The sequence below is a fragment of the Corylus avellana genome, chromosome 3 (assembly GCF_965113065.1).
Source record: "Corylus avellana chromosome 3, dhCorAvel1.hap1.2, whole genome shotgun sequence".
NCBI classification, from domain to species: Eukaryota; Viridiplantae; Streptophyta; class Magnoliopsida; order Fagales; family Betulaceae; genus Corylus; species Corylus avellana.
Window position 1 is genome coordinate 11,513,974 of NC_142492.1, and position 71,573 is coordinate 11,585,546.

General features: G+C 34.9%; 6 protein-coding genes and 1 non-coding gene across 7 annotated transcripts; 4 read left to right on the forward strand and 3 right to left on the reverse strand.

Moving 5' to 3' along the window:
- Positions 1-20,851: 20,851 nt before the first annotated feature.
- On the reverse strand, positions 20,852-22,231 carry LOC148586784 (uncharacterized). Its single transcript, XM_088514327.1, has 4 exons — positions 22,142-22,231; positions 21,434-21,543; positions 21,180-21,288; positions 20,852-21,136 (listed from the first exon to the last, which is right to left on the reverse strand). Exons 1-4 carry the CDS (start codon positions 22,229-22,231, stop codon positions 20,852-20,854), a joined length of 594 nt encoding a protein of 197 aa, XP_088370453.1.
- Positions 22,232-30,857: 8,626 nt separating this feature from the next.
- UBC5 (ubiquitin-conjugating enzyme 5) lies at positions 30,858-34,228 on the forward strand. Its single transcript, XM_059588633.2, has 6 exons — positions 30,858-30,990; positions 31,090-31,169; positions 31,754-31,868; positions 31,978-32,030; positions 32,181-32,309; positions 33,888-34,228. Exons 1-6 carry the CDS (start codon positions 30,947-30,949, stop codon positions 34,016-34,018), a joined length of 552 nt encoding a protein of 183 aa, XP_059444616.1. The 5' UTR covers positions 30,858-30,946; the 3' UTR covers positions 34,019-34,228.
- A 3,025-nt stretch (positions 34,229-37,253) lies between these two features.
- Positions 37,254-37,325, forward strand: TRNAT-UGU (transfer RNA threonine (anticodon UGU)). Its single transcript has one exon. It is a non-coding gene; the product is annotated as a tRNA-Thr (tRNA).
- Positions 37,326-41,717: 4,392 nt separating this feature from the next.
- LOC132175915 (Disease resistance protein (TIR-NBS class)) lies at positions 41,718-46,486 on the reverse strand. The gene is made up of 3 exons (XM_059588006.2): positions 46,031-46,486; positions 45,766-45,929; positions 41,718-44,946 (listed from the first exon to the last, which is right to left on the reverse strand). Exon 3 carries the CDS (start codon positions 44,877-44,879, stop codon positions 41,880-41,882), a length of 3,000 nt encoding a protein of 999 aa, XP_059443989.2. The 5' UTR covers positions 44,880-44,946; positions 45,766-45,929; positions 46,031-46,486; the 3' UTR covers positions 41,718-41,879.
- Positions 46,487-52,978: 6,492 nt separating this feature from the next.
- LOC132174335 (uncharacterized) lies at positions 52,979-53,941 on the reverse strand. Its single transcript, XM_059586008.2, has 2 exons — positions 53,095-53,941; positions 52,979-52,986 (listed from the first exon to the last, which is right to left on the reverse strand). Exons 1-2 carry the CDS (start codon positions 53,939-53,941, stop codon positions 52,979-52,981), a joined length of 855 nt encoding a protein of 284 aa, XP_059441991.2.
- Positions 53,942-57,344: 3,403 nt separating this feature from the next.
- Positions 57,345-58,837, forward strand: LOC148586785 (uncharacterized). Its single transcript, XM_088514328.1, has 3 exons — positions 57,345-57,519; positions 57,582-57,859; positions 58,139-58,837. The coding sequence occupies exons 1-3, from the start codon at positions 57,345-57,347 to the stop codon at positions 58,835-58,837; spliced, it is 1,152 nt and encodes a 383-aa protein (XP_088370454.1).
- A 2,938-nt stretch (positions 58,838-61,775) lies between these two features.
- Positions 61,776-70,597, forward strand: LOC132173593 (Peptidase M1 family protein). Its single transcript, XM_059585122.2, has 32 exons — positions 61,776-62,046; positions 62,662-62,742; positions 62,852-62,896; positions 63,068-63,208; positions 63,319-63,394; positions 63,652-63,728; positions 64,057-64,170; positions 64,258-64,332; positions 64,428-64,535; positions 64,624-64,836; positions 64,940-65,001; positions 65,144-65,171; positions 65,266-65,352; positions 65,449-65,474; positions 65,771-65,834; positions 65,954-66,034; positions 66,258-66,305; positions 66,456-66,474; positions 66,635-66,639; positions 66,740-66,751; positions 66,859-66,915; positions 67,032-67,141; positions 67,224-67,304; positions 67,413-67,596; positions 67,982-68,130; positions 68,220-68,358; positions 68,466-68,612; positions 68,721-68,802; positions 68,894-69,069; positions 69,624-69,851; positions 69,943-70,014; positions 70,311-70,597. Exons 1-32 carry the CDS (start codon positions 61,969-61,971, stop codon positions 70,389-70,391), a joined length of 2,946 nt encoding a protein of 981 aa, XP_059441105.2. The 5' UTR covers positions 61,776-61,968; the 3' UTR covers positions 70,392-70,597.
- Positions 70,598-71,573: the final 976 nt, after the last annotated feature.

Sequence of the window (71,573 nt, forward strand, 5' to 3'; positions counted from 1 at the left end):
TATAAACTTTTGGACACCCTCCCCTTACAAGCCAGCAGTTAAGGGTGAATTTTACCTAAGATTTGTATCATTTGGTATCAGAACTAGTAACTACGTCGAGTATGTGATCAAAAATTGGTTGCGGCTTTATGTTCGAGTCACTGAAAGGACGGCGTATAGGTTCTATTAAAATGTTTTAGTACTCTATATGAGCATAGTATTAATTCATTGAATACTAATAAATAAGTGAAACTACTAAAAGAGAAATGACTGTCATCAGATCGGTATCAATAAAGTTGGTCATTGTGGACATTGGTTGTAGAGTGTGGTGGTGTGTTACAATCTTAAGTGTCCCACATGGCTTAAGTACATTCTTAAACATATGTATATAAGCAATTGAACATCTTCCCCTTACAAGCCAATTTTTAATGGCGAGAGTTTATACCATCTGGCATCTACTTAAGAGAAAAATTTATGAAGAAAATGATAAAAAAAATTTCTCCAAGCTAGGTTAGATGGTTGGAAGAATTTTCTCTAATTCAATCTATTAAACTGATATGCATATAAAATGTAATTAAAAAAAAAATGTGACTTTTCTTGTCCTCAGGGATCGAAAGTCAAAGACTAGAACATACTTTTTTGGGTTGACACTTCTTGGGAGTAATCTGGAGGGAATCCTTTTGGCCATTGTGCATTGGATATTCTTAGGTTTGAATTATTCTCAAACCTAATCCTACTCTTAACAATAACCAAGAATAGATCAACTGCACTTGTACCTTTTTCCAGCAAATGCTATGGTACAGACCTTATATAATGTGGGCTCCTATGTCCGAGGCACCGCAAGATTCTATAACTATTTATTCAAAAAATTTAACTCTTAACGTTCTTGCTTTTGATATTACATTAATTACTTTATTATTATTATTCAAATAAAAAAATTACAACAAAATAATTTTTTTTTTTTTTTTTTTTTTTTTTTTTTCATATCCAACATCTTACCTTTTTCTCACACTAATCAATTTAAGCTACAATTCTTGTTCACTAAATAGTAACTATCCAATACCAATTGGAGCCCTTTGTTAAAGGATTTTGGTAGCAAAAATTGATAGATTTTTTTTGAAAAAGTGAAAAGGTGAAAAAATAATAATGTTTTGTATGTAAAATTAAAAAAAAAAAAAAAATTGTTTTATAATGATTTTTTATTTATTTAAATAATAATACAAAATAATTAATATGATGTAAAAAATTAAAAAAAATAAATAGTATTAAATAATTTAAATCAAAATCGTTTAGCAAACATTCATAATGCTCTCCACCTTAGAAAGCCGGATCAAGAAAATATTCATAAAAAAAGAAACGAAAAAAGACAGATCAAGAAAACCAATAAAGAAGGCCATTAGGCATGAAAAGACACCCTGTCACCTCCTACCAAACGACCCTGGATTCTCTCTTCAAAACATTTCTTGAATCTCAATTCTGACGTACCTATCAGGAGGAACTTTTCTACGCTTTCTGCTGTTTTTTATTTAAAATTTTTTTAAAAAAATTGTAAATACAACTACCATATGGATAATAATTACAAAATCCCTTTAAGGAAGAATACAAATCCCAAAATATTAGGGACTCCGATGTTTTAATGAGATTCTATTTCTCCAACCATAAGGTCGTACAAGGAATTAGCTATAAAACCCCAAGTAATATTAGGAGTCTTTTTTGTGCTATTTTAGGAATGATGTAACTTCTAAAATTATCATTTGATTTGTGATTGATTATTATTAAATTTTGATCAAATAGTAATTTTAGAAGCCACCCCACTCTTAAAGTAATACAAGAGTGACTTCTATAATTATTGATAAAAATTCCTATAAAAAGAAAGAAATGTATTAGGTAAAGGAGATTGAGAGTTTTCCAAAAACTCTAGCTCATTACCTTATTTTCACTCCATATACTATGTTAATTTAGGCATTATAGTGTCCCTGGTCCCCCGAGGACCAGTGGATTTAATGACTCTTTCTTTATTTTGCACAAAACCCATCACCATTTAGATCGTAAGAAAAACTGCTTCAACAATATCAATAAGGAAAAATTTTACAACTTTTCTACACTTAGGTTGCAACAATATTGATTAAATGATTAAATTTATTCATTTCTATCAGTTTAAATGTTTTAGACAAGTAGTGATTTGACATGATATTAAAGCAAAGGCATCCATCATTCTCCTCCTATTTTAATTAAATATTTCACGTGTTGAATCCCATTTATTAAATAGAAGTTTCAGCCTACATGTGACGTGAGTGGGAGTGTTAAATATTGATTAAATGATTAAATTTATCTTTTCCTATCAACTTTAAGGTTTTTTTTGGGACAAATGATGGTTTAATGAGCATGTCTATAGAAACTTAAAAGGCACCCGTCTCCAAACATAGACAAAGTTATGCAAAACTACTAATCCTAACATTGGTGCATCGATGATCAAGGATGAAAGTTTTGGGGACACATGTGAGAGAGAGCGTTAAATATTAATTAAATAATTAAATTTATCATTCTTATTGGCTTAAGCTTTTGGGAATAGATAATAGTTTAACATGCATATTTATAGAAACTTAAAAGGCACCCCTCTCTGGCATAGACAAAGTTATGCAAACCTACTGATCCTAACACCGGTGTACCGGTGATTAGGGATGAAAGTTTTGAAATTTTTTATTTTATATATATATATATATATATATTTGGACCTAAAAATTAGGTCTAGCGCTATTAAAACTTAAAGTTATGAGCTAGCCCGAGCCACGCCAAGGTTCCGTCTCTGTTGGTAAAGTTAAAGGTGCTTTCCTTGTAGTTTTCAAAACCTACTAGTCGCGGCTTAGAGGTTTGGACCATTTTATTGAGGGTAATTCTTTGGCAATTATTCTGACTTTTCGAATTCAAGATCTCATTATGACTAATAGCTCTCACCATTTTTTGTGCGCATGATCTAACAAAAAATAAGCCACTTCCACTTTTGTTTCGAGAAACATTTCCATAGACTTTTCCTCCTTTTTAGATATGCAGTGAAAATTGTTCGTACTCCATTAAGTTTGACTAAGCTTAACTTTATCCATTAGATTATCAGTGGGACTTAAGACGGCTAATACTAATATGATTGAGAATTCTCATTTCGAGAATCGAACTTTTGCTTTAGTACATGCCCAATCACTTTAGAGTTTTTCTTGAGGCCACTGAATCATCACCACTTATGGTAAAGTGTTTTTGGATACTTAGATTCATGATTCATCATATTTGCTCGAGAAGATGAGCTATTTTATACTCAAGATTTAATATTGTTTTATCTAACAAGGTAGCATGTGATAAATATATTGACATACTATTCAAAAAACTTAAACGATGTCGCATCATTTACACCGTTAAATACAATAACATTAATTTTAGGGTAAATATATTATAAGTTCCTAAGTTAATCGTCAAAAATTAAAAAATCCTTAAGAAGTTTTTTTTTTTTTTTTTTTTTTTTTTTTTTTCAAATATTTACTCCTTGGGTCAATCGAAATGCCAATAAAATCTGTACCGTCAAAATTTTTTAAATGCCATTAGATTGGTTGAAACACACCGTTTTAAGGAAGGCCATATCAGTCGAATTTTTTGAATCTACGTGTCCACAATGGACACATTGATTAGTGCTAAAAATCCATATTTTTAGCCCCTTAATTTATATCTGTCAATCCCTTCATTTTGTTAGTTTGTGCAATTTTACTTCATTTTTGTGTTTTATGTCTTTTTATAGGTTTTTGAAGAAAATGAAGCAATTCTGGAAATTTGAGCATAAAAGGCAAAAAGTGGGACAAGCATGGAGATGCGATAGATCATAGGGGACCTAGGATCGAGCGCAGCCTTGCGCTCAAGCGCACAAGAAGAAGACTCAATCGCAGGAATGCAATCAAGCGCACATGGGCCGCGATCGAGCGCACTCAAATGCTTGAAGAAAACCCAAAGGCGGGTAGGACTCCTTTTTCTTTCCAAACTAGGTTTTCCAAGTGCTAGTGGTAATGAGACCTAGACTTCCGAATTTCCTAGAGTTTTTAGGGTTTCTAGAGTTTTCCTAAGCCTATAAATAGACCTGTAAGCCTCACAATTGATGACACAACTTCAATGAGGAGAATTTGGAGGCTATTTCCAAGACTCATTTTCCAGTTTCTTCTTTCCCTTTTCTTTTAGTTTTATTTAACTTATGTGTAACTAACTCTTAGTTAGGGGCTAGATTGAAGCCCTAATCATGTCTTTTTAGGATTTCAATATTGGTGCATTTGTTACAATCATATTTTGGGATATTTAACTTGATTATTTTCTGTTTAATTGAATTCCTCATACGAATGTGATTGATCAACATATACAAGTGGTATGGATTAGTTATTTAAGTCAATTTGGATGATCGAATCATTGGCTTAATAAAGTGACAAAAAAATCTCCTCACGGGTTCTTGAAGTAATCAACATGGGGAACTAGGAGTAGACACCCATGCCCTAGGCCTCATATGTTTGTCGATTTTCATAGATTTATGTTTTCTTAAAGAAAAACTTAGTAGACACCCTTGCTAAATCATTTGAGAAATAAAAAGAATTAGAGTAGACACCCATGCCTAATTCGTTGCTTAGGGAGATCAATACTTTAAGGAGTAAACACCCATATCATTAGGTTGGCAAACATTAAATATACCGGTATGATTGGCGCATTGGCATATTGTTATCTTAATTAGTCTAATTAATAATGGATATCGAATCCCTAATGCTTTTCATTTATCTTTATTTATTTATTTTTTTCATAATATCAATTCCGTGACAAAGTTGATATTTTAATTTAGAAAATAAATTCTAAGCAAAATCGACAATCCCCGTGGGAATGATCTCGTACTTGCACCCTATACTATTGTTTTCATTTTGTGCACTTGCAAGTTAAAACGTATCAATTATTATCTATTAAATTAGGTAGTATTTGGCACAACACACGTAGGATCAAAACTCACCGTTTTGGCCCTATCCAAAATGGTGAGTTTTGGCTGACTTGGGTTTTTTTTGTTTAAACCCCCAAATCGTTCTTCCCCACATCCTTCCCAATCAAACCCACGTAGCCACCAACGCACCCACGGAGACCCACCGATGCACCACCACAACTGCCCCTCCCACCCACCACCACAACCGGCCACCACCATCCAGCACCACTGTAACCCACCACGAATGCCCGTCGCCAACCATCCATTCGATCTCTCTCAACCTCAAGCGGTTTAGTCACCTCCGCCCACCGAACGATGGCCACACCATCCACCTTCGCCCACCACCGGCAACGTTCACCGAGCGCATAGGATCTTTGAGTCTGAAAGCACCGAATTGGCACCCACCCACAGGTCATTTTTCATTTTGATTCTTTAGGTTTTTGGGGGTTCTCTCATCTAGGTTTTGCATAGTGATTTTTGCATCATTGGATCTTTCTGGGTTGTTCTGTCTCGTGCTCAACTAGGGTTAAGGGTTGTTATTGATGATATTTGTGTTTTAGTGAGTTAACCGAATGGGTATGTTGTTGGATATCTCTAGTTGTGTAACGACCTAGATTTTAAAACTCTTATTTAAATAATATTAAATAGATTAAAAATATAATCGATAAATTAGAACAATGATATGTGGATTAATGATATTAAATAACTATTTACTGTTAAAGGTATATTACATTGATTTTTGACCTCTTATGTATATTACTTCAATTCTAAAAATTTAGCTTCACTAATATGTTTATGGGCATAATCAAACCCAATCTAGTGAATAAATTATTTATATTGGTGTTTAGTGAAGTCATAAATTAATTTGAAGCTTTTCAGTTTTTTAACCTAAAAAGCAGTGTCTTAATTTTCATACTGTCTAAATGAGATTAAAACTGCTAAAGAAAGATACCAAGGCTAGCCACCTTTGTTGAAAGCTTAAAGTCTTCTAGTAATGATGGTTATAGTAAATATCATGATTATAATGATTTAATAAGACAAGTGGCCAAGTGGGAATGCAAATAGTTAAAGCCTAAGTTGAATTGGAAACTTTGTATAGGCCAAAAATAGACTTAAACGAACTCGGATGAAGTCGAACCAAAAATATAAAATATCTGTCTCGGAGTCCTCTATCTACTCTCAAAATTTCATGTCAATCGGAGTAGGTTTAGACATTGAAAAATGGATTGGAATACACTACCCTCATTTTGGACGAAAATACTATTTGGTATAGAGCATGAAATATGGACTAGGTTCATTCTTTTGGTTAAATCCATCTCAACCCTTAGATCAAAGGTTTAAAAATAAATCCTAACCATTCATTCTCTTATAAATAGAGCCTAAGCTATAGTCACTTTCACTTTCACTTAAGTTTTTACAATCTTAGAACAAGTAAAATTGTTTGCTCCTCCTTTCATTTTATTTCTTAGTTCTAGTCAAATACCATATAGCCTAGATCTTTCTTGTAGTGTTCAAGCGTTTTTCTAAAACTAGCTACCTAGAGAAGATTTGGTGGAGTTTTACTTCTAAAGGATTATTGGGTAAGTGTTTCTTGTATAAATATCATGATTTATTGCTTTTATTACTTGTCCTCATTTAATTGTTTAAAGACCCAATAAGCGTATAATGTAAAATAAAGTAATGGATACAAGTGAATTAATAATAAAGAGTTAGTGGACAAAATCAATTAAAGACTTATAATATTATCTATATATTATTTACTTTACAGTATTTACATTCAGTCATTTCTTTTATGTCATTTAAATTTCTGTTCATATTTCTGGCGATAAGGACCATTTGATCTCATCCCCGAAATATGCATTATTTACATTCAGTTATTTCTTTTCTGTCATCTAAATTTCTGTTCATATTTCTGGCGGTAAGGACCATTTGATCTCATCCTCGAAATATGCATTATTTACATTCAGTTATTTCTTTTATGTCATTTAAATTTTAATTCATATTCTTGGCGGTCATCCCTAGAATATGAATTCAGTATTTACATTCAGTCATTTCTTTTATTGTCATTTAAATTTTGATTCATACTTTGGTAGGTACGGACCATTGGTCTCATCTCCAAAATATGAGTTATGTTTTATATATATTATTTATAATACTTGTTTGTATTTAGTGATACTGGCCATTAGCCTCGTCACCAAAAATGAATTCAGGCATAAAGCTAGTTATAAGTAACTATCTTAGATTAATATAATAAAATGAGTAAGTAAAGATGAAATGACGGATAATAAATAAATATAAAAGATGAGGGTCTTTAAACAATAATATTATTGGAGAATGAACTAAATATTGTTTGTATGTATGTATTATATGTAGAAGTGGAGCAGAATACTACACTAAGAAGAGTAAGTGTGGATATACTTACTGAGTACTAGCTTTGTTTTATTGTTATAGGAATTCTTATTTTGTCTTATTGATATAATTTTGCAATACAACTGCTGCATAATGTGTCTAATAAAATGGGCTGATAAGATAGCCACATTAAGAACAAGTTGGGTGGATTGCCGCAATGAACTGTCGGTATCTCAGTGGATGGGGGTATATAACCGTCCAACAGGCCTAATATATAACTAAGCTGGGGCGGTGTAGTTGCCAGCACCAAACAGGTAAACCTCTAAAGTGTGAGGGACAAAACGGACGTAAGCGGGCTGAGAGCTCATGAGAAGAGGTCTGAAGAAAGATTATCATAAAACACAAACTAATCTGTCATGACGCTGCATTCACAACTCATTCATTATTATATATTTTAGTCTTTAATCTTATTTGTTCAAACTAGTCTTTTTAGTCTTTATATCTAGGAAAAGAGATTACTCACTTGTTTGCCTATGTATATATGATAACGTCATCTTTACATAGATCTTGATGCAGAGATAGAAAGTGAGGACGATGGTCCTTTTACTGGTTTTGATGGTTGATAGACCATCTACTGCAGGATTTATGCTTACTCTATGGAGCAAGTCTCATTTATGTTAATCGCTTTTATTATGTATGGTGATGTGTGTAAACTTAATAGATATTACTATGTTAATTTAGGTGCCGTCTGTGGCATATATTTGGTACACCAAGTGTGTACATATGTTGTAATGAAAACCATGTTTCTATTTTATTTAATAATATATCACCTCGAGGTATTTCAGTCAGCTCAACTGTGTTGTGTAAGTTATTCCTAGGTCAGAGAAAAATAAAAAAATATACATACTCCGCTGTAAGATTGTATTTTCTAAAATTGCAGTGTCACGACTTCGATATTTGCTAGTTCAAATATCGGGGCGTTACATTATGGTATCAGAGCGGTTTGCTCTATGGGAAAGTTAGTATCACACTAGAACTAGGGTATAGAACATAAGAGCTTCACTAAATAAAATACTCATAACCTTTTATAAAAAAAAACTTTTGTTTGAGAATAAAGTATTAGCGATAGAAGCACAACTATGTTATTTACATGTTTGAGTGATTTTGTTGTTTGCTTTAATATAGATAAGTCGTAAATTAATTTGTACAGAATTATGGTACGAAGACGTGATCTCCCTGTCGTTGAGGAAGGCGAAGCACCTCATAATGAAAACAATGAAATACCACCTCCACCTTCGCCTCCAGCATTCCATGATGGTGTACTCCCAACATTAGTCCAATTTATAGGAGATATTACTAGGCAATTCACGGAAGCAATTTCACGGATGTCTCAACCTGCTGCACCAGTCGAACGTATCGGTTGCTCGATGCATGACTTTACTGATCAGCAGTTTCGTACTTTCAATGGAACTCAAGGACATACAGTAGCTGAAGCTTGGATTTCAGATATCCAACTGCTGCACGACACACTCAAGTGTACAAATGAGGAAAAGTTGACATACACCGTATTAAGGCTAACTGGTGAAGCCCTTAAGTGGTGGAAGTCCCAGGTAGAGCTAATAGGACCTGGTGTTGTTATCACGTGGGAAAGGTTTGTTGAGGAATTCAACAGGCAATATTTCCCATGGTCACAAAAGCAGTTAAGAGCTATTGAATTTCAGAACTTGGTGCAAGGTACTATGTCAGTGGAACAATACTCAATTAAATTCACTGAGTTAGCCAGGTTTGGTATTAATCTTATTCCTAGCGAAGTATCAAAGACAGAACGTTTTGAAAATGGTCTTAACTCTCGTATCAAGGAAAGAGTTGTCTGCCATGAGATCAAGAACTATGCTCGATTAGTAAACGTAGCATCCCTTGTTGAGAGGGCAATTCGTGAGACATCTGCAACTTACGAACATAGGAAACGGTCAATGCCTCAGGCATCCTATCCGTCTAAACGATTTGTCGTAGGGACTGGCTCCAAACCAGTGGATCACCAGAATTTTTCTCCTCCAGTAGGAAGTCAGAAGGTTGCTTGTCCCAAATGTGGAAGAATGCATTTTGGAGATTGCAGGAGCGAAAGTACCGGCTGTTTTCGATGTGGTCAAAAGGGGCATTTTAAGAAGGATTGTCCGATGAATACTACGGGGGAAGCTGGAGCACAAAGGAATGACTTCCAACAAAGAAGGCCTGCTCAAGCGAGAGTATATACGTTGACCCCCGTAGATGACGATGAGAATGATGAAGCGAACAATGATATAGTGACAGGTACCATTTCTCTATTTGGTACTCTTGCGTGTACTCTCTTTGATTCTAGAGCTACACATTCATTCATTTCTGCATTATACACTAAGATTTGTCATATAAGTACACGACCATTTGGGCAAGATTGGTCGGTACAAACACCAGGACGAGAAAGGATAAATGAATTACTATCATCATTGAGGGATGAGCATAAGCATAGTCATGTAGAATTAAAATAAGTATATGATTGTTTTGTTATCTTTAAAGAATTATAGCAGTTGTACCTAAGCAAATAACTAATTATGGTACCATATAAGGATTGATATCTAGCTATATTTTGAGGAAAATGATAATCATATTAGTGGTACATGATCATGAATATTAAGAGATAGAGATGTTGAAAAATATTATTGTCTTACAGCCACTTTGACAAGGCTGATTAAATAAAATCGAAGAAACGTAGTGAGCTTGAGAAGAAGGCTATGACATTTTGAGGTATGAACTAGCGATCGAATAATTGTTTGAAATTGATGTTGTTAGGACTTGATAAGAAAAAAATAGTGAATGCGATCTAAAAAGGGAAATAATGATGCTTAGCTCATCATAAAGAGATTGAGAAAATGCTATGAAGTATTAGGTGGTGACTAATTAAGGGAAGAAAATGATTATAGAATTACCTACAATTAATGATATGATAAATTGCACATAGCACAAATTGCGAGCTTGATGAATACTCAAGTATAGGATTAGAATTGGTCTGTCCAAAATAAAGTGCAGGGTAAGTGGATTCATCAAGGAAAGTACTAAGTGGATCCAATATTTACCTGTTGTCGAGTTTGCTTATAACAAAAGTTTCCAGGCAACTATTGGTATGGCACCATACGAAGTACTCTATGGACGCAAATGCAGGTCGCCACTTTATTGGGATGAAGTTGGTGAAAGGCAATTGGTGGGACCGAAGATAAATCCAAGACACCAAGGACAAGGTCGTACTAAATCGAAAAAGGATGCTAACAGCTCAAAGCCATCAAAAGAGTTATGCTGACAAGGGACGTCACCTAGTGAATTTTGAAGTTGGCGATCAAGTATTCCTTAAAGTATCACCAATGAAAGGCGTGATGCGCTTCGGTAAAAAGGGAAAGTTAAGTCCAAGGTATGTTGGCCCCTTCTTAATAACCGAAATTGTAGGTCCGGTAGCATACAGAGTTGAGTTACCACCTGAGCTAGCAGAGGTACATGACGTGTTCCATGTATCGACATTAAGAAGATATGTACATGATCCCTTGCACGCTATTGATTTCGAACCACTTCAAATTCAAGCAAATTTAAGGTATGAGGAACTACCAGTACAAATTCTGGATCGAAAGGAATAGAAACTCAGAACGAAAACCATTGCCCTAGTTAAGGTTCTCTGGCGTAATCACGACGTAGAAGAAGTTTCTTGGGAACTAGAACGAGAAATGCAAGACAAATATCCACATTTATTCTAACCGGATATATCACTTGGTAAGTGCATATATATATATATATTATTACGTGGTAAATGGTATTCTATGATTGCTTATATGGGTATTGTTCAAAACTACAAAAGTTGAGGGATACCTTAGGGATAAGAAGTGATATTATTAAAATGCTTTGGTCGATGTTTTGAGATGGTAGATAAATCACGGTACTGTATAAAAGTGTAGTACCTAAGTGAAAACATTGAAACTTAAGACGTAGTACGTCGAAGCTATAGAGTATATGAATAGAAAATTTGAGGAACATTATTTTCTTACACCCTTTTTCTTAGAATATTACTGTACGATAAAAGCTTAGGGATTAAGTGTAAAATAAGACTAAGGATTAGACGTTAAGATAAAAATCTGAGTCACTCATATTGAGGTTATGTGATAATTTGAATGCCTTAATTTCGGGAACGAAATTCCAATAAGGTGGGTAGAATGTAACGACCTAGATTTTAAAACTCTTATTTAAATAATATTAAATAGATTAAAAATATAATCGATAAATTAGAACAATGATATGTGGATTAATGATATTAAATAACTATTTAGTGTTAAAGGTATATTACATTGATTTTTGACCTCTTATGTATATTACTTCAATTCTAAAAATTATCTTCACTAATATGTTTATGGGCATAATCAAACCCAATCTAGTGAATAAATTATTTATATTGGTGTTTAGCGAAGTCATAAATTAATTTGAAGCTTTTCAATTTTTTAGCCTAAAAAGCAGTGTCTTAATTTTCATACTGTCTAAATGAGATTAAAACTGCTAAAGAAAGATACCAAGGCTAGCCACCTTTGTTGAAAGCTTAAAGTCTTCTAGTAATGATGGTTATAGTAAATATCATGATTATAATGATTTAATAAGACAAGTGGCCAAGTGGGAATGCAAATAGTTAAAGCCTAAGTTGAATTGGAAACTTTGTATAGGCCAAAAATAGACCTAACGAACTCGGATGAAGTCGAACCAAAAATATAAAATATCTGTCTCGGAGTCCTCTATCTACTCTCAAAATTTCATGTCAATCGGAGTAGGTTTGGACATTGAAAAATGGATCGGAATACACTGCCCTCATTTTGGACGAAAATACTATTTGGTATAGAGCATGAAATATGGACTAGGTTCATTCTTTTGGTTAAATCCATCTCAACCCTTAGATCAAAGGTTTAAAAATAAATCCTAACCATTCATTCTCTTATAAATAGAGCCTAAGCTATAGTCACTTTCACTTTCACTTAAGTTTTTACAATCTTAGAACAAGTAAAATTGTTTACTCCTCCTTTCATTTTATTTCTTAGTTCTAGTCAAATACCATATAGCCTAGATCTTTCTTATAGTGTTCAAGCGTTTTTCTAAAACTAGCTACCTAGAGAAGATTTGGTGGAGTTTTACTTCTAAAGGATCATTGGGTAAGTGTTTCTTGTATAAATATCATGATTTATTGCTTTTATTACTTGTCCTCATTTAATTGTTTAAAGACCCAATAAGCGTATAATGTAAAATAAAGTAATGGATACAAGTGAATTAATAATAAAGAGGTAGTGGACAAAATCAATTAAGGACTTATAATATTATCTATATATTATTTACTTTACAGTATTTACATTCAGTCATTTCTTTTATATCATTTAAATTTCTGTTCATATTTATGGCGGTAAGGACCATTTGATCTCATCCCCGAAATATGCATTATTTACATTCAGTTATTTCTTTTATGTCATCTAAATTTCTGTTCATATTTCTGGCGGTAAGGACCATTTGATCTCATCCCCGAAATATGCATTATTTACATTCAGTTATTTCTTTTATGTCATCTAACTTTCTGTTCATATTTCTGGCGGTAAGGACCATTTGATCTCATCCCCGAAATATGCATTATTTACATTCAGTTATTTCTTTTATGTCATTTAAATTTTAATTCATATTCTTGGCAGTCATCCCCAAAATATGAATTCGGTATTTACATTCAGTCATTTCTTTTATTGTCATTTAAATTTTGATTCATACTTTGGTAGGTACGGACCATTGGTCTCATCTCCAAAATATGAGTTATGTTTTATATATATTATTTATAATACTTGTTTGTATTTAGTGATACTGGCCATTAGCCTCGTCACCAAAAATGAATTCAGGCATAAAGCTAGTTATAACTAACTATCTTAGATTAATAAAATAAAATGAGTAAGTAAAGATGAAGTGACGGATAATAAATAAATATAAAAGATGAGGGTCTTTAAACAATGATATTATTGGAGAATGAACTAAGTATTGTTTGTATGTATGTATTATATGTAGAAGTGGAGCAGAATACTACACTAAGGAGAGTAAGTATGGATATACTTACTGAGTACTAGCTTTGTTTTATTGTTATAGGAATTCTTATTGTAACGCCCCGATATTTGAACTAACAAATATCGAAGTCGTGACGCTGCAACTTTAGAAAATACAATCTTATAGCGGAGTATGTATATTTTTTTCTTTTTCTATGACCTAAGAATAACTTACACAACACAGTTGAGCTGATGGAAATACCTCGAGGTGATATATTATTAAATAAAATAGAAACATGGTTTTCATTACAACATATGTACACACTAGGTGTACCAAATATATGCCACAGACGGCACCTAAATTAACATAGTAATATCTATTAAGTTTACACACATCACCATACATAATAAAAACGATTAACATAAATGAGACTTGCTCCATAGACTAAGCATAAATCCTGCAGCAGATGGTCTATCAACCATCAAAACCAGTAAAAAGACCATCGTCCTCACTTTCTATTCATGCATCAAGATCTATGTAAAGATGACGTTATCATATTTACATAGGCAAACAAGTGAGTAATCTATTTTTCTAGATATAAAGACTAAAAAGACTAGTTTGAACAAATAAGATTAAAGACTAAAATATATAATAATGAATGAGTTATGAATGCAGCGTAATGACAGATTAGTTTGTGTTTTATGATAATCTTTCTTCAGACCTCTTGTCATGAGCTCTCAACCCGCTTACGTCCGTTATGTCCCTCACACTTTAGAGGTTTACCTGTTTGGTGCTGGCAACTACACCGCCCCAGTTTAGTTATATATTAGGCCTGTTGGACGGTTATATACCCCCATCCACTGAGATACCGACAGTTTCTCGCGGCAATCCACCCAGCTTGTTCTTAAGGTGGCTATCTTATCAGCCCATTTTATTAGACACATTATGCAGCAGTTGTATTGCAAAATTATATCAATAAGACAAAATAAGAATTCCTATAACAATAAAACAAAGCTAGTACTCAGTAAGTATATCCATACTTACTCTCCTTAGTGTAGTATTCTGCTCCACTTCTGCATATAATACATACATACAAACAATAGTTAGTTCATTCTCCAATAATATCATTGTTTAAAGACTCTCATCTTTTTATATTTATTTATTATCCGTCACTTCATCTTTACTTACTCATTTTATTATATTAATCTATGATAGTTACTTATAACTAGCTTTATGCCTGAATTCATTTTTGGTGACGAGGCTAATGGCCAGTATCACTAAATACAAACAAGTATTATAAATAATATATATAAAACATGACTCATATTTTGGAGATGAGACCAATGGTCCGTACCTACCAAAGTATGAATCAAAATTTAAATGACAATAAAAGAAATGATTGAATGTAAATACTGAATTCATATTCTGGGGATGACCGCCAAAAATATGAATTAAAATTTAAATGACATAAAAGAAATAACTGAATGTAAATAATGCATATTTCGGGGATGAGATCAAATGGTCCTTACCGCCAGAAATATGAACAGAAATTTAGATGACAGAAAAGAAATAACTGAATGTAAATAATGCATATTTCGGGGATGAGATAAAATGGTCCTTACCGCCAGAAATATGAACAGAAATTTAAATGACATAAAAGAAATGACTAAATGTAAATACTGTAAAGTAAATAATATATAGATAATATTATAAGTCCTTAATTGATTTTGTCCACTAACTCTTTATTATTAATTCACTTGTATCCATTACTTTATTTTACATTATACGCTTATTGGGTCTTTAAACAATTAAATGAGGACAAGCAATAAAAGCAATAAATCATGATATTTATACAAGAAACACTTACCCAATAATCCTTTAGAAGTAAAACTCCACCAAATCTTCTCTAGGTAGCTAGTTTTAGAAAAACGCTTGAACACTACAAGAAAGATCTAGGCTATATGGTATTTGACTAAAACTAAGAAATAAAATGAAAGGAGGAGCAAACAATTTTACTTGTTCTAAGATTGTAAAAACTTAAGTGAAAGTGAAAGTGACTATAGCTTAGGCTCTATTTATAAGAGAATGAATGGTTAGGATTTATTTTTAAACCTTTGATCTAAGGGTTGAGATGGATTTAACCAAAAGAATGAACCTAGTCCATATTTCATGCTCTATACCAAATAGTATTTTCGTCCAAAATGAGGGTAGTGTATCCCGATCCATTTTTCAATGTCCAAACGTACTCCGATTGACATGAAATTTTGAGAGTACATAGAGGACTCCGAGACAAACATTTTATATTTTTGGTTCGACTTCATCCAAGTTCGTTTGCGTCTATCTTTGGCCTATACAAAGTTTCCAATTCAACTTAGGCTTTAACTATTTGCATTCCCACTTGGCCACTTGTCTTATTAAATCATTATAATCATGATATTTACTATAACCATCATTACTAGAAGACTTTAAGCTTTCAACAAAGGTGGCTAGCCTTGGTATCTTTCTTTAGCAGTTTTAATCTCATTTAGACAGTATGAAAATTAAGACATTGCTTTTTAGGCTAAAAAACTGAAAAGCTTCAAATTAATTTATGACTTTGCTAAACACCAATATAAATAATTTATTCACTAGATTGGGTTTGATTATGCCCATAAACATATTAGTGAAGCTAAACTTTTAGAATTGAAGTAATATACATAAGAGGTCAAAAATCAATGTAATATACCTTTAACACTAAATAGTTATTTAATATCATTAATCCACATACAATTGTTCTAATTTATCGATTATATTTTTAATCTATTTAATATTATTTAAATAAGAGTTTTAAAATCTAGGTCGTTACACTTATTTTGTCTTATTGATATAATTTTGCAATACAACTGCTGCATAATGTGTCTAATAAAATGGGCTGATAAGATAGCCACATTAAGAACAAGCTGGGTGGATTGCCGCAAGGAACTGTCGGTATCTCAGTGGATGGGGGTTTATAACCGTCCAACAGGCCTAATATATAACTAAGTTGGGACGGTGTAGTTGCCAGCACCAAACAGGTAAACCTCTAAAGTGTGAGGGACATAACGGACGTAAGCGGGCTGAGAGCTCATGAGAAGAGGTCTGAAGAAAGATTATCATAAAACACAAACTAATCTGTCATTACGCTGCATTCACAACTCATTCATTATTATATATTTTAGTCTTTAATCTTATTTGTTCAAACTAGTCTTTTTAATCTTTATATCTAGGAAAATAGATTACTCACTTGTTTGCCTATGTAAATATGATAACGTCATCTTTACATAGATCTTGATGCAGGGATAGAAAGTGAGGACGATGGTCCTTTTACTGGTTTTGATGGTTGATAGCACATCTGCTACAGGATTTATGCTTACTCTATGGAGCAAGTCTCATTTATGTTAATTGCTTTTATTATGTATGGTGATGTGTGTAAACTTAATAGATATTACTATGTTAATTTAGGTGCCGTCTGTGGCATATATTTGGTACACCTAGTGTGTACATATGTTGTAATGAAAACCATGTTTCTATTTTATTTAATAATATATCACCTCGAGGTATTTCCATCAGCTCAACTGTGTTGTGTAAGTTATTCTTAGGTCATAGAAAAAGAAAAAAATATACATACTCCGCTGTAAGATTGTATTTTCTAAAGTTGCAGCGTCACGACTTCGATATTTGCTAGTTCAAATATCGGGGCGTTACAGGTTGTTTTGGATTTGTAAAGCTGGGTTGATGTTAGCTAAATTTGTTAATTGTTACGTAACAAGAATAACTTAGTCATCGAAGTTTAGTCTCTTGGTTGCATACCATATTCCTGTTTGTTATTATGTGAGAAGAATGGTATCTCTCTCTGTTACACACATATAGCATAAAAACATATTTTTAAGGATATTGATAATCACTTAACTGAGAAATTGTATCAATAATTGTATCTTCAAAACATGCAAGGATGGCCTAAAAAAACAACATGATTTCATGCCCTAGCCATTTGTGATCGTACAACGTTTTGATAGGCATGAGTTGTTCTAATTGCACTAGAGTTCTGAGCAATTGTATCAACAACTCTCTTACATGGAGTTTGTGCACAACATTCTTATTGTAGTTCTTGGTTGGTTGGGATAATTGCAAAGGCATGGTTTGATGATAATTGCAAAGCAATGAAATAACAAGGCCTCTACCACTTGGGCCAACCCCTTGGGGTTTCCTTTTGGATTCTTGTTGCTTCAAAGTTTAGTTAATGCTGATAATATTGTTTTAAGTTGATGTTATTGGTGATTGATTAGTTTCATCTCCTTTTCTAGTGGCATTAAGATAGCAGGGCAAACGATGTTTTCATGTGCAATTTACTATAATTTTGCATTGTCATTTGCAACCCAAGGATCCTGAAGATGCCGCTACCTAAGGATCAAATCACATCCAAATTAAATCTGCCTTGCAAGGAAAGACCCAATACTAAGAAAGAAACAATTGCAGCAAAGGACCTTGACCCAAACAAGGAAAACATCTCACACCCTGCAAGGAAATTAGACTAGAATTATATCTGTAAAATCTGTAGTTGACAAAACATTACTTGTGGATAGTTAATATCTTTTTCGTGTATAAATATCATATACTCTTTTATGAATAAGATACAGTAATCATGTACCCCAATAGGCTCTTCTTATTTGTTTTGTATTTGATTTCTGTTTGTAATCAATGAGTCATTTACAAGTAGAAGAAAGAAATTTCATACACATTTGAAGAGTTGATATCTGAGAATCTCATTTACATATTCAATATTTGTTACAAGCATAAAAGCCAATGAAATGCTACCAACATTATGTATTTCTTCAACAATGGCATTACAAACAAATGTCAAATTGTTTGCACTACAAAAAAATTGTCTCCCACCAACATCTAACTAAACCAATAATAATAATAAAAAATAAAAAAAACTTTGTTTGTTTAGCTATATCCTTTTGCTTCTTGATGCATGTGGCTGTGAAGAGCCTATGAGCTGGGATGCAGCTACCTTTGGTATAATAGATTTGGACTAAGAGACATAGGTTGAAATCTGCGAAATCAAATCATGACTTGTGATATAACAAAATATGGCTTTTTGAAATCTGCAGCAAATATACAATGACTGAAGCTCATCAATTCTCATATATGTTGATATCACTGGAATTGAAACTAATTCTCCATTACTTTGTTCAACCGTAGCCCCTACATTTGGAAATGCTTACAACAAACAAAAAGCCAGCACCTACTTACAAACCAAATGCTTTTGAAAGAAGAGCTGAACAAATTATATACTGCATCAAAAACTCAGCTAACAGTTAACGTCCCCTGCACAAGGAATTTACATCCAACAAGTGCAGTTTTGAAGTGCAGCAAAATTACTTCTCTTCACAAACCCACTTCATTTCTGCAGGAAATTGAACTCATATCTGCAGGAAATTCTATGAATCAATTTAGGAATTTCATTCATGTAAATTCCTAAATTGATTCATAGATTTTGTGTATAAATGTTGAGGGTGCATCAATAATCAAATCATCATCAAGTACAGTTGATATTTTTAAATTAAGCAATTTAAATTAACACTTTCAAGTATGAACTATATTCAAACTCCCATGCATATATAATGAAATTATCATAAACCCAAAATCTGGGTGGCTCGTGTGAAGAGCGGCAGTGAGAGAAAGAAAAAAACATGTGCGTGTGGTTGGCTTGGTGTCACTGGCTCTCAGTAGTGGGCGGCCGTTAGTGGGGGAGAGGGAAAAAGGAAAGAGGAGATGTGGGTCGCTCACCATAGTTTGCCGACGACACTGTCTGCCGTCAATAGGTGCGTCAGTGGGTCTTGGTTTTTCGTTGGAATAAGTTCTAGGGTGTAAGGGACCTAAATCATGGATCTCTCTTTTAGGTGGCCTGTGAACTGCAAATCGTTTGTCAGTGAACTGCGTCGGTGGGTTCGTCAGTTTCTGGGTGGGTTTGAGTTGGAATGGTTCTGTCGTTTAAGATGACTGAATTGTGCGAATTTTTTACGATTTGGGGGTTTCAAAATAAAACCCCAAAGTTAGCAAAAATTCACTGTTTTGGATGGTGCCAAAATGGTGAGTTTTAATCATCCGTGTCCACTGTAGGATCTAAAAATTTCGGCTGATATGATATATCGTGAAACGAACTATTTCATTTAGACTAATGGCAGTTACAAAATTTTGACGGTAGAGATTTTATTGGCATTTCGATATACCTATGGAGTAAAAATTTGAAGAAAAAAAAAAAAAAAAAACCTTAGGGATTTTTTAATTTTGGCGGGTTAACTCAGAGACTTATAATATATTTACCCTTAATTTTAACCATGAAATGACTCATCCTTATTTCACTTATGCACCGTTTTTTTTCGCCGTAAAATGTTTTACGTATTTTTGGGTGTTTGGTGTAACGTAAAATAATAGTCAGCGAAAAATATTTTCCCTTTGACCGAAAATTCTTCTTTAATTTTCAGAAAATGGTTTACGTTTTTGAAATTCATAAACCATTTTTTGAGTTTCAGCATCTCATTCTCAAATTGATGAACGCTGCCAAGACCCGCCCAAGACCCCACCAGGACTTGACCGAGACTCGCTCGAGACCCGATCGGACATGCCCGAGACCCGGTCGAGACACACCCGGACCTGCCGGGAGTTGACTTGGACCTCGGGACTCGAGCAGACCTGCCCGAGACTTAATCAAAACCCGCCCGAAACCTGAACGGACCTGTTCGAGACCTCGTTGGGACTTACCCAGAACCTACCCGAGACCCCGCCGTGACCCACTTGGAACATGAACGGGACTCGTCCAGTGTAGTGACCCAAATAATTAATTAAGCTAAGATAGCTTGGTTAGGGGTTTAATTGAACTTTTGGGGCACTAGGGATAGATGGAGGGTTATTTTGGACTCTCTAGCCGAACACTCATGTGGGGACCACACAAGCACTCGCCGTCCAACAGTACCAGTGTGCTTGTGTGGGGACTACCCTAGCGTATGTTGACTTTTGGTTGACCACTTGTGTAGGGATCAACCAAGCGTACGTTGACTTTTGGTTGACCATTGGATATTGCATGAGCGTATGACTACAACCCTAAAACCACTAGTAAACTGTCAATTGTACTGAATACCTCTCATTATGAGGGTTTCTCATATTATATAGAAATTGTCCTGCTAATTACAAGGTTGAATCTCAGGAATTAAAACAATCAAGGAGAGACTAAATAAGGAAACTATAATCGTCCTACTAATTACAAGATATCAACAGCTATAATACAAAATCATGCCATAACTAGAGAGACTAATTCTGGCTAAATATATATGTTGTATCTAACTGACATCCTCCTCAAATTGATGTTGGTCGATCAAGAAGCATCAATTTTCCCACAAGGAACTGATAGCGCTGTCGTGCCATGGCCTCCGTAAAAACGTTAGCTATCTAGGGATCAGTGGAAACATAAGGTAGAGATATAACACGAATGTCCAAGGCTTCCCGAATAGAATGACAGTCTACCTCAATATGCTTCATACGCTCATAGTAAACGAGATTAGCAGCTATTTGAATGGCATTAGTGTTATTAGCATGAAGAGGAGTTAAATCAGATTGAGAAAAACCAAGCTCAGTTAGAAGCCCACGAAGCCAGACAATCTCAAAACAAGTAGCAGACATTTCACGCCATTCGGATTCAGTAAAGGATTTAGAAATGCGAGCTTGTTTCTTACTCTTCCAAGAGATCAAAGAATATCATCAAGAAACATGCACCAACTTGTGATAGACTGCCGAGTATTAGGACATCCGGCCCAATCTGCACCACTATAAGCAACAAGGCGAAGAGGAGAGCCAGTTGGGAAGAACAACCCACGGCCAGGTGACCCCTGAAGATATCAAATGATACGGCGAACAATAGCTAAATGGAGATGGCGTGGAGTTTGCATAATCTAGCTAACTTGCTGGACAGCGAAGGAACTATCAGGTCGAGTAATAGTCAAATAGTTCAAGTTGCCTACCAACTATCGGAACATAGTAGGATCAGAAAGAAGATCACCCTTCTCACTACGATATTTCACATTGACCTCCATATGAGTATCCACCGAAGAAGAATCCTGAAGACCAGCCAGGCTAATCAAATCCTGGGTATATTTGTGTTGATTCAAGAATATACTCGAAAAATCGGTGTGCACCTCCGACCCAAAAAAATACGTAAGAAGACCAAGGTCCTTCATATGAAAAGAAGTCTAAAGATGCTGTTGGAGGTGGGCAATCAAGTTGGAGTCAGTGCTAGTAATGACAATATCATCCACATACACAAGTAAAAGAACAAGACAAGTCGGAGTCTTGCAAAGAAACAAAGAGGCGTCATTTTGGCTTTGGACAAAGGAGAAGCGAAGCAGAGTAGACCTGAACTTTTCAAACCATGCCCAGGGAGCCTGTTTTAAGCCATAGAAAGACCACTTTAGCTTACACACAGGGGAAGATGAAGAAGAAAAAAGACCCGGAGGAGGAGCCATGTAAATATCCTCTTTGAGATCACCATGAAGAAAAGCATTTTTGATGTCCATCTGCTGAAGTGGTCAGCATTGGGAGGTGGCAATAGAAATAACCATACGCATTGTAGTCATCTTCGCCACCAGAGCAAAAGTCTCCTCATAGTCCACTCCATATTCTTGCATGTTCCCTAGGGCAACTAATTGTGCCTTATACCGGTCCCAAGTCTCATCAGAAGTAAACCAATTTACAATCTATGGCTTTAACATTAGAGGGGCAATCAACCACTTCCCATGTATGATTGTCCTGGAGAGCCCGAAGATCCTCATCCATCGCTTTGCGCTAACATTCATGTTTAACAGCCTCAGAAAAGCATGTAGGGATGGAAATAGAAGACAAAGTAGCATTAAAAGAAGTATGGGAAAAACCATACCGATCAGGAGGACGTGATACTCGGGCAGATCGTCGAGGACCAGGCTCAGGAGGCATGGGAGAACCGATTGGAACTGTCTCAGATGGCAGGTCAATCTCAGGAGAAGTTGTCGGAATAGTATCGGATGAAGGTTCAGTCTCAGGAAAGGGCAAAGTCGGTAGACGTCGAGTATACACAATTTCAGGTTTGAACCGTTCAGGGAGAGGAGTCAATTCATCAAAACAAGGCAGAATACTAATCTCAAGCAATGACTCAACATGTGTAGAAAAGAAACACTCAAAGAAAACATCATTACGAGATATACGAAATTTGTTAAAACAAGGATCATAGCAAACATAACCTTTGTGGGAAATACTATAACCCATAAAGGCACATTTAACAGACTGAGCAAAAAGTTTGTGACGTTCATGAGGAGGTAAATGAACAAAACAAACACATCCAAAAGTATGCAGATTAAGATAGCTAGGGTGCTGATGATACAAACGATAATAAGGAGAATCAAAATTCAAGACCTAAGAGGGCCGTCTATTAATTAAGTAAACTACAATAGATAATGCCTCAACCCAAAATTTAGAAGGAGCAGAGGACTCAAGCAATAATGCGCACAACGTCCAAGAGATGTTGGTTCCTTTGTTTTGCCACCCCATTTTGCTGAGGGGTATAAGAACAAGAGTGCTGAGAGACACTTCCTTTGTGGTGTAAAAAATCATAAAACTCGTGGGACATGTATTTTTCACCATAATCAAACCTCAAAATATTAATATCTGTAGGAAATTGGGCCTCAATATATGCTACAAAGGTCTGAAAAATAGACAAGACCTCAGATTTGGACCGAAGAAGATAGACCCAAGTATAACGACTAAAATCCTCGATGAATGTCACAAAATATTTATATCGAGCGTGAGAAATTACAGGAGAAATGCCACATACATCACTATGCACAATATCAAAGCATTTTGCAGCACAACTACCATGAGAAGAGAACAAAAGAGTCTTACTCTTACCAAGTTTGCATACAGAACAGTCAAATGACAGATTTTTAGAAACTTGTTCTTTATTGCCTAACAAACCAGAATTTAACATATGAGAAGTTTGGATGACCCAAATGTTTGTGACATACTTCATTTTGAGTATTAACTGTCGTACAAGCCAAAAATAAACAATTAGGAATTGTACACCGGTACGTACGAGATAACGGTCATGGGCTTACTATACATGTTAATTCTATGGTTAAATGTGTGTGTGATGTGATATGTGAGCCTTGGATCCAAGGGTTATTTCATGACCCGCGCAGCCTTAACGGGCGGATCATTATAGGACATACATCATTAGTAGCGTGAGCCACCCGAGGTTAGACTCGGTCGGGCTGCTAGTGTTATGGACGGTAGCGTACAATAGTCGGGGCACCAGCATTGTATTACAAGTCCTTCGGGACAGAACCAACTCTACTAAGAAAGGGTAATATCTCGAATATACCATACAGTTGAACTATCACTAATTCTCATGATTATAGCATGTACTATATCTATACTACATTCATGGATAACTATCATACCTAAAATGTTGCATACTTTACTGAACGAAGTTCATCACTAAATGACATGGGCATTATATGCATTATTACTCACTAAGTCTTTGGACTTACCCCTTTTATTTTTCTCCTCCATTATGTATAAATTGTGCGGTTTAGTTAGAATAGAAGAGGATGGCTTCAAACAGAATAATGGTGGTGGCCTAGGACCTGATCCGGGTCATTTTTTAAGACATGGACCCGACTTGGCTAAAGTCCATGTGGGACGATAGAGGAACCCCACAGGCAAAGATGATGGAGATAATGATCATGCTAGCACTATTTAAACTTAGGCGTTGATTTTGTTATCTTATGTTCAGACAATTATATTATGGCATGTAATCTATTTTGATATTCGGTCTTTGACCGGTACATTTGAGAATCTATTTATGCTATGGTGTTTATCTTTACTTTGGTTGTTATGATTGTGGTGTTTAGTTATTGTTTCTCTATTCCTGTAGTTAAAGTCTTCCGTTGTATTCTCTCGTTTAGGAGATGTTAAGATCTCTGAGTCTTGTCTAGTGAGGGATAAGGCTCAGAGAAATACCATGAGATCAATTACCAGTTAATTAATTTTCACATGGCGTTACACCTAGAACCTGCCAAGGACCCGCCCGGGACCTCATCGGGACTCACCCAGGACCTGCTCAGGACCACGTCAGGACTTGACTAGGACCCACCCGGGATCCAACCGAAACTACCCTAGACTCTGTCGGAACTCACTCGGGACCTGTCCATAACCCTTTCGGGACCCTACTAGGACTTGATCGGGACCTCGCCGGGACCCAATGTCGAAAAATATTTTCGGCAGAAAACATTTTCTTGGAAAATGATTTCTGGTATTTGACATGTATGGAAAATTAGGCGGGGTCTTGATTGAGTTTCGATATTTGGTGCACATAAAATCATATTAAATTCTAAATTACGAAAATGTCCATGTTGGGTCCTGGGCAGGTCCCAATAGGGTCTAGGTGGGGTCCGGGCGAGTCGCAGTGGGGTTCGTGCGGGACTCGATTATGACACCTCTAAGACTTGGTCGAGACATTTTCGTAATTTAACGTTTAATATGATTTAATATATATATATTTGTGATTTTTCGTATGCGCCAAACACCGTAAAATGTTTTTCAAGAAATTATTTTTCGTAAAAAATATTTTTTGACAGAAAGTATTTTATGCCGAAACAAATAGAGTCCTAATTTCAAGTGAAATGAAGAGAATCCGTATTTAGTATAGAAAGGGAATGGTTATTGACTTTTTATTGCATATACTTCCACCCTTTCAAAAGGAACCCAACCGCCCCCTCCTCCGACCGTCGCTGGTCATCCCCTTGCTTTACCATAACCCCGCCCCACCCTCCAATTGCACTAGTCCCCTCCAATGTTGCAGACTCCCAACAACTCTCCCCCCATAATCTCAACAAGATTAGTGGGTAAAGGGAGACGAAATTAGAAACAATAATGATGCTGCAAATGTCAAAAAGTGTTGGCTTTCATATGAGTAGGCTTTTGCCCCCGTAATGTTTTTTGGACATTTGTGCATTAGATTACTAGGAAATGGATGAAAGACGAGCAATCCTAGGAATCTGTGCACACCGACCGAAAGCCCTAGAGATTACAAGGTTCACTTTACTTTTCCCATCAAACAAACAAAAAATAATATTCTATAATATGATGCCGACTCATTTCTATATATATTCATTCAACAAAGTTTGGGAACCTTAAAATTGACACAAATGTCATGCCTGAGTTATGCCACGCCCACCTCGTTTAGAAAACCCAGAAAAAGTAGCGTGCTTGACAGGATCATCGGTAATGATGAACACCCAAAACCCTTTATTTTATTCATTAAAAATAAATAAATAAAAACATTTTTATACATAAATTTTATTTCAAATTTAATAATTCTAATTTTTAATTAAAAATATATGTGAGAATTATATTAATTTATTTTTATTTATTAATGTAATTAGGGGGTTGCTTTTGTTTCGGTTTGAAATAACATTCTAATGTCATGTAATTGTGAAAACTGTTTTTGTGTTTTTATGAATATTTTGTGTTTAGGTTGTTTGTTAATTTTTGTTTTAAAAATATAAAACAAAAATTTTTAACAACTCCAAAAATAGATGTCAAAGACTAATTTTTATTATCATATTATTTAATTATATGATAGCCGTATAAAAATATTCAAAATAACATTATTCTTTTATTATTACTCGTGATTAAACTAATAAAGAGAGCATCGGCAGCACGAAAATGAGATGAGAGAAAGATTGTTGGATGAATAATAGACGTACAAGCAAGAAAATGGAATCTCACTGGTACAAGAAAATTATCTCAATATTTAATTTCCATTTGTGGGGTACAACGAGTGATGCTCCCATAATATATTATATGGTATAGTTTTCATTTATCCACCTCCTTTCTAACCTTTTTTTTAATTTTTTTTTAAGTGTAATGCTTAATATTATACTTTATTATATGACAATGTTCATTAGTTCTTGAATCAGTTCTTTAAAAAAATAAAAAAATAAAAAAATTTGAAGATGAATAGCCGGGACAAGTACTATCATGTCAATCCAGTAAGATGAAAGCGTGGTATAGTATGTAGTATTACTTTTTTTTTTCATCCCCATAAATACCAAGAGATTAATTTTTTTTTTTTTTTTTTTGACGGGAATTTTTTAGAATTCATTGATAAAATATCGAGAGCATAAAATCGCTTACATCACAGAGCATAAAGCTCTAATAAAACATAGCAAAAAGCTATGAAATTACAAAGTCATAGATACAATAAAAAAATTCTTACAATCAAATCATATGTATGACATCAGCTTCCGCTAACTCATGTACAACTTCAATTATGAAATCGATCTGCTCCGGACAGACTAGATCTAAGACATGGGTAACCCCCACTCACTTGAGTCGGACTCAATCACTCCTTGAGAAATATTAGGCCATATTTCCAAGAGACGCCCAATACCAAGAGATTAAATTAACATAAGATGTCGACAGACCATCTCTGTAATTAATGAAATGATTAAGCAGTGGGCTGATTTTAGTGTTAGCTTTCAAATCCTAGAAAGAGAGCAGCGCAAATAGAGCATAGTAGAATGGTGGGAGGGAGTTACGACTCCCTCCTCCCCGCCCCCTTTCTCTTTCCCCCTTGCCTGTAATTTTTTCCGCCTCCATCGTAGATCGATCAGGACGCGTGTGTTAATGGTTCTCGGGTTGTTTTCTAGCGGTGCATGGCTGGATGGCGGTGGCATGTGGAACGCGTGAGGGTTTGTTGGGTTTTGTTATTATATTTTCGTTGTTTTAAAATAAGAATGTATTCACACTAGATACGCTTTTAGTAGTGATCTATGGGGTTGAGTTTTATTTGTTTTCTTGAATCTTTAAGAATAACGAAATTGGTTTCCTGTCGGTCTTTTGTTTTCTTATGGTTAATTTTATGAGAGCAAATCATAGATCGATGATCGAGGAGTTATCAAGTACAAAGAAAAATTGTCACTATGGTAAAAGCAGCAAAGGAGATTGCGATTGATAAAGCACTAGTAGCGGAGATAAAAAAGCCAGATAATCATGAACTTGGCAGCGGATAGAGACGTGATTTGTTAGAATTTGCTATAGATATGAAATTGTTTGATACAGTGATTTTTCATAGATATTGTCTTATAATAGATTGAGAAATTATTGTGTATGTTATAGATAATATTTGACTTGTAAAGATTTTCGATTATATCTTATTGTTATATCAATGAAGAGATAATTCGTTAAAAAATAAAAATTAAATGATTAAGCAACAAAAATTGACTTTTTAATTTAATTATTTAATAGCCAACATTTTAACTATTCACTCTTAATTATTTAACTAATTATAAACTGTACATTAATTATAAATAAAAATTGTTAGTAAAAACTATAGTATTTCTGGTAAATATCTTTTGCCTTAATCTATGGCTATGTCTACGTCACTCATGGCTTTTTAAAATGAAAGAAGTCCTATGATAATGTCAAAACGTAGGACTCACGACTCACCCAACTTGTCAATTGGATATTAATGGCATTACAATCTATGAAAATGGCCAAAATCTAATACCCACACCACATGTGGATCCTTTGCTTTTATCTAAAGCTTTACCATTCAATACCCACACACCTCATCTCTTTTCCCTCTATTGATTCTTTTTTTTTTTTCTTTTTTTTTTTTTTTTCTACTTTTGTAACATGCTCCAATCATTTTGTTCAATAAGGAAATTAACTAAATGTGCCATATCTTACCAAACTTTAAATTACGAATAATGTTAGAAATTATATTTTTATTTTATTGATATTAGTATGGTAATGATAATCAGCTTTCAGATAAGTTTTTGTTAAAAAAAAAAAAAAAAAAAAAAGTTTTTTAAAAAAATCTAAGGCTACCATGGTAGGATGTGATAGTGTTGAGTAGGGATGGTAATTTGTATTCACGTGTTGTGTTTAGATTGTGTTAAAGTATGGATATAAGACCATATAGGTCAATCTTAACAAAGTTCATTTAATTGAATGAATTAGACTTATAAATTATAATTCGTTAATTTTGTGTTGGGTTCGCAGGTCGTGTAAACAAATTGTCAACCATAAATACCACATGTCATTCGGTTCGTGTCGAGACGCGAGTATAAGAATACATATGTCAACCATAACCCGACACATTTAATTAAATAGATTAAACTTATCAACCATAACTCGTTAATTTCGTGTCGAATTCGTGAGTCGTGTAAAAACTTGTCAATTCTAGTAGTGAAATAAAAATATAGTTTCTAACATTACTTTTAAATTATTATATGGTACTTATGAGTGTTATAGGGGTACTACAAAATTTTATTACAAGTTACAAACTAAACTAACTTAACAATGTCACATCAATTTGTAAATTCATTTAATACTTATTATATTAACAGCTAAACAATTATATTCGATTGTGTCTGCCGTGACAACGCCATAAAACTACGCCATAAAACTACCGCATCAATTATATATAAACCAATTTTAAGCATAATGTTCGATTTTTCCATCATCACTGCGTTATATTCTGTCATGATTGCTTAATGTTAATACCATCATAACGTTGTGCGAATTCAATGCCTAGCTCTGCAACTTCACCTACTCAAACAAGTTGATATAAAAAAACCCAAATGGAAACAAAAAGGCTTTTCTTTTTTTTTCCTAAGCAAATCAAAAGGGCAAATAAGTCCTAAAATAGCACTTGATTTTTTTAAAATTTTTTTTTTTAACCACGACTAACTAAGATTTAGTTGAAACTTCAATATCATAAAATAGTTGAGAGATAAAAATGTGACGTCTAACATTTTTGTTATGCTTCAAAAACATTAGGATCTTAAAAGGTTGGGAAATTAGGTCATTAACCTCTTGTGCTTTTGGTTATTGATTTAAAATTATAGTTTTTATTTTTAATAAATTTAAGACATGAGTTTAAGTACATTATAAATTAACATTTCTCAAAAATAAATAAATAAATATTTAACAGAAATATGTGTGATCGAAAATGGTATCATGCCAAATGCCACTCTACTAATATATATATTTTAAATAGCATTAGGTTGCTCGCGGCTACCATCTTTAAGCCACTAAGTTTGGGATAGTCGTGAGTTAGGGTCCGTTTGGGATTAAAGTTTTAATAAGTGCTACTTTAAAATTTGCGTTTTTAAAATCGCTACTTTTTAAAATTGCAAAGGTGTTTGGTAAAACATGTTAAAAAATATTTTTTATGCGAAATCATAATTTTGGTTTAAATTCGCACTTTTTCAAATAAGCACCCCTTAGCCTGCTTATAGAAATCGCGAATTTTTTTTCTTCATATTTTAGATTAAATGCTTTTTAAATCGCAATACCAAATGCCTTACGTTTTGCAATATTTTTTAAAAACGTAAATTATTTTTGCAAAATCGCAATCTCAAACATACTCTTAACCTACAATGATTTATTTTTAAAATTTTTTTTATTATAAGGACATAATAATATTTTTCACACTAATTTCTATTACTTATTCGATGTAAAATTTAACAAAAGTCTTAAATTTATAATAAACTTAAACTCAAATCTTAAATCTATCAAATTGAAAACTAGTCTTAAAGTCAAATTGAAATAAAAACAGAGAGAAGTGTAATATTATATACATTCTCACTCCTTAATGTGGCTTTAAAAATTATTATTGAATTTACTATGAAATAAATTTTGATTTAATGATAATTTTAAAAGTCGTATAAAAAATGTAGCATTTCTCTAAGAAAAACAAATTGGTGAAACTTTTCTATCTCTCTTTATTCCTGTCATGCAATGAGTATTGAATTTTTTTTTTAATCAAAATTATTTTTTCTAAAAAAATATTTCTCTCTCTATTTTTTTTTTAATCATCTAACCTATTTGGTTGGGAACCATCACCTAAGGCTATTTAAACTTAATTCTAAAAGATAATATTATTGTGTTGTGTCACATCTTATAACATCAACATAAAAAAAGTCATACAAGTGTATTTGTTATTTAAATAAAAAATCTCTTTTTATTTTATTTATTTATTTATCCGCACAAAAAAGGAGAGAAGAAGATTTGAAATAGTGACATCCGCTTTATTAGACGTGGTCTTAGCCGATTGAGCTACCTCTTAGGGACAAATCAAAAATTGCTTTTTAAGTATAATATATAGATTCTGATAAAAATAAATAATTTACCATTTTTCCAAATTTAGAATTAAATTACCCTAAATCTTTGTAACTTTTTGACCTCCAGAGGTTATAATAGAAATATATTCTATTTATATATTATAACAGTAAATCCTTTTTCACTGCCGAAACTTTTTACTTCGACTATTTGCGTAGACATATAAATAGTCTTCCTTTCACTCAATGATGTCTGAACCGCTTTAATTGTTTTGTGGAAAGCGCTCGATATCTCTTACAACCTACACAAGTTTCTCAGCCTCTCAACAAATCCCACGACCCAGAAAAGTAAAAAGCAAAAAAATACAAAAAAAAAAAAAAAAAAATGTCTTCCCCAAGTAAACGCCGAGAAATGGATTTGATGAAACTGTGAGTTTTCTAACTTCATGTTTTTAAATTTATTTATGAGATTTTGGGTTATTTATTTTGTTTTGTTTTTGCGTTTTTGGTTTGATTATTGTGAACTAGGATGATGAGTGATTACAAGGTGGAGATGATCAATGATGGCATGCAAGAGTTCTATGTGGATTTCCATGGGCCTAAAGACAGTAAATCTTCCTTACCCATATCGATTTTTTTTTTCTTTTGATTTTCAAAGTGATCTATATGTCTGTCTTTGTATAAAGTTGAGCTATTTTTTTTTCTTTGTTTTTTCGTGAATTTGGTTGATTCTGTATTTCAACTGTGTTGACCACGGAAAAATATGTTGCTGGGTTTTTTATTTACCCTTGATTTGGATAGACATACAATAGTTTCTGACCATGTTTCTGAACTGTTGAACTTCATTATGGTGTTGGATTGATCCTTCAATTTTTATTTATTTTTAATCCGGTTCTGGGTATTAATTTTAGTTTTTGATTTGAGTCATTTTGACCATGATATATGTTTGAATAAGAACACTTCTATCTCAATCCAGACTGGGATGTGAATTGTGTAAGTTAAGCTTCATTTTTTGCCAGTACTTGTTGATAAATGGGCGGCAAGGTGGTTGTTCACTTATTTTTCTCAATGAAGAGAAATTTATTGGTATTTTTGCTTTTGAGTATGAAATATGAACACAAGAAGGGGTTTTTCTTTTTCTTTATCTTTTTCTTCTTTTTCCTTTTTATTTTTTTATTTTGGAATATGGCAGGTCCTTATCAGGGTGGTCTGTGGAGGATAAGAGTGGAGCTACCGGATGCTTATCCTTATAAATCTCCATCTATTGGCTTTGTCAACAAAATCTACCACCCAAATGTTGATGAGATGTGAGTTTGCGGATGCTGAAAACTCAGTAATTTGGTTCTTCTGAGCAGTATTATGCTCTTTTGTGCAATATGCAAACTGATATACGAGTGTTATAATCCTGCATTTCAGGTCTGGCTCAGTTTGTTTAGATGTTATCAACCAGACCTGGAGCCCCATGTTTGGTAAGCCACTGCATTGTCTTTCTTCTATTCATAATTATGAAGAGCTCCTAAATTATTATTTCATCCATAGATTGTTCCATATTTCATTATTAGTGCTGCTACCTTCAGAAGCTGACAATTATTTGTTTTCCATTTTAAAACCGTTCACAGATCTGGTTAATATCTTTGAAGTGTTTCTTCCGCAACTTCTTTTGTATCCCAACCCATCAGATCCATTGAATGGAGAAGCTGCTGCTCTAATGATGCGTGATCGTGCTACTTATGAAGTAAGAGTGAAAGGTAGTAATCCTTCTCAAGCTTTGGTAACCTAAGTACCCACAGTTGCAGTTAGTCATAATATTATATATTTCTCGGCTCCCTAGTTGTGTATATAAGAATATTTGGAAATTATGAATCTGGGAGGTTAGGACATGTGATTTGTGTTGTATGTCAAGCAAAACAACTTTCCCTGCTGCATCTGTGCTTATATCTCCGTTTGCGAGGACATTAATGGTACCAAAGATCTTGTACTTCATTGGTTGTCGAACTCATCAATTCAAGCTCAATTGCTGTTGAACTCCCCTGCCAACATCTATTCATTCTGCATCTGCAGTTTTAAGTTACATGTCACCCTAATTGAGTTTACAAACTTCACCGTGAACCATTTGGCTGTAAAATTTGGCCCTTTTTTTTAAAAAAAAAAAAAATTATGTGTACCCTTTTGTATTCTTTCCAAGATGTTTGAATTTATGTGTTCTGATAGCAAGTATGATCCATCTCAGTAGGATTTTAGGATTCTAGGGGTGCAATTTCACTCAAGAACAGTTACATATCCACATTAGGAATCAAGTCAAAAAGTTCCAATTTATTGGATCCACTTGAGATGTGGCAGTGTTTCTTGTCTTCCTCCCATGGTTGTTGGCTTTGCATGGGTAGGTGCATCTCAAGACGGTGGTATCTATCAAATCTGACTTTCCAGGGTTCCAAATGTAAAATGAAACAGCCTTTGCTACTTTCAATGCTTTATCAAGCTGCCTATTTGCAAATTCTGGTATACATTGGTTTGATGAGTACCTATTCCGAAACTTCATAAAAAGTTGATAAATTTAGAATAGAGTTAAAGATCTTTCTTTGGAGTTGAGCTATTATTGCCCGTTTCTCGGTGATTGTTAGGAGTTACTAAGAGTGGACACTACTGAGTATACTTCCATTGGGTCAGTTGCAAAGAAAAGGAGATAGTGAACTTTGGAACTGTTGTGAACTGTTTTAACTTATAAAAGCATTGAAGATCAATCTCATGGCCTCTTTGGATATAATATTTTCAAAGAAGTTTTTTACTCACTATGTTGTAAGATAATTCAAGGTAAGGCGATGCTGTACTTCATATTGCATGAGGAGGGCTGCAGGTTTATGACTTGTTGGCCTGTGGAAAAACTTTCAAGATGGCCACTTCTTTGTTCACTCTAGCCGTCAGATGATTCTGATAAATGGTGAGAATATTACTTTTGCCACTCAATGGAACTGTAAACATCCAACCATTTAGAAGAGAGTGTGAGCCCCAGAGGCATTGCATGGATGCTGGTAAAACTAGCTCATTGGCTGTTCCATTTGGGACCTAAATTTTTCCTTGGATAGTGGCTCTACTAATTCTGGTTTTTGGACTTCGCAAGTAGATTAAAGCTTAAATTTGTTTTCTCTATGGATCTGAGACTTGTTTCTTAGCTTATTCGGGATGAAAAATGTGAACCGAAGGTTTCAAAAAAGAAGTTTCTTACTTATTGGTCTAAGAATGTTTAATTATATGTTTTTTGGCAACTAATCTTGGTTATTACTTGCTGAAAATGCAGAACTGTTGCTAATAATTTTCTTATTTTGCAGAGTATTGTGAGAAGTATGCCAAGCCAGAAGATATAGGGGCTGCTCCAGAGGAGAAATCTAGCGATGAGGAACTGAGTGAAGGTGATTATGCCTCCAGTGATGAGGCAATCGCTGGCCAAGCTGATCTTTAGGCGCATAAATGCCTGGCCCAACAAATCCACTTGTTTGTACATGATATTCAAACTCCTGGAAAATGAAACCAACCAAAAAACTGAAAGGCTTGCAGGAAAAGTCCCTGCCCCTGCTGTCTCTATTTTCCATGTAAATTATTCAACTATGATTAAATGTTTCAAAAATTCATTTACTGTTAGACTAAAAAGCAGGCACTCTTTTTCTCCACATGTGCATGCATTTATTTATACATATTGACTTATCTGGCCCAAAATGGCTTGCATTAGTGCCTGAGAAAGAAGCTATTGGTTCATAAAGTTTCACATTGGTTTAGCTCATAGAAGAGTTCATGAACCCCTGGCAAATTGCATGTGAGTAGCTTGTTACCAATGTTTTTGTTGTGAACATAATTTCCTTCTCTTTTGCTTGGATGATAATATGGGATGCCAGTGACCATGGATTTCAAATTCTCTTGCATCACCTGCATACATAACAAGCAAAGAGGGTTTGATGTGGAGAGAGTAAATATATGGGGCTTAATATTGGTGACCTATCAAGTCTAGGGTACACTTTTGGGTGGTGACTAAGAGCATTTCCAGTAGCTTCCTCGTCATCTTCCCTATATTTAATGATCCAAATTACTTTTTGCTTCTCTATGTCAAAATACACCACAATAGTTTCCTTTAATCATTTTCTATATCATTAAAATATTATTTTTTATATTTTACTTTTTTTATTTTATTCTTTTAATTTATTAAACAAACTTTCTCTCTCTCCCTCATACTTCTTCCCGTAGCCATCTTCTTCTTCCAAGGGTTTGTCAATCAGATTACCCAGATCAGAAACTCTAGTCCACAAAATAGCATCATCACTGCACTCTCCCTCTTTTATTTTTGTTTCAATTGATCAGACCCAAAACCCCAACCTCGTCGATAAAGCTAACTTTTTTATCAAACCTCGTTATCACTAATTTCTCGGATCACAACCAACCAAAATAAACAATCAAAATCCCAACAAAGCACAATCGGATGGAAATGAAAAGAGGCGAGATGATGATGATGAAGACGACGTATAGATCGGGTTGGTTTAGCTTTGCCCAGAGGGCTAGTTCAGATTTGCCCAGGCGCTGCCCACTGCACAATGACGGTGGCTCAACCACCGTTCTTCAATCTCTCTCTCGGCTTGAACAGAACGATCACCATTCTCTCTCAATCTCGAACTTTCTCTCTTTTCGGTCTCCTCCCTACCTTGTGTAGAACATGGATGAAAGTTGAGAGGTTGAAGAAGATGGAATTTTGATGTTTTGCAGAGAGGGATGGTGTGTTGACATGAAAGAGAAAGATGATGAGAGGCGTGCGTAGAGAGAAAAGAGTTTTTTCTTCAATTTAATAAGCATCTGGATCGCTACAGTGGAACCCAAAACATTGGGTTCTACTGTAGCAGCTGATGGTTTAAGGAAGCATATAGGGAGTCTGCTGTGGGATTTTTTTGTAATTTTTTGAGCATATTCCCTAAACTTATAGAACAGACTCCCTTATAGGGAGTCTGCTGGGAATGCTCTAAGCAAATTGGACGTGTCATTGTGCAATTCAAGTTAAGGAATTATGTCTACTTTTCCAACGGTATGGATCAATTTGTTTTTTTGGCATATCTTAACGAGTGATTTATCTTTTTTTTTAAATTTTAGAGAACTATTTGTCACAACTCCAAACCATAGAAACCTGAAGTGCATTTTTCCCTATTACTATTTTATGGAAGAGTGGGAAGTTACAAAACAATAACACAAATTCCTAAAGACTTGCAACAAATCAGAAATACAAGTACTAAGAAAACACATACCAAGAAAACACAAAGAACCAAAAAGCCTACATGAAGAAGAAAACTACAAATTCCTAAAAATGCTTTCATGACCACACCACAAGAGCTATTTATTTTTTTTCTTCTGGCAGGTGGTATGTTCATCTGCTTATGTGTCTACCATGCTTCTCGATGTCTTTTATTATTGTTGTTAATTGTCAAAACTCTTGTTTGCTTTTCGCCGACAAAGTTTGAGGTAGCAGATTCTTTACGACTATTGATGGATTTGGTTTTTGCAAAGGGTTCACCAAGCTTCTTGTCTGTTCTTCAATCTTCCACGGCGTTAATTATCTTTTTGTATTCTTCTTCGCACAGAGAGGGTGAAGAAATAAGACTTTGGCTTTCAACTAGCAAAAGTAGTTACACTATGTCATTAGCTAACAACTCCAATTCATATGGTAAATTAAGATTTTTTATTGTTATCATATTCTTAAGCAATTTTTCAACTTGTTCGAGTTGCTCTGGACTCCGAAAAAAATCAATTGGAACTTCAATAACGAATAGCCTTTTACCATTTGTTACCATGAACTCTTAAAAGGTGACTCTTTAATTTATTTAGCTTGATCAGAGAGAATAACTAAGCTTTGAGCCTGATAATCCATGTTGGTACCATATCTTTCTTTATTGAACTCTTCTTCTCTTGTGGGTACCACATCTGATATGGCTGGAAAGAAAATTCTGTGACTTTCTATTCAACTAAACGTGTTATTTAGAGGGTGAAGTATTTTCCGCACTTCAAATTTCTCACTAGATAAGAAAGTAATGTTCTTATCATGGCTGAAAATTGCCAGCATTGATCTTTTGCTAGGGCTTGAAAAATCACTTGGTAGTGATTCCCATTCAATATCTTCAGTAAACCAATCTTGATGATTGATGAGAACTATCAGCTTTGAGATTCCTTCATGCATATTGATTTTTGATGGTTGTGATTTAAGACCTTTTTTATTTTGACATCTTGTTCTTCAAGTTTTTCTTGAATCATTTGAAGAACATCATGGGGAAGTAAATATTTTGCTTTTTCAAACAAAAAGATTCTTCTTGCTTTTTTAAATTCTGAATCTAAAATCTCGTTGTCTAGAAGATCAATTATACAAACAAAATTATTTACTTTAGGGAAATTTCTTTCTTCGTCTCATCTCATTTGTTATCTGGTCAGATATTTTTTTTCCACCAAACAACTCATCTTTTGACTAACTTTAATTATGAAACAAATGAAGAGGAAGATAATCAATCTTCAAATTCTTCCCACATTGCTAATGTAGTAGGTGAAAATGAAAATGAAAGAAAATAATTCTTCAAAAAAAAAGAGAAAAATAATTTGGAATTTGGGGAATTATTGTATAGAAAAGAAGAAGACATAAAATCCATAGGTAATTTACGAGAATCTTCGGCATGGAAGCCCTTATAGCTCAGTGGTAGAGCGTCAGTCTTGTAAACTGAAGGTCCGTAGTTCGATCCTGCGTGAGGGCACTTCTTTTCATTAGTAGTATTTGTACGAAGCCAATTTCTTTCTGAACTCTTTTTTGATGACGTGGTAATTGTACACGTACACGGTGCACCACTATAAAGGAATCCCTAAATCCCAATCAGTTTTTTTTTTTTTTTTTTTTTTTGGGGTGATTTCACATTTTAAAAGTACTTTCTTTTAAAATTTTTTATTACTAATTTTAAGAAGAATGTATTTTCAATTTTGAAAAGTTTTTAGAATCATTATTCAAACCGGTATCAAATCATGCTTTAAATTTTGGTTTTAAATGAGTGGTTAAGTTGAAACTTAGGTTTTCATGGAATTTGAATTTAGTTCTTATGTTTCTAATTTTTAAAAATAAGGTCCTTAGAATTTTCCCTTGTTTTGAAATATGTTATTCTTACTTTCAAAGTTAACCGTTTACCATCTACTACGCATGTCTCATTTAATATGTGAGTGTCAACATCAATAATTAACTCCCGGCGGATTCCAGTGCAAGTCCAGGGTAGGTCCTTACAGGGTCTGTCGATTTATGAATGAAATGTTTAAACTCGAAAAATTGTTTATAGTTTTCAAAAATAAAAACCATTTTTCAAAAATTAAAGAAGAATTTTCGGTCCAAAGAAAAATATTTTCCGTTAACTATTATTTTACATCGCACCAAACACTCAAAAATACAAAAAATATTTTTTAAAAATCATTTTACAGCGAAATAAATGGAGCATAATATTTATTAAGAAAAAAAATCTAGTCCCATTTTGAGACATTCGACACCTTCCACATCTGGCACATCACCATCCTCAAAAAAAGTAAACACCTTTTGCCTAGCCACCATCTGTCTTTTTCTATCAACGTGGCGCAGTTCTATTGGAAAGAAAGGACCGGTACTATGAATAGAATCTTGATTGATTGCAGAGGAACGAAACCCTTCTTTAGCCTCGTACTGTAGAAATGGTCCAAATGGAAGGGAAACCCAAAACTAAGTTTGAAAAGTAATTTTAGTCCAAGAAAGGAAATGCAAATCTGGGATGGTACCACAATGACACGTGGATCCCATGTACTGGTGGTCCCCACTATTGTTTTGCTTCAATAGTTTAGTAAGAAATTTAAAACCCCATCTTTGGCATTCACTACAAGATTATATAAGTACTTTCAATTATTCACTTTTCACTCATTACATTACACTGAAAAAGTTTGGAATTTTATAATTTTTTACAAATTTACACGACAGTTTACATTTTAGTGATTGACATAATAAATATTACATAAAGCCACATCTATCGCATTAGTTTGTAAAAATAATAAATATCATATAGTCCATATTTTAGTAATTGGCGTAATAGATATCACATGAACTGACGTATCAGTTTGTAATGAAGTAAATATTAAGTAGAGTATCATGTATATCATGTTAGTTTGTAAAAGTAATAAATATCATACCTTCTATATTTTAGTAATTGACATAATAAATATCACATGAACTGACGTATTTTTTTTTTTTTTTTTTGTAACAATGAACTGACGTATTAGTTTGTAATAAACTTGTAATTAAAACAAAGCACCTCTTGCAGCACTCTTTATGAAAGCTAAGTAGACTTGCCATAATTCGCATTACTGCAAGTCTGTAATAATGGTAAAAGATGATAAGGCTGTCCAAAAGGCTTCTTTTGAGCTCTAAAGGTGTATGGGTTTTGAAGGATTGATGTGGTGGTTTGTTATTGCATTAATGTTGGTGGTGGCGGTTTGTTGTGTGTTTAATTTTTGAAAACAATTATGTTTTGCTTTTTGGTCTGCAGAAAGAAAACAGTTGGCTGATTGTCAATGCATGCAATTGTTTGGTTGAAAATGAAATGGTTTGCAAGAATATCAAGAATGGCCAGCCATTATCCAAAGGAGAAGAGAAATCCATTGTACCCTTTTTCTGCAAGGTTTAGAAATCACCTGCAAATGAGATCATCCCAACATGAAAGGAGTTTGCCACAAGCATTACCTATCAGTGATGAAATAAATATTATGCAGACTCCAATAGAACCTCCATGAAAGCCAAAAAAAAAAAAAAAAAAAAAAAAAAAAAAAGAACAATATTGCAAACTAAGAAGAGCCATGTTGTTCTATTAATGTAGACAGAATTCAGATACAGCTTTCTTGAACTTGATATTACCTGCTGGTTGTTCTCTCCTACAGCTGTGTATGGCTTCTTCACCCCTTCCCACCAAAGATTTCCAGCATCCAAGTGATTCATAAATGTTCCCAGAATGAAATGAAAATCAGTCCTGCTTTTGGCATAATTTATCACTCAAAAATATTTGAAACGTCTCCGGGTATATATTGACCATCTTGAATGCAAGAATTATCAAAATATTCAAGCATGTGATCAATGATCAGGTTACTGTGTAGAAGATATTTAGTTGAACAATATTTCAGGGGTGAAACAAAACTAAGAGTAAAGGAGTAAAGCCACCAGTCTCTTCTTCAGTAGCCTAAAAGAAGCAAATGAGATTAACTTGGAAAAAAATAATTAGCATAACATAGACCACCAATTACCATTTCCTTCTAGAACTACAGACCAACTTCAGTAAAAACAATTCACAGATTCTTTAACATCACCCCTAAGGAATACTGTAGTTTATGAGCAACCGATTTTTACACCGCGACTCATCTTTGCATTTGAAGGGATATTGCAAGACGTTACCGATGCAGAACTGCACAAACTTCAAAGACAATATGTAAGTTGTCATGGTAAGTCATAGGGAATCTAACAAGAAAACAACATAAGGTCCCAGAGTAAAGATGTGAAAAAAGAAATAAATGAAACCATAAAGAAATACCTCACAAGTATATCACTAGAAGCAACTAAAACAGCACAATTGTATGTTTTGCAATTTTCCTAGTGACATTTCATGCACACCCATGCTCCTAATCTCTCTATTAAAAAATTATACCTCTCAAGTATTGCCAACTCAGGTGAGTAAGGGGTAGGGGCTGAAGAACAGTTGGATGAACCAGCATATTTTGAACCTTCTCTAACATATCTTGATTTAATGCTATTTTACTCATTGACCAAATAAATTGCTGATATTGCTAAATTATGTTTAAATTCCTATTCTGACAATATAATATAAGTGTAAATGACCATCGTAGGATCACTTCTTCGCGTATCCATATTATTAAAAGTTGACCTGAAGTTTCCAAAATAAGCACAGCTTTGCAAGCACAGAGCAGTCTCCACATAAAGATCAGTATATGGAGATAACTCGCTTGCATTGCATTGAAAACTGCAGGAAAGATATGGCAAATGAGTAAATATTCAAAAGACGAACAAAGAACATTGATCATAACAAAAATTGATAACAAGAAGTCAACAATTGAGTTGAAAGATCTCAACTGTACCTGGCTAGTAAATCTAGACAATCTTTCTAATTTTGCTCCAGCTATCAGCAATTTATGATTTCTGAAATAAACCTGCATAAATCACTAGCAAAATTGTACCAGTACATTTTACACTTAGAATGTACTTGCATGAAAGACAGGTTTTTTTTATTAATCATTACCATTTGAGCAAATCTACTACGAATAAAATGCAAAAATCCCTGCTGTTAACTTTCCACCCCGTTCTGTTAAGCACAATGCTCAAGACATACAAAAATGTTGTCTGAAAAACAAAATAATGAGGCATTACAAAAGTTTCCTCATTTGTGTCAAACTGACTAGACTAGTATAGGTTTCTGGAGGTCGTGACTGCTTTTAATTTATCAAAATGTCCAAAAGTAACATGTTATCAAACAACTGTTTCTTCTTGTTATGAAAACTCCTGGAATCTGCAATACACTTCCCAATCTTACTTGAACAGGAAAATCAGCTGAAGCAATCAAGTTGCAAGTTAATTCACGAAATCCTAAGTTTGAAGTGCAGAAGCCAACATGTGCTATTGATGGTAAGGCTGTTCTTATAAAATATATGATTTAATTGCACACCACCAGTTCATGAATCTAAATAAGTCAAATGATAAGGATCCATCTACATGTGCGGACAATCCCTTAATAAGTGCTGATAGGAACAAAGTTAACTAGAAATGAGCAATTATACTGCAATCAGACGATCGATATTTCTGAATCATTACATATTATATCAAAAATAATGGAGGCTTAGTTGTAAGATAGATGCGATCATCAAGCTATAATAGTTTTCAGCCTCATTAATTTTGCAAGTGCCAATCAAATGGGCCTTATATCGCCACATACAAAACCATTAACTTGGTCTCCGTCTACCATTAAAGCCACAATTGAAAATGAAAAACCCAAATCTGCAACAGGTATCGGTTATACTATTGTTACTAAACTATTCAAAGAATGTATGGTAAGCATGTAAAACGAGAAAGACAAAAAAAAGGCCAATAATGTGATTCGCATTAATGTAACAAAAAGGGGAAAATTTAGAAATAGAAGGGCATCTAATTGAGAGTTAAATGGTATAGAAAATTCCTCCGAAAGTATAACAGTTTTATTTGCGACCTTTGTATAATTCTAGAGTAAACTTTGCTTACAGAAATATAGAATCTATGGTGAAGTATGAATTTGAACATTTGCAAGGAGCCTGGTCAGTTTGCTCAGAGTTTCACGAGCAGATATTGTATCTGGATGGTCTTCACCACAAATTGAAGTTCTAATAAAAACAGCCTTCCTAATTAGATCATCTCCTATATCAAATTGTCCCCCTCTTACCATTAGCTTGGCCCTAGTTTCTAGAATAGTGGCTCTGCATAGAGCCAATTCCTGCCAAAGGCAAGGATTCAACTGGGCACTAGTCTGGATGGGCCTCCAACAAAGTGATTTGTCCAACCATTTCTCAACTGGGGTAACAAATGCTTGGTCCGCTGCTTCCAAAGCATTGGTACATAGCCGCAGAAGTTCTAGAGCAGCACTGCACCGAGAGAATGTGATGAATGCGCGGATAGAAAGAGGCAAAACCACTTCTTTGACAAGGTATAGCAACTCTGACACCTTGAGCTCAACAACTACAGGGTCATGACCAAATCCAAACAGCAAGAAACATGCTGCCCAGATATGGTCGGAGTGCTGAGATATAGACCCACGACTGATTATAGCTTGAACCATTGCTTGTGCAGCTCCATTCTCTCCTCTTATGCGAGCATAAAGCTTGATCAGCTCATTGAAATGGATATAGCCTTGCTTTGTACTACTTCTTGCAATATTGAACCTCAACAACATGGAAGAAGCTTCTGCTCCTGATCTTTTGGTGTGTGATGAAGTTAAACCACAAGTTAAGGAATGCAATAAATTTTTCCATAATCGTTTTCCCCGATGCTTTTCGGGTATCTTGTGAGCAGCTACGGCTAATAAGAAAACTGGAATTGCAGCTGGTGCAAACCAACCACTTGCCTGGACCATTCTGGTTGCCAAGCTCCTAGGCCCATCAGCATGATCAAATATTGAGAAACATACCTCAAAGAGTTGCATAAGGAAGGCATTTCTCCTCAATGACTGTGTTTCCCGACTGCTCCACGACAAGTCCTTCATGGGCATTCTGTTAACAGTGTCCAACAGCCTACTTGGAGTTATAGGTAGCTCAGACAGAATTGCACCAGTAACAGCAAGCCCCAAGGTTAACCTTCCAACTTTCTCCTCAATAACTCTTAGGGCATCAATTTCTGCAATTGGGTAGTCTTTGACACTTCCCTGCATTAATGCCATTGCCTCAATGCCAGATAAGTATGAGAGTTTCATAGGTTCCAAGTTCATTACACGAGGAAGGCGTGTGGATATTATGATGTGGGTCTCTCCGCCAAAACGTGGAAGAAGATCCATTACAAGTTTGTGATCCCACCAATCCTTTTCACTCTCTAAGTTATCAATCACCACTAGAAATGGTATGCTTCTCATGAGCTCTTTGCGAACTCTAGAAATGGCTGCCTCTTCCTGTTCTTCAAAGCCCTTTATTCTGCTTTTCTCTGAGCAAGTTTCAACCCCCACATCAACTTCCAAAAATGACCAGAGATTCAGATAGTTCTGTCTGATATACCTGCTTTCCCCACCAACCCATAAAACCATCTTGTACCTCTGTTGATATCTGTAAGCAAATTCCAGAAGAAGCTCTGTCTTGCCAATTCCCGAGTCCCCTGACACACAAGCAATCCCCTTCCCATACAAAATCTTCATTGATTTTTTTCTCCTTGCATACCTTCCACCACCTTTAGACTTTTGTTGACGTTGCTTCTGAGAAAAACCACTACCTTCCATCTCAATCTCTTTTTCTGACTCCTTCCACACAACTGGTTCCTTTCCCTTTCGGCTGCCACTCTCAAATTGCCGTTCCCTCCGCCTGTCCTCCAATAAACTGCTCTTACTCCACCCAATTGTCAAATTCTTTCGCCTGGGTCTAGCTTTAAGTTCAAAATAATCTCTTTCTGAATCACCTGAAACATCACCAAAAAGTATAAATTCCAGCTCAGAAAGTTCTTTCTTGCGACCAATGAAATTCTCATTTCGAGGGAAAGGGAACTCATCTTTCTCTACCTTTTCTCTCCACTTAGTCAATCGCTCTACGACACTTCTCCTCCCTAACCTCGTCGCTAGTAGTGTGACAGTCCTTAATATGCAATCTCTCCAGTTACCATCCTGAGCTTCTAGTTTCCATTCATCAATACGAGAGAGGCTATGGACAGCCTCTTTCCACTCCTTCTCCAACCCTCCATACAAGACCCATAGCTCTCCGCCTAGTTTTTCCCACAGCTCTCCCCTCTTCTCAATTATGTCCCGGACAAGGCAATCGTCTGGACTCAAGTCAAAGAATATCGGCACCAAATTCTTCTTTCCTGAGAAAAACCGCAGCTCCTCAATAGTATATGGGTTCTTGAAAGACTTCCTCGTCAGAATTACAACCCCAAAAGAAGAAACATTCATGGCCTTCTCAACAATTCCATGTTTGCGGGAGTTCCTACATCGAGCTCTATCAGATACAAAGCAACTCATCCCTTGGATCTCCAGCTCTGCACGGAGCCAATTAGCAAACCTAAGCAAAGAAGGTTTACGTCCATGCAAACCTATGAACACATCACAGCTCCTCATTCTATTATAGGAAAGTGAAACTGAACTGGGAGTAAATGATGTTTGGTAGCTGCTTGTATGCTTTCTCTGCTTCTCTCCGTCCCAAGAATAACCGTTGCCATGGTCATGCCAGTAACTAGATGGGGTGCTGTTGGAGATGCTGGTTGAGGTACATACATGGTCAAACTTCTGGAAATCACCAGAATTGCAGGCAGCCTGGGTTGTTGACAAGTCTGACAATGTACTTCTGGCATTTTCCATATATTCAGGTTCCGGATTTCCTGAAATGCAACTAGGAGGAACAACACTTAAGTGAATGCTGTCACATGGAATGTCAGACCGTTTTGATTCGGATAAATGACTTGTTGGTGATCTTGGAGAGAAGAAGGGCGACTGATTCGCTGAAAAGAATGCTGACGATGATGATGACATATTCCGTAAAGTCATGGCTGTTAAGGAGCTGAACCTGGCGCTATCTTCCCCGGCTTCCATATTTACAAAATTTCCTGCTATCCAAAGATATCAAATCTCGTCCATGCACTAGTTATGGGGAGCCCTTCTGAAATAAAGAATATTATGCCTTTAGTCAGTCACACATCTTCCTAAAACGGTAGAAAGAACATAAAATGATAGTAAAATTGAAGACTCTTTCCATAATTATCATTTAAAACAGTTTAGAATCTCACATATTCATCCCAGCAAATAATTGCATAATAGGAATGGGAGACAAAAGTAATATTTCTCCACAGGGGAAAAAATGAAAAATTAAACCATAGAGTTACAAACAAGTATGAGAAAAAACTGGCAGCCTCAAAATTTACCTATATGGTTAACTCTACAAGTTGGGACTCCATCAATATCCTAGTAAGAAAATTGCACAATAACAATGGAAGAAAAAGATGTATATCTCTCAACATGGTTAAAAAATGAAATTCTAAAATCTACATGCTTGAAACAAGTATGAGCAAAAGTAGGCAGCCTCTAAATGTGCTAATATATGGTCAACTCCACCCCTCCCCCACCCCCCAAAATAATAAATAAAGGAAGAAAAGAATCAGAGAATTAAAACTTCAAAAACTATAACGGGTAGAAACAAAAGAATCGCAGCCATAACGCTTGCAAACTCATTATTCTGTGATCCATATGCCTAAGTCGAACAAAATATCCATCTATGAACAAAAGTGGGCCACCTACTGATTTGAACCAAACAAAAAAAAAAACCTATAAGGCCATCGGTGGAGTATGAAGTCATAATCTTTAGGGCATTATAGATCTAATGGGAAGCTTGAATGTGCAAAGGAGCTTTAAATAACGACCGACTTCTCAATTTAACAGAATATAATGACGCTTTCATGATAATTCAGATCTGAACACTTACTTGGCTTGAAATCACAGACATGGTCTCGGTAGATTCCATCCTTAGGCTTCAAAATCAAACCACCCAGTTCCTTGAAATGAATGAGAAGCCCAAAAAAAGTTCGTTTTTCGAGCAACCAAAATCTCTGAACGCTCGCTACAATCAGTAGAATGAAGTTAACCAACCTGCAGCGACAGAAACTGGCTTTATCAGGACACGTAATTACCAAAAGACACATAAACAGAAGTATATTACTACTGTATTGCTTTAAGCCAAAAGCCATGACCTTTCAATCAGACAGAGAAAGTTTTGACAGTGAGAAAGCCCTTGCTCTCAATGTGCAGCAGAAGAAAAGTGTCTTTACCGTTTGCAGGTAGACTTGAGAGAAAACCCATTTACAGGAAAAGGCTAGACAGAGTAAAGATTTGGTTGAAAATGAATGCAAAACTGGCTTTTACCTTTTTGAGAGAAACCCACAAAAGAAAAAAGAAAAAGAAAATATCTTTAGGCTTCAGACCCTCAAACCAGGTTTTTGAAAAAACAAAACTTTCTGCAAGTGACAATCCAAGTAAAACTTTGTGTATATCATTTTCGGTGTCTGAGAGGCTGAGAATTTGGTCTGGAAGGGAATTGGGACCCAAAGGACGGATCTGACGAGAGGCATGGTGGGTTAGGCTCAGTAGGCTCCACACCCATTTATACTACTGTGCAAGTCCAGAAAATCCACTGTGTTTTAGGCATTTTAGATTCACATTTTTTGAACCCTTTTGTTGGTTTTTTCTATTCACTGTATCTGTTGGGTTTTTAAGGTTTTACCAAAAGCTTTAGGTTTGTTTCACAAAGAAGGTCGTTTGCAAGGGTGTCGTACTATGTTGTACTTTTTTTCTAGTTTCCAAGTGCACAATCATTCATCACCATCTGATGAAATGATAAGCTTGTGAGTGATTTGAAAGATTCCATTTGGTTTTGCCTTTCTTTCTTTTCAATTCTTTGGTTCACTTACATGTAGTTGAATTAGTGGTGATATTGAAGTTATAAATCAGGTTAAACATAACCTAATACTTTGTTTGATATTTTGATGTAATATTTATTATGTCTAATGAAAGACATATGAAATTGATAAAAATAACTAAATGAAGCGATGTTTGTTAAAATTTTTGTTTTCTGTATCTCGTGAACGTGAACAAATGAGTAAGAAAGAGATTTTCCCGCGTTAAGACCTTTCAACCAACTCCATTTTTTATAAGCTCATATGATGACACGTTTTTACGGTAATTTTTTGTTTCTCAATTTGAGTATGGTCATCGATTTCTTATTAAATGAGATTGAGCTTTATAAATTATATTAAGAAACTTTAATTCTAGTGTGATTAATCCTGTTAAAGTAACCGCGGAAATATAACTAATGTTTTCCGTGAGTCGTTACACTTTATTCCTAATCTCTAGAAATATCAAACGTGAGTTCTAAGAATCAAAACGAGTTATATGTTTTTTTTTTGAAAGGGGAAGGGAAAATTCGAACTAGTGATCTCTGTTTCATGAGACGTGGTTTACAGCCGATTGAGCTATCTCTTGGGACCAAAATGAGCTATACGTTATGAAATGAAAAAAGACGTGGAAAAATTAAAACATAATCCCAAACAATCTATGCATAATTGGCATCATGTCAGTAAGGTTGTGTGTTTTATTTTAGTGTTAAGTCAAAACAAATAGGTTGGTGTTTCATAATCATGACTGCCTAATTAAGCTAAGCACGTAGGGTTAAGCACACCACATTAAATGATTCACCTTTTAATCTATGTCCTATGACCCTAAAGCCATTACATGGTAATAGAGCAACTTTAGTTCTATCATTCAATTCCTAGAACTGCCCCACCATTAGGGCTTAAAGCTACTTTTATTACCAATAAATGCAAATTTTAAAAATATATATATAATTTGCATTCTTTGTCGCTCTCATTGAATACACTCTTTTCACAAGTTTAGAGTTTGTTTGAGACTGCGTTAAGAAATATAATTTTTATCTATAAAAAAAGTCTCATTTTACAACTTCTTACCAAAGTAGTTTTAGATATTTTTAGAGAAATGCTGTTTAGGGTTATTATTGAACAAACTCATTTTTGTTTCGCACAACTTTTTATATACTAAAAGCTCTTGAGAAATAAATGTAGGTTTTTGTTGATGACTCATGAAAAAAAAAAAAAAAAAAAAAGTGGGGAGCAGTGTTTTTCAATGAGTATTTTCATACCTAAATTTTCAGGTATTGTAAGAGCATGTCTAGCAAACTCTTCGTACATCTATATTTAGTTATTATGAGTCATTTTAGTCATCTAGCAAATACTTTAAAATACATTATTTTCGTCTATTTTGATATAGTGAACTATAGTGCATTGAAGTTTTTTTTTTTTTTTAAAATATTTTTCTCTCCCCTATCTCCCACTCTATCAACTTCCACAATAAAAAAATACATTGAAAAAAATAATATTTAAAGAAAGTAGAGAGTTACGACGATAATCTGTTGAAGTTTATATTGAAAAACTAGTAGTTAAGATAAAAAAAAATAAAATGTGTATTTTGAGCAGCTAAAATAGTAATTATTGCTAGAAATGCTCTAAGTCAGAGAACCCTAAGATTTAACACCTGTGAGCATTTTTATAATTTGACTACTTAATATATGACTAACTTTTATAGGATGTCATGAAAAGAATAGTAGATATTGAAGTAATCGAGAGCACCGATTGGGAAAAATAATGACAAAGTATTAAACTGACGTGTGTCTTTAGAACATGTAAAAATTAAAAATGCATTTAATAATCACATATTTTAATAACAAGTATCAATTTAATAGGTTAAATTAAAGAACTTTTCTCAAGAAAACTTTGCTTAAACGAAAAAGAAGAAAAAAAGAAGAAGCATATTTACTTTAACATCTTATTCTTTTCCCTTATGGATGGGAGCTTAGCAAAAAGTTTGCCCGAGAAGATTTTGATGTTCTTGCTCAAATTTTTTTCTCCAGACAGAATCCGAGAAACTTTTTATTTATTAAATTAACCATTGTATTTAGTGTATATGATTCTCGCATATATTTTTACGTATTTTAAGATTTAATGTACACAGTAGTTTGAAGAAAAATCTTGTACTAGTTTTTTTTTTTTTTTTTTGTTATTGTTCTTGCTCTCGTTATTTTTTTGTACAAAACAAATTTATCATTGATTTTCATTCTCTCCAATATACCTCCACTTGTTAATATTTTTTTAGAGGGCATTTTTATTTTTTGTTCTGGTGTGACATAAAAGAAAAATAATCTTATGCTATGAGTATATATTAATAATTTCATTTAAATAAAAAATCAAAAAGCGTTATCAAACAAAACCCGTCATCAGCGATAGAGAGCATGGCGGATGAAGAAGCACACCAATTATTGGGTGTGAATGATAATACTGGAGTTTATCCACCCCTGAAATCATTGATGTAATAAAGATAACATCTCAATCCACCAAAGGACTGTTGAGTTGACTTAAAATCAAACTGGATTTGGCTCTTTCAACATCAGTCCAAAACACTCTTTTAGTACGACTAAAGGAGCACATGCTTCCATGTGACACCACACACAAAATGGATGGCCCTGATCTCTTCACATTCATGATTCTTCATCATATCAATGCCCTAGATTGCGACAGTTGTCTCACAAATAGAGAGAGATCTTTGGGTTTCAAATTTAGTTGACTACAAAGCCACAACTACCCCTACACCAATTGCCCTCATATTTTGTAGACACCACACAAGTATGTAAAGGCATCAACATATATATATATATATATATATATATATATATATTAAAAAAAAAAAAAACTTGTTTATTTTATTTTTTAATTTTTTAATGTTTGGTAGCTGCCCAAAGCCTCAAAGGACCAAAAAAGCTTTGGGCTCATTTGTTGGTGATTTTAAGGATTTTTTTTTTTTTTTTTGGTTGCTTTTTAGAGAAAAAATGAATAAATAAATAAAAGCATTAGCAAATAACCTAACAAATAAAAGTGTCGCAAAACACTTAAAACCACATTTGTATTTATGTCACATCACAACTATAAAAAAAAGAGTTACGAAACATGTCTATTCATAACATCAGAGCAAATAAATCCCACAACCCCCTCTATCAACCCGTCCTAATCTCGACCCTAAAAAACACAATGCTTTAATATATTTTCATTTTTTAAAATTTACAAACTTCTACTTATGCATAAAAACATAGATAAGAATCTCTCTTGCTATTAGACTGTCCAAATAACACCCAAAAATTTGAACAGCTTAAGAAAATGAGTTACAAAACTTGTCTATTCCTGACATCAAATCAAATAGATCCTACAACCCCCGCAATTAACCCGTCTTAATCTCAACCCTAGAATAGAGACTTGCAAGTGAAGTGGACCCAAAGGAATTGAAGGGTCTCAGCTATCACCATCCAAAACTTGTCCAATCAACTCAGTTACACATTTGTCCACTTTTGAGCAACAAAGCCAACTAATTAGACAATACATGGATGCATGTCGGATTCAACCTAACAAGAAAATAAAACGTATCTTCTGATGTAACTCCAAAGGCCAAGGGGGGGGTGGGTGGGGGCATCAGAAACAAAAACCCTAGGAGCAGATTTTTCAATTCTATTTGCTCTAAACACAAACAAAATACAACCCTCCAAGCGTGCTCCCCATATCACACCTGGAAAGTGTTTGTTAAAAGGTCACAGTGATGCAGCACAGTCTTCATTACTCATAACGAGGCCCATAACCTGGAAACCTGTCTGCCTTTTCTTTTTGGTTTTTTAAACTAACCATAGCCTGCCTGGCTACCTCATATACAACTATACAACTATATATATTTATAGAGGATCATAAAGCTTCTTGGCATTGGATTAGAAAACAACCTATAAATGAGGATCAATTTACTAGCAATTTCTTTTTTTTAAGTGTTGGTTTGCTTTAGCGGTTTCGAAATGTGTGATATGAAAGAATAATAATTTCAAAACGCAGTAAAGTATTAGACAAAAGCTGTAAAACGTGATTTTTAAAAATATAGTTAAATAATTTGATATTTGAAATCGTGCGCACTCACTTGTTTGTTACAGTTTGAATTTTCATTTTTTTCAAACGGATTCTTAAATGGGACACTTTTTGTGATTTTGTTTCAAAATATAATGACTACGATGAAAGCCCAATTAGAAATACCCGCTTCATGTAAAGAATAAAGTAATATTATAAACAACACTTTTACCCTACCACTATTTTACATTGTTAACGTAGATCTTTGATTTTTTTTTTTTTTTTAATAACTAATATAAAAGTTGATTAACACTATTAGGTTAGCAAAATTGAATAAAAATATGGTTTCTATCCATACTGGGAAAGAATATTGTTCTCAATCCTTTTTGCTCAAATGTTCATGTATTTAGTTGGACGACATGTGGACTTCAACTTTTTTTAATGAAGTTGAACATGACAATGCTTGGAAATATTGTATTGAATTGGCTAGAGTACTGGTCTTGTCCCTATAGACAATATTTAACTGTAAAAAGACTCCTATATAAGCTATGGGGGAGTTTGGTTAACTTGATTGAGGAGAATAAATCAAGAGATTAAGCATTGTATAGCAATTAGATTCTTTGCGATTAAGACACTTGTTTTTTTTATGTTTTATTATGAGCCAACAAATTCAATTCTAACTAAAACTGAACCCAAACGAAACCCAAAAACGAAAGGATGGACCGAGCTATGAACAATGTCTAATTTCCACCTTAAAAAAAAAAAGATTAAAAAAAAAAGTATAATTTCCTTACATTAATTAAAGCCATGAAATGGGTAAACTTTTTGCTATGTTGACTTGACCTTTTGCAAGAACAATTGATGGAAAATCAAATTCAAAATTACCATTGAGGATTCCTGGTCCATAGGAGTTGACAGAAAGTCTCATATAACGCCAAAGCCGTAGCAAATATTGGCTGGGTTTTGCAGCAAATCACACCATATTTTTAGCTTAATTAATTGATTGATTTCACATGAGCTGTCAACCCAGCAATTAAACTATAAAAAATTTGCTAATACACATATGCTTATAATAGGAGTCTTTAATCCCATTTTTTATTGGATTTTATTTTATTTTAAATTGATTAATCTATTAAACTTAAATTGATATGTTTTTTAGAGTTTAATAGACTGATTTCCTCTAACTCAATTTGAAAGAAAATTTTAAAATCACGTGATTAGTTTATTTTATGGTTCAGATTAAATTTTATAAATATAATGGTGTATGTGTTGTTACATTATGAATAAATTGCCACGTCATTTTTTTTTTTGAATAATTGTAGTTAGATATATATATATATATATATATATAAGAAAAGAATAACCATACTTTCCTTAAGATTGCACCAACAATTAATGAAATTAATTATATGCATTTTTTCATTGGATTATTTGGATTCTTGAAAGAGAAATATCGTTGATGAAGGGATTGAAAGCACATCTAATATGGGCTTCTTATTTTTGGCAAGCATAGAAAAGCAAAGCATTAGCATATCCATTGTGGAAATTTGAATTTAAACAAGGAGATTATTAAGGGGTTTATGAACTTTAAGTGTAGCTAATTAATGAAAGGATATAGATTTAAAAACTTGAGACTTTCAAGGGATTTTTTCATTATCATGGTGTTATGATAATAAGTTGTGTGGGATGCAGATATTTATTTCAAGGACAGTGAGGGATTGAGATCCCATAGAATTTTCTTTAAATTTGAAAATTTTAAATTCATAAATCACAGTCTCTCATCTCATCTAAACGTCTAAAATAAGCTATGTTTCAACATTTAATGAGGAAACATGACTTATTAAATTCCTTGATGGTAGCTTTGTCATTAAATGCTGAAACATCGCTTATTTTAGAGAAAATGATCCTTTCCATTTCAAATCTCCTCAATTTCCTTCATTTAGTGCATTTTGAAGGGTAGTGTTGTCCAAAAGTTTTAATGATGGTAGTGCATTTTCAAAATGCACTAAATTGAAGAAATTGAGGGAATTTAAAATGGAAATGATCATTTTCCCTTTTTTTTTTTTTTTTTTTTGAAGAAAAGCTGGTGCCTTGTATTTATGTTGAAAATGGCAAAGCAAAAATTTATGAACGGCTGAAATTTATAAATTTGAAAATTTAAAATTTAAAGAGAATTATAAGGGATTTCAATCCACTAATCTAAGAACCTAAACATTAATTTTTTTTAAACCCAAAGATGTTGAATGACACTTGTTACTTATTATTATTATTATTATTTTGAAGAAATCGCTTTTTCATTGACTTTAAAGTCATACACTGCAGGGCTAAAACCTCTGCATGCAAAGTCTCACGTATACAATCCGGGGGTTCATAAATCCACACCCTGCCCATCTCATTTTGCAAAGCCAAACTTGCAAGTATATGAGCCACTTTATTACCTTCCCTGCGAACGTACCCCAGTTCCCACGACGAGAAGGAACGTAGAGCTATACACAAATCTTCCGTGAGGAGTCCCGTTGCACTCTTATCAAGCAGCAGGGAATTCACAGCATCCACGACCACCTTCGCATCTCCCTCCAGTTGGACCTGCTTCATCCCCATCTTAGTGCACAACCGAACCGCCATAGTTTCGGCTAATGTTGGGTCCAAAAAACCCAATCGAGTCATACTTTTTGCCACCCACATTTTGCCTTGATGATCCCTTATAACAACCCCAAGACCCACACGGCCTGAGTGTTGATTAACGCCGGCATCCCAGTTGGCCTTAAACCACCCGATTGGAGGATTTTTCCAATTACATTGGGTAGGAGCGTCAGAAACAAACTCCTGCAGTACCACCTCATCCCACACCAGGTGAAACAGATTCACTGCCCTTGTGGCTTGCTGGATTAAAATGTTGGGATGTAGAAAATCACCACCGTGAATCATCTCATTTCGCCAAAGCCAAATGCGACGAGCAATATTTGCAAACTGAGCAAATTCCATCTGGTCGCAACTCTTCAGCATTCCCTCCACCACTTGAAGGAAAGACGGCCCTTCAAGACAGCTTTTCGGGAACTTAATACACCCAACACTCCAGACGTCCCTGGCCACAGGGCATTGCCATAGCACATGGTATGCTGTCTCCTCCGCTCTTTCACAGACTGGACAGTAAGAGTCCATAGTCACTTTCTTGGCCTAGAGATTTGCTTTTGTAGGTAAAATTTCATGACAGGTTCGCCAAAGGAAGTGTTTCTCCGTACTTGTAATTTTTTGTCGCCAAATAAATCTCCATACTCACTATGACGGACCCGAGAGGAGATCTCCGCCTAAGAAGCCGCTTCTCTCTCTTTTTCCAGGTGTTAAGCACTTATTACCGAAAAGAGCCCTTTTGCCGTTCCCCTCCATATAAGTTTATCGCCTTGGTCCGTGGTACTAAGAGGTACCGAAAGGATAGAGATAGACTCCTCTTGAGAGAATAACCTTTCCAATAATGCATAATCCCACCAGTTTGTGTATGCATCAATGAGTTGGCTAACCGTCGCATTCGGGTCAAGTATTGATGGAGGAGAGAGCACCATGTAAGTGGTAGGTCTAGGAAGCCACCTATCCTTCCATATGCGGACTGTTTTGCCATTTCCAACTCTCCATACTAAGCCATCGTTAACAAGATCACTAGCTCCCTGGATACTTCGCCATGCAAAGGAAGGCTAGTTGCCTAAAGACGCTTCAAGAACTGTACATGTCGGGTAGTACTTTGCCTTCATTATCCTTGCAATTAAGTTGTTCGGTGTTTTCCAAAGGCACCAAATCTGTTTTGCCAAAAGAGCTTTGTTAAAGCAAGCAAAGTCACGAAAACCCATACCTCATTGATTTTTAGAAAAACCCATCTTGCTCCAACTCATTCAATGGATTCTTTTCTCATTCGCTTGATGGCCCCAAAAAAATTAGTTGGAGGAAATTTCCTGCAAAAAGGAAATTTGTATCATTATTTCAATTAAAAGTTTGAGTTTGTAGCACTACAGTGCAATTTTTTTTAGAGAAATGTTATAGTGCAATAAAAAGACTATTTTTTTCCCATAAAAGTCATAGGTGGTAAGATGTTATAGGCCTCATCCGTAGTTGCTATGGTCCTACCCACTTATGGGCATATGGCATCTTGCCACCTACGACTTTTATGAGCCAAAAATGATCATTTTATTGCACTATAGCATATCTCATTTTTTTATGGCAATAGGTCTTTATTGCCTTAGTTTATGGGAAGTTGTAATTTATAATGAGAAATGTTATTTAGTATTTTTCTATCATTCTCTCATTTTTCATTTTTGAAAATCAACCATTAGATTTGTAGGACCCACACCTTCACTTATATGGGTTATACAAATTCAATGATTGATTTTCAAAAAATAGGATGAAGAAGAGTGAGAGAACACTAAATAACATAACTCATTTATAATTTATCGCAGAGTAAAGTTAACTCAGTTAATAGTTTATTTTCGAGTAGAGATATGAGTATCTCCAAGTCTATGTCTTTATATTTCTTTTATTATAGTTGTAGGTGATTAATGGCATGTTTGAGTGTGCGTTTGAGGGGCCTAAAAGTGTGTTTAATGCCATGTTTGGGTGGGCGTTTGAGGGGTCTAAAAGCATATTTAATACTTGTTGATACACAGTTTTTCGAGATGATGACGTGGCACGCCTGGAGGAGGTGTCGACAACTTCGAGGATGCTTCAGGCTACACACACAAAGAACAAACAGGATTAGAGCCCCTGGTTGTGTCCTGGCGGGGGAGCTCCAATGCCTAAGTTAGAATGTGAGGAAAGAATGTCTAAGGAATCAAAATTTTCAGAGCTAAGATTGCGCATACCTTTGATTGAAATTGAGACTTATATTTATAGGCATGGAGTAGAATTTGCTTCCCGTACGTCTTGGGATTCCTATCCCTAAATATTTGTTTCGCAGTTATTTGATAAGAGTAGAAATCCTGGGACAAGTGATAAGGTTTTCGTTTGAATGAGAAAACCTTTTGAATTTGAATAACTACTTATCCCGCTTGTATAGGGGTAATTTGTATGTGGACAGTCATTTATGCTGTAGAGATCTTTTTTGAAGGTGAGATGATGATCACTTGTGTTAGTTTGAATGTTTGCATATTCTTAGTTGTAAAATGATTGATCTACCCTTGGCTCTTGACTTCTTTGCTCCTGAGAAGTTGTGTCTCAGGTTCGGCATCCGACACCTACCAAGGAGTGGTCTCAGACTCTTGTTCGAGACCTCTTCAGTTTACGAAACCTCCTCAGGGAAAGTTTGTCCGAGGCCTTGTCGGGTATACCATTTTGCTTCAATTGGGCTTGGGACCCATTGGGCTTTAGGAGCTGATCCATGGCCCAACAATACTAAAAAAGTCTGTTTGAAAAAAAAAAGTATATGTTTGGTAAAAAAATTGAACAAAGTTTTCCTCTAAACTGGACTGGAGGAATTTCCTTCAACCTAGTCTATAAATGACATATGTCTATTTTTATAATAACATATGAGATGCACATAAGTTTTTAATAAGATTTATTTCTCAAAACCAAAGTGCCTTCATTCCAGGTCGTCTCATCACCGACAACATACTTGCTGCTTACGAGACTTTACACACAATAAATTCCCGTATGTGGGGAAAAGAAGGGTATGTGACAATCAAACTGGACATGAGTAAAGTCTACGACCGGGTGGACCGGTGGAGTGAAAATTTTTGGAGAAGGTTATGGAGAGGATGGGGTTTGATCATCAGTGGATTAGTCTGATAATGATGTGTGTCAGATCAGTACAATATGCGGTGATTGTAAATGGTACCCATGTGGGAAAAATCACTCCTTCATGTGGGATTAGACAAGGAGACCCCATATCTCCTTATCTATTCCTCTTATGTGCGGAGGTTCTCAGTTCTCTCCTAGTCCGAGCTAAGTGAGAAGGTTTTTTGACGGGGGTTTCAATTTCCAAGAGGGGCCCGCGGATAAACCACATTTTTTTTTTCGTGGATGACAGCCCTTTATTATGTAAGGCAAATGCGCAACACTGGCACCAGATGACTCAGATTTTGGAGATTTATGAAAAGGCATCGGGTTAGTGTCTGAATAGGGAGAAAACATCTCTTTTCTTCAGTCACAATACACCTGAGGAGGTGAAACAAGAGATCCTCACTCTCTCTGGAATTCCATTGACAAAACAATATGATCATTATTTGGGGTTGCCAGCTTTAGTGGACAAGTCGAAGACTAAAGCATTTGCCACGATAAAAGACAAGGTTTGGAAGAGATTGCAAGATTGGAAGCTGAAGTTTCTTTCTCAAGCAGGCAAGGAGATTTTGCTGAAAGCACTGATCCAAGGTATCCCAACTTACAGTATGAGTGTCTTTCTCCTCTTGAAAGGCCTCTATAAGGAGACTAACTCATTGATGCAAAATTTCCGGTGGGGTCATATGGAGAAAGGAAATTAGACTCACTGGATGAGCTGGAAAAAGATGGCCAAGTAGAAAAAAAAGGGTGGTATGGGTTTTAGTGATCTCACTTGTTTCAACCAAGCCCTACTTGCGAAATAATTATGGAGGCTCTTAAAATCCCTGGACTCTCTTACGGCAAGGATTATGAAGGCGAAGATTATTCGGGGTGCTCTGTCCTAGAGGCGCAGGTGGGAAAGACTTCCTCCTTTGCATGGAAGAGTATTAGTGGTTCCCGTGACCTAATACAAGAGGGGTTAATTTGGAGAATTGAAAATGGTGAGTCGGTGAAAATCTGGGGGGATAAGTGGATCCCTATTCCATCTACTTTTTCTATACAGTCCCAACCCAAAATATATTAGATGCACATGCCAAGGTGTGTGAGCTTGTTGACAAAGATACTTCTTGGTGGAATATGAAATTACTGGAAGATTTATTTAATAAGGATGAGATCCAGGCAATAAAGTCCATACCATTTTCGGGGACCAGTCAAAGAGATATACAGATTTGGAGAGCTACACCTAATGGCATCTTCAAGGTGCGAAGCGCCTACTACCTAGCAAGGGAGTGTGATTCTCAGCACATGCCTAAGAATTCTTTGAAAATTGGAGATACAGAGGTATGGAGTTGCATCTGGAAACTAAACCTCCCAAATGTAGCTAAGAATTTTAGCTGGAGGGCTTGCCACAATTTACTGCCCACAAAGGAGAACCTCTGTAAAAGAAAAGTTGTGGAAGACCCTTTGTGCCCAATTTGCAACTTGGAGGTGAAAACAATTTATCATATTATTTGGAACTACCCCTTGGCCCATGATGTTTGGGGAGCAAGCAATAGGGCTCTCCAAAAGAGCAATTTCCACGAAAAGGATTTTTTGGCTCTTGCAGATGGGATACTCTAGAAATTTGGGATTGAGGTGTTTACAATTTTTGTGGGACTGGCAAGAAAGATATGGCTTCAGCAGGACGAATTTGTACACGGGGGGATTTTCATTCACCCAAATGTTTTGATCAGAGAAACCATGCGAGGTAATGATGATTTTCAAAAGCCAAAAATGGAAGGGAAGCCAACCGTTTGTGAAAACCATGAGAACCAATGTGCATGTTGGAGAGCACCTGCAGTGGGATGGTATAAAGTCAACTCGGATGTGGGAATCGACAAGGAAAATGAAAGGGTGGGTGTGGGTGTTGTAGTAAGAGATTCTATGGGTAATGTGGTGGGAGCCAGGAGCGCCACAAAACCTAGTATTTTTGACCCTACATCTGCAGAGGCACTGGGAGCCCTTCATGCTTCATTTTTTTGCAAGGAATTGGGTATCCAAGATCTCATCATGGAGGGGGATGCGATGCAAGTTGTAAAGGAGATATCAAAAACAGGACCCAGTGGGATTAGATTCAGACACATCGTGGTTGACGTTAATGGTGTTCTTCAATCTCTATGTAGATGGCAATGTATTCATGTTTGTAGAGACATTAATATAGCAGCCCATAAACTGGCCAATATGGCTAAACAGGGTGTCATAGATAAAATTTGGATAAAGGAAAATATGGAATGTACATGTGATGTTCTTTTGAGGGAGCAATCTGCTTTACCTCTTTGATTAATATATCAAATATAATTATTCTTCAAATAATAATAATAATAAATTGTACATCTCATATGTTCATGAGACACATGTCATTTTTATAGACTAGGTTGAAGGAAATTCCTCCAAGCCCGTTTGGAGGAAAACTTTATCCAAAAAAATTGGAAAGCGCTTTTAAGAATCTAAAAAGCCTAAAAATGGCCAAAACACACTTTTAGCAAAAACTTAAAAATGAAGCTTTTGTCAAAAATTGATTTTTGACTTAAAACATATTTCTCAAATATAATCCCATGCTCTTAGTGTTTTGGCAATTTTTATACTAAAAAAGTAAAATAAGTACTTTTGGAGTTTTTTTACCAAACAGACTAGATTTTTGTTTTGCACAACTTTTTAGGTATTAAAAGTATTTTTTTAAGCTCTCTAACATAATCTCAAACATGCTCTTTAAAAAACTCAAAAAACACTTTTTTTACTTTTCTAAAAATGGTCAAAATGCACTTTTAGCAAAAGTTTAAAAAATGAAGTTTTTGATAAAAAATTATTTTTGACTTAAAATCTCTATTTCTCAAATATAATCTTAAACATGCTTTAAGTATAAATTAATCTCAAATCTTGTGTTTGAAAAAAGTTTAGATTCCCTTATGAATTTAGAAAGTCTAAATTCCCCAGGAACCCGACAATCTATCTCATTACGCATTAGCTCTATTTACTAAAACTTTTATTTTAACTTTTCAAAACAAAAACATTACAAACAATTTAAACACAAAATATTCCAAAAAAAAAAAATCACATTTTTCTCCCATCAAAATACTTTTGCAAAAAAAAAATAAATAAATAAATAAAAGAAAAAGAAAAAAGGGCTCTAAAATGCATTAACAAACAAAGCCAAGACTTGTAGCAAAATCTTTGTAACTAATTACTCGTGGGTTAATACAATATAATCCTCATTCTTGTTATTTGTGTGTATAATTGCATGGGCTTCTTATTATCTTTAAAAAAAAAAAGAAAAAAAAAAACCTCTTTGGAATTTTAGCAATATTCATTATGCTTTGCTTACTGAGATTTCTTATGTTAATGTTTCCATATAAGCATGTTTAAGCCATGCATTATCCTTTGGACCATCCTATACGCATTGTCGTTGGGCCACTCCATAAGCATTTCGTTGGGATCGGCCCGTATGAATGGCTTTCAAGCCAGCTTGTAGCCTTGTCGTTTTGGGTCGGCCCACTTACATTAAGGCCTGCCCTTTTGGATAAATCAACAATTAAGAGAATTTGTCATCTCAATTTTCAACGGAACAAAATAGTGGAAGATTTTGATTTTCTTAACATAAATTTATAATATAATTTTTGAAATATTTGTAATTAAATAATTCATATTTTATTACTTCAATCATATTTGATCAATTATCTATTTATATGGTAAAATTTGAATAATTTCATCAAAAGTGTAATGAGAATCTTAACAATTTTACTTTAGAAACGATAGAATTTAATCAAAATATATGGTAAAATTTTATTTTGTTGCATTAAATAGTATATATAATACTCCATCATTTAAAATTTTAAATGACATGACAACATATATTATGTAACTAAGGCACCATTCTATAGGGCAGGTTTTGGCGTCCAACAAATGCTTATGATGGATGAACTCAAACTATCTATCCCCCCTAGGTGGATACAAGCGGCCCTAATTTTTGTAGGCAAGTGGGTGGATGGTTAAATCCACTCCTCATTAGGGGCAAATACGACAATAGAGTTGAGCTAAAACTTGCCCTAATGAGGAGTGGATTTAACCATCCACCCACTTGTCTACAAAAAGTAGGGTCGCCTGTATCCACCTATGGGCGGATAGATAGTTTGAGTTCATCCATCATAAGCATTTGTTGGACGCCACAAATTTATGAAAAACACCACATTTCATCAACAAAAATTAGAGTTGGACTAAAGAATAACAACAAGATGAATATAAGCAACATTACACCCCATTTTTTCACAAACCATATTGCAAAATAAAAAAAAAGTTATGTGCACATATAGTGGGCATATAATATTTGCACTTGCATAGTTCCATATCCATATTCCGCTATTCTCTTGTTGATGGGACATATAGTGGAATTGATGTCCGCTTGCCTAGGCCAAAAATCCGCTCATTAGTGTTAAAGCGGGTGGATTCGAGAGGTTGCCTAATTTTTAATTGACCCATTGCCTAGTGTTACATGTAGCAACATATACATCACTAATGACACTTAATATTAATATTAATATGTTGAAATCTTTTGTCTTTTTTTTTTTTTTTTTTTAATTACATTTCAATCCTAAAATAGTGATCAACCGGATTTATTTGTCATCCATTGGCCCATATTAATTTTAGGCTAAATTATTGGAGTGGTTTTCTTTCTTTGGACTCATGAGAACAACCCTTTAGACACAATCAACCAATCAATCAAACCATCACTAGAAATTCTTTTCAGCCCAATGAAAAATAGGACACTTGTTTGGATAAGCCGAAATGTTACATTTTGATGTACATTTTGATGTACATTTGATGTTAAAAATGACAAAACCACTTAGCCATTTACCAATGGGATTTTTTTTCTTTAAAGATTTTTTTTTTTTTTTTTTTTTCCCGAGCAATTATCAGAACTAGTTATTTACTCTCTATATATATCTTGCTGTGGGAGTCCATAGTTCTGACTCTGGTTTTCGAGGAATCCTCTGTATTCTCTGCACTTAACCATCAAAGAAGGTCAAGCCCAGCAATCAATTTCTCTCAAATTTCATGTAAATTTAGTATCTTTATGTGCATCTTTAAGTGTAACCGGGTTTATATTGTTATATTTGTTAATTGTTATTTTTTTTTTTTTTGAATTTTCTTGTCCATAATTTTAGTTATCCATATATCCATATAAGGGAGTGTGGTAGTGACTTCTGTTGCTCTGTTTTCTCTTGTGGGTCTCTCTGATCTAGGGTTTTAGAGTCGTCTTTGGCGATCATTTCGGGTTTTGGCCATCTGGGTCTCGTTCACCGTCGTTGATATTTGAAGTTTTGAACCCTTTTGAGGGATTTCCCTGGAGATTAATCTTTGAACTATAGTGGTTATTGAACTTATTGTAGTAGATTATTTTAGGCTTTGGAGTTTGAATGGCTCGGTTGGTTTTGCCATGCAAAGGTTCGAGTTTGACAAGGACGGGTCTATTGGGTTTGATCTCCACTGCTCCTGTGATTACCTATTTCTCATTTCCTCATTCATGGTTGTGTGTGTGTGTGAATACTTGGAATCAATTTAGCGGCTTTCGTATGGTTGCGAACTTTATTTTGCTTTCTCAATCATTTTATTCCTTGTATTTTATGACTATAATGATTGGCACTGTGGGAATAATATGTCATTGCCAATCATTTACATGTTTAGTGATGCTATGCACATTCACACGTGTGTAGAAGAACCATTTAGCATGCAGTACTTTATGCTCTACTATATGCGTGTGTCTCTGTGTGTGCGCGCGTGTATATATATATGTTTTCTTTGGTTGGTGATATGCTTTACTATCTTCATTTTGGGGAGTGGGTTGGATATGGTGTTAATTGGGGTGTAAACTTTGAGAAAAAAAAAAATAAAAATACCATTAACTGTGAATTGGGATGTTACTTTATACTCTTTTTAAGTCTTCTGCCTGGTGAAGGTTTAGGTCATAGCATACTGAAGTTAGGGTAACTTGTGTTCGTTTTTTTGAAACTGAACTTTATGGTGTTGATTGCCTGTCTTGAATTAGTTATTTATGATTTATAGTGCTTGACAGCTAATGCAACTATGGTTTCATCTGTCTTTTTTTGCAGCTTCAGGCTAAAGGCCGTGTTAGTCTTTTGGAGAAACCAGCAAACAATATTTCTAGATATAGACGCTTTCTTAATTCAGAGGTTTGTGCACTCTCTCTTTTTCCCTCTCCCCTAATAGGATTTGTATTAGACAATGAGAAAAAATAAAAAGAAACAAGGTTTCTGATCTCTCATTATTGGTTGTTTTCAGGTTTTGTGCCAAAGGAATTGTCGAATTTCATATCTTTCGTTATCTGTAAGTTTGAGTCAAAGCTCTTTGTGCTTTCCTGTAGTCTCCACATAAGCACGTGTGTGGGATACATATCAATCCTAGAATACCATGCGAATTTCGACGCTCATTCAGAATATGTTATAGTTTCTTATGGTCAATGTTTTTGATCATTTGCTTTCATCAACCTTATTTTAGAGGGCGAAGCAAACCAACAGGAGGCTGATTTGTTCGGTTGCCACAGGAACCTTGCAAAAGCCAATTGAAGAACCCAGAATGGATTCGCGAAAAGAAGTCTTTTTGAAGGACTATAAGATGCCTGATTACTATTTTGATACGGTACTCATATACTTCAAACAAAACTATATATATATGGGTTAGGTCTTCATAGAGTACTTCTGTAGCATATGCTTTTGTGTTTGCAAACTTAATAGAAATTATGATTTCAGGTGGATTTGAAATTTTCTTTGGGGGAAGAGAAAACAATCGTTAGTTCAAAAATATCTGTGTTCCCTAGAGTTGAAGGTAGGCTGTGACCATTCTTCCCACTTAGTACTTTATTCACAAGCAGTATTTATATCTCTGACCTGTACATAACTGGCTTTTCATGTGCAATACTTTTTTCTCACATTTTCCTATAGCAGTGGTCTAAAGTATTAGCTTTTTTTTTTTTTTTTTTTTTTTTTTTTTGTGTGATTTCATGCTTATGTAAAGTTTTGAAAGACTCATTGTCATTTTTATTCTTTCTCGCTCTCCTTTTTTTTTTTTTTCTTGTAAAATAGGTTCTTCGTCGTCTCTGGTTTTGGACGGAGTAGATCTAAAGTTGGTCTCTATATCCGTCAATGGAAAGGAACTTAAGGTACATAACTTCTATCCTACTTTTCCAAAGTCCTTTCAATACAATGAAACAAACAGAATACTTCCTAGTTGCCCAAACTATTTGATTGAACGCATATGTTTTTTAACTTCTTACTAAAGGAAGATAAATTAATAGCCAATTAATGGTTGATGATTTACCTAAATCTTAGGACACTTGAGTTGTACCTTTCCAGTATCATAATTTCTAGTGCCTTATATTTGTTGCAGGTCTATTTCTATGTTTTTGGGGTGTGGGAGAGTGTAACTTAGTTATTTAGGGTTATCTTATTGTGACTCCTTTCTCTTCTTTTTCCCCTTTGTCTTTGTAGGAGGGTGAGTACCAGTTGGACTCACGCCATTTGACACTCCCATCACCACCGAGCGGTACATTTACTATGGAAATTGTTACCGAGATATATCCTCTCAAGAACACATCATTAGAGGTGAAGCATACCTTCTTGATATCTACAACTTGTTTGGCATATTTTCTGGATCTTTTTTGTCGATGTAATAAATTAAATTTTCTACAGGGGCTTTACAAGTCATCGGGGAATTTCTGTACACAATGTGAAGCTGAGGGTTTCCGGAAAATTACATTTTATCAAGTAGGTATCTTGGAGCGGTTATTTATTCTAGTGGTCTGTAACTTCAAAATTTTGATCAAGTTTCCATTTCATTGATGCATTCTATCTGCAAACAGGACCGCCCTGATATAATGGCAAAATACACATGCCGCGTTGAAGCTGATAAGTCATTGTACCCAGTATTGTTGTCTAATGGAAATCTCATAGAACAGGGCGAGCTGGAGGTAAATTTCACTTTTTGTTCATTGAAAAAGGCATTTATGTAGTTTGTTTATGTTTTCTTCTTTATTGTTGTTTTATGCTTTGCTGCAGGGTGGTAGACATTTTGTCCTCTGGGAGGATCCCTTCAAGAAACCTTGCTACTTGTTTGCCTTGGTTGCTGGACAGTTGGAGAGCAGAGATGATACATTTATTACCCGTTCTGGTCGGAAGGTCTCCCTAAGGATCTGGACCCCAGCACAAGACCTACCCAAGACTGCTCATGCCATGTATTCACTTAAGGCAGCAATGAAATGGGATGAGGATGTTCGTTTCTTCATATTAAACCTGATTTTTATTTTGATCTAGAAGTTATCTTGTTGACCTTGATTCTAAAGCTTACTTTACTGTCATATGCCTCTGCAAACAGGTGTTTGGTCTTGAGTATGACCTGGATCTCTTTAATATTGTGGCTGTTCCAGATTTTAACATGTAAGTTAATTTATTTTTGAACAATGTTCTATTATGATTATACATTTGGTACTTTTGATATTTTATACCGACGGACATCTTATGTTATGATACTTTTACTATTTTAGTCTCTCATATCACTTGTTTCTGAATTGATGATCAGGGGAGCCATGGAAAACAAGAGTTTGAATGTATGCTTTCTGAATCTGTTTTTTGTTCATCTTAATTAATCTCTCTCCTGGGATCTTTTCAATTCATCATTACTCCTAAATTTCTTTTTTACAGATATTCAATTCCAAGCTTGTCTTGGCATCTTCAGAAACTGCTACTGATGCAGATCATGCAGCAATCTTGGGGGTTATTGGCCATGAGGTATGTTATTGACCTATAATAAAAAGGCTTCTTTAATCTTAGTCCTTGTGAATATAAATTTAGTGACTTTTGGTTCATATCTTGTACATTGTGCAGTACTTCCACAACTGGACTGGCAACAGGTTGGCTCATATCCCATCAAAGCTCATTTTTCTTTGTCAATATGCATTCTGCTGGCCTTTTTCCTGATATCTAAATATGTTTCTTCACCTGTCTGTAGAATATGCTTTGTGTGTGTTAGCTCCCGATCTTAAAATTATGTTCTTACAGCTGTCCCTTCTATACTTCTTACTGTACTCTGAAACTAGTTTTCTTCTGTCCGTGTTGGTTGGGAGCTTACATGTCAACTGTTACCATCTTCTTTTAATTTTCAAGTTGTATTCACATGTCAGTTAAGGTTTTGATATAATAATTGCAGAGTGACATGTCGTGACTGGTTCCAGCTTAGCCTAAAGGAAGGTCTCACTGTTTTCCGAGATCAGGTATAGCCTTTTTGTTCCCCATCTGCAAAGTGGTATTAGTAAACCTTGAAAACAGTATCTTTTCTTTCTTAATCTTTTATTGAGCTTATGAACTTAAATAAATCCTTCATAATTGGTAGGAATTTTCATCTGACCTGGGAAGCCGTACTGTAAAGCGGATTGCTGATGTATCAAAGCTTAGGAATTATCAGTTTCCACAGGTCGTTTTTTGGTCCACTCATGAATATATAAAATTTGTGTAACTTCTAATTGATTCCTTCGTTCTTTTTATGTTGTGATAATTTTTTAATTATTTTAAACCTGTCCAGTGTTTGTGAGAAGACCGGTATGCCTTTCTAAAATGGGTGTGCCTTTGTTGTTTAATAGAGTTTTTGGTATAACATGCTGCATTAAGTGCTAAATTTGTTTTCCTGTTTTTTTCAGGATGCTGGTCCCATGGCTCATCCTGTACGGCCACATTCATACATTAAGGTCAGAAACCATTTTTCTTTTTTTTCTTTTTTTATTTTTTTATTTTTTATCTTCAAAGTAACTCTTTCTTATCAAGTTATCAACATAGTCTACAGCTTTCATGAATATTAAGCTTTAAAGTGATGTTTCTTTTTTCCTCCTCCTTGACAGATGGACAACTTCTACACAGGCAAGTTTCAGTTCTCTATGTAATTAAACTAGAGTATAGCTGTCTGCACATATTTTGCTTGGAAATTGTAATGTGCTTTTAACTTTGGGATATTTGGCTTTTTTGTGCATCATGTTGGATATGATACTAATTTGGGGCCTTAACCAACTTCAACATGCAGTGACGGTATGGTTTGGCAATTTTTATTTGCATGTTTTAACCCCATGTCCTAAGTATTATTGTGAGAAAATATCTAACCGTTCTTTGTTTCATTTTCCTTTTACAGGTGTATGAAAAGGTTAGACTTTTTTTCTTCAACCACTAACTGACCTTCTCTCTCTTTTCTCTGTGGATGAGAACTATTGTTAAGTTATCAATTGTTTGATCTTATGATCTAATTATCAGGGAGCTGAAGTTGTCAGGATGTACAAAACCTTACTGGGGAGTCGAGGGTTCCGAAAAGTAAGTTTGAGAATATGTCTGTGCCAAATATTGATTATGTGATAAAAAAATTTAGTCCCTTCTATAAAGCTGCTCATCTTTGGGAAGTCAGTTTAAACAATTTCTCCACATTTCAGGGCATGGATCTTTATTTCAAGAGGCATGATGCGCAAGCTGTTACCTGTGAAGAGTTTTTCGCTGCCATGCGAGATGCAAATGATGTTGATTTTGCTAATTTCTTACTATGGTCTCTATCTGCCTTTTGCTTCATTTGAGTTTTCTTCTGGTAGTTTTGATGCTTAACTCTTTAATATCTAACTAAAATACAGGTACTCCCAAGCTGGGACCCCTCGTGTCAAAGTGACATCATCTTACAATGCTGAAACTCGTACTTTTTCTCTGAAGTTCAGGTATACATGCTGCCGGGATTTTTTCCTCTCTTTTTTGGTAAAGAATCACAATATTCCTCATTGGTTGGTGAATTGTTAACTAATTCTGTTTGATGGGGCTTTTTACAGTCAAGAGGTACCACCAACTCCAGGACAACCAGTGAAAGAACCCATGTTCATCCCTGTCACTGTAGGTTTGCTCGACTCAACAGGCAAGGACATCCCTCTCTCCTCTTTGTATCACAATGGAATATTGCAGTCTGTTGCAAGTAACGAGCATCCAGTATATACTACAATTCTTCGAGTGACCAAGGTCAGTTCAGGACTTTTACATTTGCTTCTTTATAATTCCCTATTTTGCATTTCGATGGACCAATTGGTGATTCTTTAGCTGTCACATGTACAGGTTATTTGTTTCATGTAGGTAATTGCTAGAATGCCATTAAGCATAAGTAGGTGTTATGTGGTTGCTTAGAGAAAGGAGAGATGCAATATTTTGTAAACATGTTAACGTCATTTATTTCATGTGCTATATTCATAATTTTTTTTTTTCATATGCTATGCAAAACAATGACAATTATGTCACGTTTGTATCAATGGGAGACCATATTGCTAAGCCATTAGGTCATCTCCTTTTATTATTTTATAATTCTTCATACACATATTGACATTTGTATGCTTGTGTTTGGACTAAGCAGAAAGAAGAAGAGTTTCTGTTTTCTGATATATCTGAGAGGCCAGTTCCATCTATATTGCGGGGCTACAGTGCTCCTGTTCGTCTTGAATCTGATCTCACTGACAGCGATTTGTTTTTCCTTCTTGCTCATGATTCTGATGAGTTCAACCGGTTAGTCTTTCCAAATGCAGCAACACTTTACTATTTGGTAATTGAGCAGCTGATGAACAGTCATTTACTTGATGATTTTTGTGTTTTAGTTGGGAGGCTGGACAAGTGCTGGCACGCAAGCTGATGCTCAGCTTGGTGTCTGATTTCCAACAAAAGAAGCCATTGGTTCTGAATCCAAATTTTGTGCAAGGGCTCAGAAGCATACTTTCTGACTCAAGCTTGGATAAAGTATGATGAGACATATTTTTCCTTTATCCTTATTTTTTTTCTCCTAATACTGGGGAAGGAGGGAGGGTGAATGCAGTAATGAACTTTAATGACCTCTGATTTTTCAGGAATTTGTTGCCAAGGCAATCACTCTACCTGGTGAAGGGGAAATAATGGATATGATGGAAGTTGCAGACCCTGATGCTGTTCATGCTGTTCGTGCTTTCATCAGGAAGCAGCTTGCCTGGGAACTTAAATTGGAGTTGCTCAGCACGGTATGCAATACCTAGGAGTTGGATAAGATATAATAGATTAATACTATGTTCGTGATCTACTTTTATTTTTCTGTTGAGGAATAAAATTGTGGTGTTAATGCTTCACAGGTTGAAAAAAATAGGAGCTCAGAAGACTATGTGTTTGACCATTCTAATATGGCAAGGCGTGCTTTGAAGAACGTTGCTCTAGGTCTGTTTTGTTTTTAGTTTTATGTTTGCGAGATTGGTCTCTGGTAACCTTTTCATTTGTTGATTCTATGCGTGTTTTGTATTATCTATAGCATATCTTGCATTACTTGAAGATTCCAAGTATACCGAGCTTGCACTGCATGAGTACAGAACTGCCACAAATATGACTGAGCAATTTGCAGCTTTGGCGGCCATAGTCCAGAACCCTGGTGAAACTCGTGATTATGTTCTGGCTGACTTCTATAGCAAGTGGCAGCATGATTTTTTGGTAATACATCTGCTCAATTGCTCTTAAGTTGCTAGAATGATGTTTGTGAGTTCTCACCTCTCTGTCCGTCTTTCGCCCTTCAGGGAGGGGATGTATGGTAGGTATCCTGGACAGGTTTTTCCCCAGTACAATTAGGATCTTCCTGGTATATTTGACTAGTTGTAATGCATAGTTCAGCACTTCAAGCGTGTCTGCATGGGAATGATACTTTTTTTTAAAAAAAAATGGACGCCCTTGATGGATCTTGATTATGTTGTGTTTGGAAGCATCTTTGTGGAAGAAAGATTTTTAAGTAATTATGTTAACAATTCCAAAGTTTTGCATTCCATGATGGTCACTAGATATTGATAGATGAAAACATGCTTAACATGTACATATTGCTATTGGAACCTTTAGAGTAATCATTCTGTTCTGATATGAATTTATTCTGTTGTCTGAAGTGTTTCTGGATTTTGAAGAATTGTTGCCATCTCCGATTTATGAGGGGAAAAGCTTCTTTGTGTTCTTCTATTATAATCGTTTATTTCCGAATCTCATATTCTTCTTTTCTTCAGGTTGTGAATAAATGGTTTGCCCTTCAAGCCATGTCTGACATTCCTGGCAATGTTAAGAATGTTACGAGCCTTTTAAACCATCCTGCATTTGACCTGCGTAATCCAAACAAGGTATATTCACTCATCGGAGGTTTTTGTGGGTCTCCCGTAAATTTCCATGCAAAGGATGGATCAGGCTACAAGTTCTTGGGAGAAATTGTGCTGCAGCTAGACAAGATAAATCCTCAGGTGCATTTAGATTTGGTTTTCACCACAATTTATTTATCTCAGTATCGAATTCTTTTCTAATCTTACATTTTGTCCGTTTCATGAATTGCAGGTGGCATCCCGCATGGTGTCGGCCTTCTCTAGGTGGAGGCGTTATGATGAAACCCGGCAAAACCTTGCCAAGGTAACAAACTGTGGCTATTGTTGCTACTAATCATGCTTCTTAATTTCTACATTTCTTTGTTGTCCATGATATCTTTCCTAAATATTGTTCTGTTCTTGTTTCAAAGTCTCTGGTATCACCTCGCCAACTTATATAATCTCTTTGTCAAATCATTTTTCAAACAAAAAACCAAAAAATACCCTCAAAAAAGTATTAACAAACGGAGGAGGTGTTGGCTACGTAGCCGTAGCGGCTAAATTACCAAATTAGCTCTTTAATTTGAAATATCTTGTTAAAAATGGATTTGTGTGTTGCAGGCACAGCTGGAGAGGATCATGTCCACCAATGGACTGTCGGAGAATGTATTTGAGATTGCCTCAAAAAGCTTGGCTGCTTAGCTGTGTTTGGGTGAAAAAGTGCCAAGAATGTGTTGCCATCGCTAGTGGTGTATGAAAAATAATATTTTCTGTCACGTTTTGGTGTACCTCCATAAAAAACTGTCTTTTTTTGGCAGTAGGAACGCTTCCTCAATGTCAAAATGTCTACATATGAAGTGTGTTTTTGGGACATCTGATCAATTATGAAGTGTTTTTTTCATGTGAAACGACTTTATACTCACTTATCCATACCAATTTTTTGTCACCTCAAAAAGTGAAAAGACAAAAATACCATTCCAATATAACTAACGGGATATTATCTAGTTCAAATGACCTGGTGAAGATTTTGTTCTACGGAGAAGTTGGAGTGTGTAGCATTACTCTTCTCGTTTACCCAACAATACTTGGACGGAACCCTGATAAAGCCAACTAGTTCTTCGAAGCTTTAAAACCCCATCGAGAAGCACTGTTTCAACCTTCACGCAATACTATCTTCTCTCTTTAGAGCTATTATTTATGGACAAAGTTTTCTTTTAAATTAGGTTGAAAAAATTTTATTTAATTAAGTTTATTAAATTGATATATGTTCTTAGATATCGAGCTACTTTATTTCATTTGATTACTCATCCTTATTCAAAAGCGTTGTTTTTGGGGTCGGGATCATTCTTCTCCACACAATATACCAGCTATTATTTATGGATAGAGTTTTGATCTAAACTCGGTTGAATAATTTTTTTCAACCTATCAATTAAATTGATATTTATCTTTAGAGCATGTGTTTAATAGGAGTAATGATATTAGGATTTAGGAGGGTAGAGTCTTCCTAGAGTCTTTCAAAATGTGGTATTTTAAAATCACCATTGAATTTGAGATGATCATTATTGAATTTTAATCTATTAGTGATTTTAAAAGCCACATTATATTTGATGTAAGGACATGTACGAGTTTAATAGAATGAATTGGTTGAATTTTTTTTTAATTTAATTTAGAGAAAAACTTTTAAACAATATAATTATATGATCCGTCACATATATTCATCGGCCAATTGTGAGTCCCACTCTTTTGGTAGATTTGCCACGTGGACTCCATTGCTTGCGTGTGGTTGTTTTTTGTTAGGCCGACAACGGACAGATTTTGTTGCAGGTAGCCAACCATAAATTGTGTAAAGCCTAACACATCATGACCATTAAGCAACTCATGCTA

What these genes read in the sequence shown, in the direction of transcription:
- LOC148586784 (XM_088514327.1), bottom strand. Translation starts at nt 22,231, where the DNA reads ATGGATGAGGATCTTCGGGCTCTCCAGGACAATCATACATGGGAAGTG. An exon ending in AAGCCATAGATTGTAAATTG is followed by an intron (nt 21,544 to 22,141) that starts GTTTACTTCTGA and finishes AAATATACCCAG; the next exon opens with GATTTGATTAGCCTGGCTGG. An exon ending in CTTCTTTCTGATCCTACTAT is followed by an intron (nt 21,289 to 21,433) that starts GTTCCGATAGTT and finishes TGATATCTTCAG; the next exon opens with GGGTCACCTGGCCGTGGGTT.
- UBC5 (XM_059588633.2), top strand. Translation starts at nt 30,947, where the DNA reads ATGTCTTCCCCAAGTAAACGCCGAGAAATGGATTTGATGAAACT. An exon ending in GAAATGGATTTGATGAAACT is followed by an intron (nt 30,991 to 31,089) that starts GTGAGTTTTCTA and finishes ATTGTGAACTAG; the next exon opens with GATGATGAGTGATTACAAGG. An exon ending in TTATGAAGTAAGAGTGAAAG is followed by an intron (nt 32,310 to 33,887) that starts GTAGTAATCCTT and finishes CTTATTTTGCAG; the next exon opens with AGTATTGTGAGAAGTATGCC.
- LOC132175915 (XM_059588006.2), bottom strand. Translation starts at nt 44,879, where the DNA reads ATGGAAGCCGGGGAAGATAGCGCCAGGTTCAGCTCCTTAACAGCCATG.
- LOC132174335 (XM_059586008.2), bottom strand. Translation starts at nt 53,941, where the DNA reads ATGGACTCTTACTGTCCAGTCTGTGAAAGAGCGGAGGAGACAGCATAC.
- LOC148586785 (XM_088514328.1), top strand. Translation starts at nt 57,345, where the DNA reads ATGGAGGCTCTTAAAATCCCTGGACTCTCTTACGGCAAGGATTATGAA. An exon ending in AATTTGGAGAATTGAAAATG is followed by an intron (nt 57,520 to 57,581) that starts GTGAGTCGGTGA and finishes TTTTCTATACAG; the next exon opens with TCCCAACCCAAAATATATTA. An exon ending in TGAAAATTGGAGATACAGAG is followed by an intron (nt 57,860 to 58,138) that starts GTATGGAGTTGC and finishes GGGATACTCTAG; the next exon opens with AAATTTGGGATTGAGGTGTT.
- LOC132173593 (XM_059585122.2), top strand. Translation starts at nt 61,969, where the DNA reads ATGGCTCGGTTGGTTTTGCCATGCAAAGGTTCGAGTTTGACAAGGACG. An exon ending in ACTTTTTCTCTGAAGTTCAG is followed by an intron (nt 67,305 to 67,412) that starts GTATACATGCTG and finishes GGCTTTTTACAG; the next exon opens with TCAAGAGGTACCACCAACTC. An exon ending in GATTCTGATGAGTTCAACCG is followed by an intron (nt 68,131 to 68,219) that starts GTTAGTCTTTCC and finishes TTTGTGTTTTAG; the next exon opens with TTGGGAGGCTGGACAAGTGC.